The sequence below is a fragment of the Hibiscus syriacus genome, unplaced genomic scaffold (assembly GCF_006381635.1).
Source record: "Hibiscus syriacus cultivar Baekdansim isolate YM2019G1 unplaced genomic scaffold, ASM638163v2 tig00110332_pilon, whole genome shotgun sequence".
NCBI lineage: Eukaryota > Viridiplantae > Streptophyta > Magnoliopsida > Malvales > Malvaceae > Hibiscus > Hibiscus syriacus.
In genome coordinates, this window is record NW_024062688.1 from 5,815,210 (window position 1) to 5,877,215 (window position 62,006).

Below are 62,006 nucleotides of genomic sequence, written 5' to 3' on the forward strand. Positions count from 1 at the left end.
TGTTTTTTTTTTGTTAAGTAGAATTAAGTTTTTTAATAAATATTTTAATAAATATTTTTCTAAAAATTGTATGAAACTGGAATATGAATACTTTAAGTTCAAAGTCTCACGTGGTGGGATGGCAAGCTCGGCCTGATCTTCAATTTTCGGTAAAATCGACTTATAAAATCCGGTGTGGCCCAACTGTGGAAAATAATACCGGATTATGGAAGACGATCAACAGCTTTCCTGGTCTTCAACGAATAAAGATCCTTCTATGGATGGCTGGGAGTAGATTCTTATTGACTAATGAGTATCGTGTTTTTCGGCATTTCACTACTGATGATAAATGTGCGGTGTGTCAGAAGGATGTTGAAGATGATAATCACGAGTTTCGCGGCTGTCCGAGAACTATGACAATTTGGTCTGCTTTTGTTCGTGCCGATCGGTTAAATGATTTCCTTGCGATGGATTTTAATAGTTGGTTAGTAATTAACCTCACAAACGCTTCTTTTGTGTATGATGTTAGAGACTGGAATCTTCTTTTTGGTTCGCTCCTGTGGTATATCTGGCTTGACCGGAATGATCGTGTTTTTAATGATGCTGTGAAAGACTTGGAATCACGTTTTCAGATCAGATTGGTTGAATTGATTTGCAGCCTATTGGTAATTTATGTTGGATGCTGACTTTAATCTTTAGATCTGATTGATTGATAGGTCTGCTATATAGATCAGTTTTTTTACAAATTCGTTTGACTTGAAAAAAAATCTTCAAAACATCGACTCTTTTCTTCAATTCGCGTTTATTGCATGTTTCTCTATGTGTCGGAATTGGATGGAAGATTTAGAGATTGATAAAAACTCAGATAGTAATTAAGGAATGATTTATTATATGTCCTGTTCTAATTATTTGCTGAATTTAGGTAAAATGTTTCAACTTTTTTATTGATTTTAACAACCAATGATATGTGTAGTTGTTATCTCCTTATTAATGATAGTATCTGTTCGTCCATGTGTCTTAAATGCATTATATACTTTTGTAAGTTCCTTAGCTGACAAACAATTGCTGAATTTGTGTTGTTCTTCAGTTCCAAATTGTCGATATGGGAGGTGGGTTCAGAGTACTGCATTTGGTTAGACCATTCCTGTCTTTTCTGCCTGAGGTTCAGAGTGCTGACAGAAAAGTTCCTTTTAGAGAGAAGGTCATCTACACTGTGATCTCCCTCTTCATCTTTCTGGTGTGCAGTCAGCTTCCACTTTATGGAATACATTCTACAACAGGTGCTGATCCATTCTATTGGATGCGTGTCATTCTTGCATCCAACCGTGGAACTGTTACGGAACTTGGGATTACCCCCATTGTGACATCCGGATTGGTGATGCAACTCTTGGCTGGTTCAAAAATCCTCGAGGTTGACAACAGCGTTCGGGAGGATCGTGCACTTTTGTAAGTGTTTTTCACTAGTCTATTTTGGCATTTTAATAGTCTTTTTTGTTAATTGATGGCTGCTTTCTATTCTATAACTTCAAGGCAGTATTTATGCTTGGTGATAGTTTCTTGTGATAGGTCATACGATACCTTTATATACGCTTTTTTATTTCAATGTGCATGTTATAATATTTCATGGTTTTATTCGTGCTTTGCAGAAATGGGGCTCAAAAGTTGTTGGGCATCCTAATTGCTGTCGGTGAGGCAGTGGCATATGTACTGTCTGGTATGTACGGCAGTGTCCGACAGCTTGGGGTTGGAAATGCTATTCTTATTATCATTCAACTTTTCTTTGCCGGAATCATCCATTATCTGCCTTGATGAACTTCTCCAGAAGGGATATGGTTTGGGTTCTGGGATCTCCCTTTTCATAGCTACCAATATCTGGTATGTTATTATATTTGTTTTCCATGTTCAACTCAACTCGAATGTATTCCTGCAAGTGGCTATCCTAATTACTATTTTAATTGTGCAGTGAAAACATTATCTGGAAAGCCTTTAGCCCTACAACAATTAACAGTGGCCGTGGGGCTGAATTCGAAGGTGCTGTCATTGCCATGTTCCATCTATTGATTACTAGGACGGATAAAGTTCGTGCACTTCGCGAGGCTTTCTATAGGCAGGATCTTCCAAATGTTACCAACTTGCTACAGTTTTGATCTTCCTTATTGTCATCTACTTCCAAGGTTTCCGTGTTGTTTTGCCTGTAAGATCGAAGAATGCTCGTGGACAACAAGGATCCTATCCCATTAAGCTATTCTACGCCTCCAACATGCCTATCATCCTTCAATCAGCTCTTGTTTCAAATCTTTATTTCATCTCCCAGGTATCCTTTTACTCTATGAAAGATGCTTCATTTTTCTCTTAATGTTTGAGCTTCTTTAATGCTTTGTTTTTTGTATTTTTTTTTGCAGTTGCTTTACAGGAAGTACAGTGGTAACTTCTTCGTGAATCTTTTGGGCAAGTGGAAAGAATCTGAATACTCTGGTGGTCAGTTTATTCCCGTTGGTGGTCTAGCATACTACGTTACTGCCCCTGCAAGGTTAGGATTGTTCTGTGCTCTTCTTCTGAATGAAATGTTTGATTTTATTTCCTTTTTGGCTATTTTCTTTTAACCTATGTTGATGCCTGGTTTTATCCGGTTTTTACCACAGCTTGGCGGACATGGCAGCAAATCCCTTCCATGCTTTGTTTTATCTGGTGTTCATGCTTTCAGCTTGTGCCTTGTTTTCCAAAACTTGGATCGAAGTTTCCGGTTCTTCAGCCAAGGATGTCGCTAAGCAGCTCAAGGTAAACAATTACATTGTCATCAGTAAAAATTTGCATTTTCAGTCTTCTTGGAGTACTGATTCACCGATTCATTCAATCGTGTTCTGTGAATTCCATGAGTCTCCGAGCTTTAGCCTATATGTGATTGAATGACGTTGATGCATATTCATTGATTTTATTTTCCTCTGTACCATTTTAAATGTCATGTTCTGTGTTTTCCTCTGCAGGAACAACAAATGGTGATGCCTGGACACAGAGACTCAAACTTGCAGAAAGAACTGAACCGATGCATGCCGACTGCAGCTGCGTTCGGCGGAATGTGCATCGGTGCACTGACCGTCTTAGCCGATTTTATGGGAGCAATCGGTTCAGGGACTGGGATCTTGCTTGCCGTAACAATTATGTATCAGTACTTTGAGACCTTTGAGAAGGAGAGAGCCAGCGAACTCGGCTTCTTCGGCATCTAAACTCCGAAGTCCGAGGAATGGTAGGGGTAGGTTGCCACCTTTTGTTAAAACAGTCCCCCTGGATAGAAGAAATTGAGGTCTTAACTGTAATGTGTTGTTTTAGCCCTTTTAATTTGCGTTCTAATTTATTTTATTTTTTTTAGACCAGAAGTTTGTAGATTTTTCCATTTCAGAATACAAATTCTATGCGGAGAAGCCTCGACTTTCTTATTTTCTTCTATTTTTATTATGTTTTTTAATTTTTTGGGAGTAGATCATTTGATTTTGATTGTAAAAAATAAAACCATTAAAAGTTTAAATTTTGATGTTAAAGGAAGTTCAGCGTTTGACGTTGAAGGACATATTCATGTGAACATACTATTGCATTTAACAGAGACCAACAATCCAGCACCGGAGGACAAAATCGAAAGTCTTGAAACTAAATATAATTATGTGGATTTCAACCTTTTGTAATTTAGAAATATCACAGGCAATAAAAAATTAGAGAAATGCAATTGGGTAATTGATTTAAGTCATTTACCACCATTTTTATGGAATTACCACTATATATATATAGAAAGTTATTATATTCGCATGAAAATTTTTATAAAATATAATAAAAAGATTAAAACCCGTCATATGAACTAGATAAGAGTTATATATAAAATTTAATTTCATATTCTCACGATGAATTTTAGTTACTTATATTTTATGAAAACTATCATATCCATATAACTAATTGTCTTAAATATATTACAAGACTTAGATCTTAAATCAATTTTTTAACCAATGCATTTCCTTTAATTTTTTTCACTAATTAAATATAAAAAAAAAACATTAAATCTACAAGGCTAATCACAATCCAATTAAGCTAATTAATGCCGAATATGGGCATGCGTGCAGCGTAAATAATGATATAAAAAAAACCACACATAAATTCAATATTTCTTTTAGATAATCAATACTCTAATCGAACTTTGAATTTAGTTTTCCTTTTTAAAAATTTTCTTCCATAAATTAAAAAAAAAAAATTTATCATTCAGATAGCAACTCATATTCATGTTTTTATAATATAACTCAAAATTCCATTCTTATCAAATATTAATCATCTATCTCCAAGAATCCATCAATGACTGATATCTTATAATTACAACAACTTTAAAGATTTTTATTCATTTCCAATCAAATATCATTTTATTTCAATTTTATGAGCTTCGAACTCAATTTTATGTAAGTGTAATTTCAAGGTTGAAATTTTCTATGTAACGATCGACTGCGTTACTCTTATCAGTACACCGCCAATTAAATATTGTATATAGAAGAAGTCAGAAGTAGGACAGAGTTTTGATGGTTTATTTCGAAATCACAACGACAAATCATTATGTGTTTTCATTACAAAATCTCTTTAGGATAATATTGTTCTGGTTGAACTGTTAGCTCTATAATTACAAAAGGCAATAAAAATTGTAATTATAGTTATAGAACTAATTAAAATTTAAATCCTTCTTTATAATTATGTTCAAACCAATGGCATGAATTATAATTATAAAATTAATTATAATTTAATATATTTATTGAAAGATCAATTCAAATGAATTCAAATAAAATATATAGTCTTAATAAAGATTGCTTTTCATATTAATCATTTTTAGTCGTTTTTAATAACATAATAAAAAGATCGGATGTTTAAGACGTTCAAATTCATATATTGTAATAGTAATGAATTACTTGAATTGTTTTTAATAGAAACCACTAATTTTATTTGAAATTAAAAAATTTAAATTATAATAAAGGCTTTCACCAATCTAATAAATATACTTTTCTAAATACGAGAAAATTAACCACTTAAGATCACAATAATTATACAAGGAAAATATTAAAAAACTAACTAAATAGACTTTGATAAAAGATAGATATGAACATATCTAACCGAATCAACAAACGAACCACAAAAGGGATGAAACTATTAAAAAACTATCATCAAATTAAAAATTAGAATTGAACGACATGAAAATACTATCCAAGAACACAAATCGCATATCAAAATCCGATACGAGGGTCCAGAGCATGAAATATCAATATGATAACAAATGAAGCACCATATTGATCAGTCGTAGCGATGTCAAATCTAACCCTGAAAAAACATAAACGAAAATAACGACCAAATAATCGAAACATACCATAAAGACAGGAAAAAGTTTCATAAATGTAGAAGAAGATGCTCCATAAAGACATAATTATTACAAATAAAAAACAAAAAAAATAAAGATGCACTATAATAAAACAAAGAAAAAGCAATGAATATTGACGGTTTGCGATAAGCACCAAGATTGATGCCACCGTTGATCACAAAAATAAGAAGAAAAGAGACTAAATATGGTTAAAAAGAGAGAGAAAAACGAAACAAACATTGTGTCAATTAAATTAATATTTAATCAATTATTGTGATTATATAATTAATGGATGAGAGAAAATTAAAGGACGAGATTATCAGTAGAAAATGAAAATATATTCATTGGAAAAAATGAGTTAATTTCAGCCTTTGATTTTCTCTCATCCGACGATCCTAAAATGTGTAAAATAAAAAAATTTAGGGTAAACTACGATTTAGTATAAATGATCAATTTTGATTCATTTTAGTACCTAAATTATCAATTTTGGTTCGTTTTAGTACTTAAACTTCTATTTTTTTCAAAATCATACATACCGATTAGTTTTTGTTTCGTTTTAGTACCCCCCACCGTTAAAAACTTAAGGCATTTAGTACGTGAACTATCAAATTTGGTCCATTTTAGTACCTAACTTTTCAATAACAAAAAATCAAAACTTAAAGTTAAATTTTGAATATAATTACTAAAATAAAAAAAAACTGAATTTTGGGTATGATTTTGAAAAAAAAATAAAAGTTTATGTATTAAAATAGACTAAACTAATAGTTTAGATATTAAATGTTTTATTTACTCAAAATTTTACAGTAAGTGTAAATGTATGGCAACCCATAATTAAACAACTTATGTCTGGATAAAAATAATATTTTATTGGATCTAAACTTGAGGATGTAAAGCTTGTAGAACTCTCTTGTCAATTGGGACAAGATTTGATTGGCATTTTCGGTTCAATAATAGATATGAAATTTCAAGGCTACCGTAATATAGGATAATGGTCCAACTGGCCTCGACAGTTGCCTTAAGCCTTAATCACAGCCCAGAAACATGGCCTAAATAGGGATAGGTTTGAAATAAAGATTTTATATAATAAACTTTATTAGTATTTTTCCACAAAGAAAGTAGATTATTATTGATTTAAAAGAAAACAAAGCAAGTAGACAGTGGATACAAAAATTCATATATGCTAGTTTAATAATAATCATAACATTGAAAATGACAATTGTTTGCATATTTGCAGTTTAAATTGGGAAAATGTATCTCTATCTTTCAGGTATAATCTACAGACATAGCAAAATCAGCCGATTTTGGACACAATTAGAAGCTCATGAAATTTGTAGCAGGCTCCTGTTGGTGTTTTATCCAACCTGATGAGGTGTGCCTTTTTTATTTTGATCGTTGATGTCACGAAGTTTCTTTATTCACTGTTGTTTCGATTCATTTGTGTGAGAGAGTTTGGTTCCAAACTTGTTTGAGTCATTAAATGAATTCATTGTCGAGATAGTTATGTTCGATTAAAATCTATAATTATAGACACACATGTATAATGTATAATGTTATAATATTTATTTTTAATAATTTGGTATAATATATCATGGTTAAATTTTATGTTTAATATGTTTTGGTTCTATCAAGTTTGATTCTTGCTCAAGTATTGTGTGGTTGACGATGGAACTAGATCAATGTTATAGTCATCGTGCATGTATTAATATCGTTGAAGTGATTTTGAGATGACGATGGAGTTGTGTCTTTTGTTGGAAAAAGAGTTAATTTTATTGATGGATTTAATATTTAATTTGAAATTTATTTTTTTTTTACTATTATAAATTAAAAAATATTTTTAATTTGAATATTAGCCGATAATTACTCTTTTAATATGTTAAATTAAAAGTATTTATTATTTATTTACCTTTAAATATTAAAGATAATTATATATTTTTTAATATTTAAAATGAAAATAATATTTATTTAAATTTGAATAGTAAAGGTGTCTTTTAAATATTTCAAGTTAAAAGATATTATATCTGTTTAAATTTTAATATTAAAAGATATATGATTGGAATAAATCTCTATTAGAAATCCCTATAAATATTGTATTAACTTTTATTTACATGTTACAAGTTTTAATAAGTTTTTTGACATGTTCAAAAATCAGAAAAGTTTTTCTCTATTAGTTTTCATATGATAGACAAAGGTAAGGATAGTTAGTGATTTATGTAGTTGTGTTATTGTAGCTCATTATCTAGTTGTATTTTGGGAGACATGCAACCAACGAATTCGAGCACCAAATGAGTGGTTAGAAATCTATCTTAAGAAAATTGTTTAGCGTCATATTCAACTGTTTCCGATCAAAAAATCAAAACAAAAGGAGTATTTTTCTCTTTATATATTTTTATCTTGTAGTTTCTTTTATCAGGTATGGCTCGGATTGTTGTTATGCTCTTTTACGGTGATATGATTATTATCATTATTATTATTTTTATATTATTCTCGGATTAATGTAATATTTTTTAACATCTTTTGCTTCGATTCATGGCATTGGAGTAGTTTGAGAGTTGTGGTCGGGTTGATTGCTGATTGTATGTGCTCGTTGCTTGGCTATGGAAGGTCTTGCCTACGAACATGTTGGTTTTCGTTAGACAAAATAGCTGTGGTGGACGTATAAGGTTCTTGAAAAAAAAAATTGATACCTTGCTCTGCGAGGATGAATTGCGGGGCCTAATTTACACGAGTTTAATGATGCAAAAAGTGAGTTGTGAAGTTTACTCGTATCGATTTCATCCGTCTCGGATGATTTAGTTACAGTATGAAATTTTATCACGCCCGCGCTTGAACTAATGGAAATTATAATTACCTGAAATAACAACTTCTTCCGATCAAATTCCATTCATTTACATTCTCTTATTAGGCCTCCACTTCAATCGAGGTCCACGTTCTAATTACCTGGACTCACTTCACTATTAATTCTCACCATGCAAATCATCTACGCTCAATATCCTCAGCAATTTGTCCAACTCATCATTGATTCACAAGCTTCTTCTTGTTGTTTCTGAAATCATCTCCATTAGTTTCTTAAATAAAACACATATCAATTTTATTTCTTCATCTACGATTCATGCTGGAATAAACCCTAGTGAGGGTATTTCATTATTATTAATGAATCTCAAAATCTTTGCATGAAACGCTGAGGGTTGACGCATATGAATGAGAAGTGTTCCCACTGCGGACAAGCCTTCTCCGACGCTTGCTCAATCGTTTCTTTTCCTAGTTAAATTATAAATTCTTGCACCAAATAAATGATAATTTAATCTTATTTTTTATTATAATATAAATATAATTTTTATTTATTTAGTATTTGTTTCCTAGTTCAATTAGAAATCCTTATACGAATTTTATATTCTAGTTGAAATTGGATTACATATGTTCATTTCCTGAACTCCTTTACTTCTGTTATAAATTGAACCACTTTTCATTCAGTTTCTAACTCATTCATCTGAGTATGAACAAAAACCCTCTTTCCATCAAGTATTAACACTTTATCCCTAAGAATCCATCGATGGCTACAATCCTGCATTGTGATCCTAAATTAAATAAAAGGGTATCGAAGAAATCTGTTTCAAGTTCTAATAACTCCGGAATTTTATATGCTTCAAATTCAACTCTGTGCAAGTGTAATTCGAAGGCTGGAAAGTTACTCGTAGCTACTGAGGCTGGTTGTGTTTCTCCTATCACTGTACCTCCAATTAAATGGTGTATATGGAAGAAACCGGAACTAGGGTGGATAAAACTAAATACAGATGGATCAGTGACGTCAGGATATTTAGGGTGTATATGGAAGAAACCGGAAGTTGTTGGCTATGTTTCCAATGTATCGCGTGACACATTCATGGCGCGAAGTTAATAAAGCAGCTGATTATCTTTCAAGTACGCGTGCTAGTCTAAACGATGTAGTGTTATGGCCGATTGACTTCTCTGACGAGCTTCACACTATTATCAATAATTATGCAGAAGACAAGATTTATTTTAGACCTTAGAAAAGAAAAAATACCCACCCTTAGATTGAAACTTCCACCACAAAAAGGAACATCTTGCCGGTAGAAAAGAAGATGAATATACCATAAACCAGTAAGATTTTATTTATCAATTTGTAAATGTGAAGAGTTTTCTTCACTTCTGTACATACTAAAATTATATTGTTATATATGTTTTACATTTATTATAGATGTTATATATGTGTGTGTATATATATATATATAAATCAAATCAAATAAAAATAAAATATAACAATATGCTATTTGTTAATGTAAATGACAGTCTAATATTTACATATTCTCAATAACTTAAAGAAAATACACGATCAAACATGGAAATCAAATATCATATTTTTATAAGAAAACATGATAAAAAATGAATATTAGAAAAATATATCGATGATGTTCGGAACTCGTCTACTAAAAATGAGAGCTTACAACTTTTCATATTTTAATACGATATTTACAATAATATAATATTTCAATAACTTATAAGATTTTAATACGTAATAAAATATGATACCATCACATATTAAAATGATCAAATGTAAGTATGGCATCATATGAGAAAACACAACATTGAAAAATAGCACATTCAGGTACCATATTAGAAAGAAAACAAATTTAAATAGTAAATCCAAACAATAAACACTATAACAAACGCATCACTGAAGCGCTATGTTTTAGGGACAACGGGCTCTCTGTGTACTTGCAAACACAGTTCTTTTGTACTGAAATGAGCGTTAGAAATCTATATTTTCCATACTTCTTATGCTTGTTTTTATGCTATTTTCTCAACTTCTCTCTTCAAACCGATAGGCGATAGGTATCGTGCTATAGCAAGTCCCTATTGGTGCGCTTCGATGTCACCCGACGCTCCACGTTCAATAACATCGAGGATGGTTTAGAGAGTTCAGGGATCACACTGACCCCAACATCGTAGTCAAGCTCATTGGCAACAAATCAGATCTTCGTCACCTAGTGGCTGTCTCGACCGAGGACGGGAAGTCCTTTGCCGGGAAAGAGTCTCTCTACTTCATGGAAACTTCCCCTCGAAGCTACAATTGTTAGAAAATTGATGTTGGCAATGATGTCTCCGCGACGAAGAAAGGAGGCTGCTGTTTAAGCTAAGAACGACATTAATCCGAAAGTCCGATTGTCTAACTAAATGCGTAAAACCTTGGTTTTGTAGAATCTTCTTGAGAGGGAGCCTAAGAGTAGGAGTTTGTGCAAAAGATCGATTTGGTTAACGTTCAGAACACTATAGTATTGCATTTTTACAAGAGAATTAAGATTGGGATGTCAATGATGTTCTGTATTACTAGTTTTAGGAAATGATTACCTTTTGCTGCATGTTTACAAAGGAATGGATAATGATGTTAAAATATTGGAAGAAAATGAACCATATATCTGTGTGTTGAAACCAGTTTAGTTTCTCAACTCAAAACGTTCTCTTTTTTCTGTTTTGGATTCATTTCAACAAGAAGCAAACAAATGTGCCCGTTGTGGCCTTACTTGTCTATGAGATGTTGAATTTTGTATTGAACATAATACTTTATAATAAACCACAATACGACGATCCATTGTCGTCCAGTGGTTAGGATATCTGGCTTTCACCCAGGAGACCCGGGTTCAATTCCCGGCAATGGAATTAAATGGATTCCCTTTTGCTTTTGGCTGTTGTTCAGCTCTTGCAATGGCCTAGCTCCACGGCTAAAAAATGTCTAAAAAGAACATTTATGGACTGTGTTATTCATTTTAATATGGAAAACAAAGTAAATATGAAGTTTCCATTCAGGCGCTGTAAATGCACATGTAAAGAAGAAGCCCCAGGGCTCACTGGGATTCTGCTGATGAGCAAATAGGAAATGATACATTTGGCACAATTAGCCAATGCCGGATTGCATATTTTGACTTGTGAGTGAACTTCAGATATCATGAGGACATGAAAGTAAGCTCACTGCCGGTTTTTAAATTGAGGTTGTCAACGCTTTTTCTTATCGACTTCCATCCATTGCAGTCATAGTCGTTATGGGTACCATGACAAACAATTGCAACAAATATTGATTGATTCGATTCCATCAAGACAGACAATTTTCAAGCCAAACCAAAATTTCAGACGATACACTAATAATGTAATAAACCAACAAAAAAAAGTTGTAAAGATTTGTAAAGTCAATCACAAATCACTTCAAGAAAACAATAACAAACACAAACTATCCAAAACCGAGTTACCAAAACTCGAAACAACTTGACTTGGATCATAAACTACTCCTCCTAAGCTCCAATGTTTTGAGACTTGTTAAGGATGACACCTTCATATTTGACTTGGAACCACTTCATAGCATCTTCCTTAGTAACCCTGTGCTGAATGCCAACACGTGACTTGCACCTACGACGACGACCCACACGGTACCCGGCTCATTCAAGAACAACGTAGAAGTCCATACCATAGATACCAGTTGAAGGATCATACCTAGAGAGAAAACAATAGTTGTAAATTTATGCTTTTATGGTGTTCATAACATCAATATTGAATGTGACTCAGTGTAGAATGAATCTACCAATAAAACTTCTTTGTACCATTGCAATAAGAGAACCAATATCCACAAGATTCCTTTATGCTTATAGTATATCATCCACAATGAAGATTACTTGAAATACCATCCATTATGAACCCACAAACCCAAAAGTTGAAATAGTCAAAATTTCCAACTCAAAACAAAAGGATTGCAGCATAAAAGCAAGTGCATTGCCATTTCAAGTTATAGTATTTTAATTACGAAGTTCAGTGAAAATCAATAGCCTAAAGCTAGCAAAAGTTCCGGACATAGTTCTATCATGATCATTCTTCTTAACTTTAAACTAAAACGGGAAACCAAAATGCATTATTGACATACAAACATCAATTAGAATACATCAAAATTTGATAATAAAGGTTACGATTACCCAAAAATAAACTCACTTGATTCCAAGATCAATGTGCTCTTGGATACCGAATCCAAAACAGCCAGTATCACTGAAGTTCCTCCTCAAAAGCTCATATTCCTTAACCTTCAATCCACTCTCAAGTAGTTGCATAGCCTTCTCTCCCCTCACCGTAACATAGCAAGCAATCTTCTCATTACGCCTAATTCCAAATGATCTCACAGTCAGGGTTTTAAATCGTGGTCGCGGTCGCGTTTTCGGTTATTTCGGATTTACCGTGATTGCGGCCGTCGCGGGTAACTCGGACGGCGGCGAAACCGCTATATCGCGGCCAAAATCACGGTCGCGGACCGTTTTTTGAAACCCTGCTCACAGTATACCTTGTTGTTTGCATCAACCCAATATTTTATGTTCATTAACAAAAAAATCGTAAAGAAAGTGTCAAAATGTACATTAGTCCCCGTCTTTTGGAAAAATTTAAGATTTAGTCCGTGTAGTTAAACAAGTACGAAGATTTAATTGTTAACTTCATTATCATTTTATAAATGTAAACGTATGAAGATTTAATTGTTAGCTTCATTATCATTTTATAAATGTAAACGTATGAAGATTTAATATTTATTTACATTTATTAAGAACAGGGACTAAATCTCAAACTTAACTGAAGTACAAGGATTTACAGTATATTTTTACCCAAAAAAACTAAAACACAGAATTTATATACCCTTGGAGAAAACTGGGGTTTGACCACTGAGTTGTTCCAAGACCTACACGAAAGCAAAAAGAGGGTAAATCAACATTGAAGTAAAATTATTTGGGGGATTCGAAAATGGATGTGTTTTAGGGTACCTTGGCAGCACGGGTGAGACGATCACCGCTCTCACCGACGGAGATGTTGAGGACGAGCTTCTGAACTTTGATTTCCCTCATGGGATTTGATAATTTCTTCTCCGATGCCTTCCGTAATTAGTCAAAGACAAAAACAGCATAATGAAAATGAGATAATGGATTAACATAAAGTGTAAAAATGTTTGAATCAAGCGATTAGATTGTGAGAAACAGTGAGATACCATGGCTACGTGAAGGATATCGAGCAGCGGTGCTGTTGGAAAACTGCAGATTAGGGTTTTTAGGGTTCTTATATGAGTTCCACACCCGACCTCCTTTTTAAGTTGGGTTTTTGAAAGAGAATTGGATAATTTCTCAGACGTTTTTTTTGAAATATCACCGGTGATCAGTATATTTATTGATCTAATATTAATTAGATTATATTTCTCGATCTAACATCCGTAGCAGTAAAATGCTCCCCTGACCCGCGCTATATGCTGATTTGACACCACGTAAGGTATAGCGCACCACCTGCACCGCGCTATACGCTAACTGGGTTACACGTAGCTATAGTGCGTCACCTGTTCTGCGTTATACCTATTTATCTGACACATGGGGTATAACGCGGTACATGGGCACGCTATAGTTTTAATTACATGGCCTTTCACATCCCATCCTTCCCTATATATACCTCATCCTCAGTCACTTTCATCACATCAAATTCTCTCAAATACTCTCTCGTTTAAGGTATATTTTATAATATTTTTAATATTATGTATTTAATTTATTTAAGTATTTTACTTTATTTAATATTTTACTAATATAAATTTTTTGCAGATATATAATGGAAGACGGTCTACTTCGCTTAGATGGAAATCATATATCTCGACATTTTGCTGATACGGTAACATTTTAACGTTTTAATTTAATTTAAATTATTAGTAATAATTTGTTGATTTATTTAATGCATGATTATTAGATTAAGAATTAATTTTTGTAATTATTTATTTTTAGGAGAATGACCGTATATTAGATCCTTTTATTAGGAATCTTAAGTTAGTGATACCTAGCCGTGTCTTGCCGTATTTAGTAGAGGCTGGATTTGGTTACATAGGTAGATATCAGGATCACTGTAAGATAGAACCAAACCTTATTTCTGCCTTAGTAGAGCGGTGGAGGCCGGAGACCCACACATTCCATCTTCCGTGCGGAGAGTGCACGATCACGCTTGAGGATGTTTCTATACACCTTGGGCTTTCGGTGGATGGAGATGTGATATCAGGAATAACTTCCGGTTCTTGGACTACTTTGTGTCGGGGAAATCTAGGACGTATCCCGGAAAGTTTTATCGGAGGTAGGATACCGTTAAATTGGTTAGATGCCAATTTTCGGAAGTTGAGCGCAGACGCCTCTGAGGATGAGGTTAAGATGTATGCACGGACATGCATATTGCAGTTGATAGGAGGGTTGCTGATGCCGGACAAATCGCGCAACCTAGTTCACTGCATGTGGTTGCGACATCTTAGCGACTTTCGTTTCGCCGGATCATTTAGTTGGGGCTCGGCAGTTTTGACTTTGCTGTACAGGGAGATGTGTAGAGCCATTGACTACAGGCGTAATTCTATCGGCGAATGTCTCCTACTCCTGCAGTCTTCGGCATGGTATCGATTGTCCTTTTTATGTATCGTTGTGAAGAACTCATTCGTATTTCCACTACTTCTGAGGTAATTATAAAACTGATTTTGCATATTAATAATTTTATACATCGTATAATAAATTTTTTTCCTTGAATAAGTGGTCTACTGATAGGAAAAATCATCAAGAGCTACCTGATGATTTAGAAAAAATTAGGGTGCTAATCGATCAGAAGGCTGACACACAGGTATGAATTTTAATGTTTAAAAATCGATTTTAGATTATAGTTATATAATTATATTATTATTTTGATAAAAATTATATATTATTTGTTTTAGTTTGAATGAGTGTCATATTCTACTGATGATGTGAGAGCGGTGATCTCACTTGAGTTGAGGGGTCCATCAGATGTTTGGATGGCGATGGTCCTTCTGATCTGTTATGCGGCCATCGAGTGGCACTCCACTGATCGCGTGCTCCTGCAATTTGGTTGTTTTCAACCAATTTCGGATGCACCGTGCAATATGAACGAGTTACATAGCTTAGATAGACGCGACAAAACAGATACAGATTGGCTGGTGAGGCATCATGAGTGGGTCGTGTTGTGGGAGGATCGACATCGGCGCCTTCCCCGTAGAGAGCCCATTTTACTTGACCTTTTAAGTGTTGCTGAAGGTTATTATGAGTGGTTCAACAGTAACGGGAAACCGTTTCTGCTTCCTGAGGATGCACGAGGGAAGACCTTTCCGCGACGTCGACAGAGACGTGATCCGACACAGCACCATCGTCCCCCGACTCGTGAACGGAGAACAGGTGCTTCCGGTTCATCCTCAGTTGCACCAGCAGGACCTTCACAGCAGCCACCGCAGCCATATATGATGCCACCATCGCCTTTCCATTACTAGATGATGCCGCCGTCTTCACTTGGTTTTATGACCCCCCGCCGCCACCGTCACATATGACCCATCCTAGAGGCTATTATGGGTCTATGTTTGCAGATCCGACTTAGGGTTCATATGCTAGATATTTGGCAGGTTCAGCCTCATCACCCATGGCCGCAACACAGACATCTCCTGTACAGTTTTCACACTCAGCGATGTTTGGGTTTTATGAGTTTTCCCAGTTTTCGTAGGCCGGTGGGATAGTCAATCATACACCTCCAGGGTCCTTATTATATGGAGGTGTTTCATCGTCATCAGCTCCTCATCAACCTAATGTACCTGCTCAGGACGACGACGACGATGGTGGTGATGATGATGACAGCGAGGCGTTAGAACCAGTGATACGAAGAAATCCTTCTCGAGACAGACAGCCACCGCCTTGCGGAACACATTCGCGTCGCAGGCATCGATAGATTTTTTTATATTTATATTTACTTTATTTTGTTAAATTATAATTTTTTATTATTTCTCATTTAATACTTGCTTTATTTTGTTAAATTTGTTGGACTTTTTTTAAATGTATTTCAGTTCATTTTGTTTATTACAATTTAATACTAGTTATTGTAATTTGGTTATCATTTACCATTTAATACTTATTGTAAGTTTGTTGTATTTAAAATTATATTCAAATACCAAATTGTTATTAGTTTAATAAAATATAATGATTGTGTTCGTTTTTTAATCTTCATCATCGATTATCGAATGACATTAACTTGAAGTAAATGCAAATTAAAGTACAAGAATTATTATTTGATAAACAAATACATCATTTCCTCATCAATTGTTACTTGATGACAACAGAAGTTGACATGTTTTTCTAATGTGTCCTGGGTTTCTACAATGCCCACATCTTCTGTCTTGTCTAGATCTTTCTCGAATATCCATATCGCAATGAATTCGATTGGATTTTGGATGACTACACTCCCTCAATAAACTCGGATTTGGTGCAATCGGAAGCCAATCTTGAACCTTATCAGGGTCTTTGTCATTACCTATGGGGGGAAACTCAAATTCGTATACCTTAAAAACTTCAGATAATAGGTATACGGGATCTACAAAATGGTTATAGTCTTGACGTGTATGCGAGCAAGCTGCTATCACATGAGAGTATGGTTCTGTCCCTTAGATTTACTCTTAACGACACAGCTTCAATCCCTTGAAGAGGTCGCGGTAACTCTGTGACACGAAACATTTCATGCCTTCTAGAGAAGCTTGTTACAGACATTCCATTTGATGCAACAATTTTTTTTCTGTAGATCTGCAACTAATCTAGGGTGATAGACATGACCGCCTTGCATCCAGGTTTGAGCTTGTCCCCCGAGCTTTGCAAAAAGCACCCCCAAACGAAAATATGTAGTTTTTACCAAAGCCGCTACAGGTAAGTGACGTGCACCCTTTAAGTTTGAATTGATTGCCTCAGCCAAGTTGGTCGTCATATGTCCATATCGATATCCACCATCATATGCGTTCGTCCATATTTCTTTATCGATGAGGCTAATGTAATCGTATCCTTCATCGTTCTTCACCAGCAAATATTGAAGCATTGATTCAAATATTCGAGGAAGAAGTTCGTAACCTGATCAAAAAATGTATAACTTACTAACTTGATCAAAAGGATCGAAAGAAAACAAACTACATCAGTTTCACTTACCCATGCGCACAAGTAATTGACGCTCATCATTCTTCTTGTATCTTCCATGGTAGTTCGCAGCAATGTGTCGGAGACAATACCTATGTTGGACAAATGGTGGTTGCCACATTGGACCCAAAGACTCCATTGCTGCTTTGATCTCAGCTCCGCGATCAGAAATGATAGATTTTTTCCCTCGTGATAACATGTGCACGTAAATTTCGGAGGAAAATAGCCCAAAAATATGTATCTTCTCCTTCGACAAGAGCAAAAGCAACTGAAAGAATGTTGTGATTTCCATCTTGGACAACTGCCAATAATAAAACTTGCCTGTATTTTCCATACAAGAAATTCTCGTCGATCTAGACCACAGGCTTGCAGTATTTGACAACATTAACGCACTGTGGGTAAGTCTAAAAAACCCGATAGAATTGGCATCGATCGCGGAGAACTCGATCATTATGGTATGCATAGGAGATTTCGAAGTCACAATTGTCCCAGGATTCAACCTTCGCACCAGCCTAAACCAACCTGGAAGTTCGTTGTAAGATGCATCCCATTCGCCATGAAGTTTGACAATGGCATTTTGTTTTGCCAACCAAGCTTTTTTATAGGAGACAGTGTACCCATACTGCGATTGTATAGCTAAAATCAACACTGCAACAGTTATATGAGAGCTTGCTTTTACCATGGGCATGATGGCTTGGCATATCACTTCAGAGTCCAAGTTGGGATGATCTTGGTTGACCCCTCCAGCATAATATGTGTGAGGACCGTTGTATACTGTTAGTTCCCATATGTTGTTTTTCCTCTTTATTTTCGATACGCGAACCATCCATTTGCATCCGTTTTCGCGTCGGGCACAGTAGCATACATATTTTTCGGTCGTCGATTGGTTTACTCTGGACTGAACAGAATTACGGATATTGTAATTTTTTATAGTCATCACTGCTTCTTATTTGCTTGAAAACTACATTCCTAAAGATAAATCACCATTATTTATTAATGAGTAATATACAGTCACCGAGATAAGGCATATCCGCAAATTCTGGCCCGTACATTGCACCATAATCAGCTTCATGCATTTGTGCAGGAGGGTCAGTTTGTGCCACATTTCCTGGAACTTCATCATCATCGGAGTTGAATTGCGGTGATTTGGGGTGAATGAATAGTCCAGTCTCAGCATCATCCGCACCAGGCTCACGAAGCAGTTCTTCTGGTGGAGATGATGGTTCCTCCATGCTCTCCACATTTAGGTCGAAGAACATACTATTTGCACGCCTTCCCCTTGAACTGGAAGACATATCGACATTGAGATCGAAAACGCTCGCAGTCGAATGCCTCCCCCTGGAGCTTGAAGCCATCGTGTCAAATGGAAACTGCACATCTCCATATGGTCAAAGAAATTTGCAGATGAATGCCTTCCCCTTGATCTGGATGTGATGTTGCCATACGGATTGTTCGTAGACCCATCTCGGTACATATCGTAAGGAGTTGTGGATGAATGTCTCCCCATTATGGCATTAAAATCATTACACATTATTGTAGTCGGGCTGTCAACTTGATCAACTTGTTCAGCCAGCCCATAGTGGGAGCTTAATGATTGACCCCAAACAGCAAGCACTTTAACAAAATGTGCATACATCTCAATAGCGGCGTCTGAATAATTACTTTGAGCTTCAACCATCATTTCAACATCATCATTGTTCGAAAGTTCGAACGCTGTATAAGTTAATGACAACAATGATGTTGGGAATTTGTACTGCAACGACGACATTTTTCTACTACTTCCAACATGAATCTTCCTCGAAACCTTTGTTATCAGCTCCTTAAGAGTTATGTTTCTCTTGAATGATATTTTAACACGCTCATTTGATACGAAAACAACGCCGGTTTCATCTTCTCGAATTTCACTATCATAATAAACAATAGCTGAAAGTAGCGACATTCTTTGAGTTTAAAAGTGCGGCAATATTATATATGCAAAACAAAAACTGAAACAAACCTGATTAAATAAATTATATATGAACGAAAATATAACACAATAAAGTTTTACACATCAACGTAAATAATTTAAATAATATAATTTTATATTATATTACTTGCACCGTAAAACTATTTCGACGTATACTCTCGCTTTTCAATTTTACAAACATAAAAATTAATTGAAAATAATTAGTATAATATTTTTTTCAAATAATCATAATAAATAATAAGTATAATAAAAAAAATTGTAACAAAATTACCTTATAACGAAAAATCGCACGAACTTCTAAACTAAATATGAGAATATTGTCAAAATTATTGACTCGTTGACGAAATTGTTGAATTAATTTATAAGTTGGGAGGAGATATGTGAGGAATATAACCGAAGGAGAAGGGTATATATAGCCATACAAGGCGTGATACCTGTACCGCGGTATTATGGTATAGGGCAGATCAGGGTCTGCGCTAAATATAATTGTCTAGATACACAGATATAGCGCGGTTCAGGGGGCACGCTATACCCCACGTGGTGCCAAATCAACGTATAGCGTCACGGCGCGCGCTTTACTGCTACGAGTGTTAGATCGGGAAATATAATCTGATCGGTGTTAGATCAATAAATCTACTGGTCACCGGTGATATTTCGGGAAAAACGTCAATTTCTTAAACATTTGGTATCTATTTTAAAAAAAAATAGAAATAGAAATAATAGTTATTAAATAATTAAATTAAATTATCCCGACTTCCAAACCCCCCACCTTCGACCCCCCCTCGACTTTAAAGATTTGGGACCTATATCTCTAGTCATTGTGCTTCCTGACCCCTTTTTGGGACAAAATCTCTCAGAATGAGAGAACGTGTTACATCCAATACACCGAGATGACAACCAAGGAGCATCAACTCCAACCAAGGAATATCAACTCTAACATAAACCCTTAATCTATTTTGAAGAACAACCTCTACAGATTTAGAAAAAGTAACAGAAAGCAAAACCTCGACACATACCTTAACAAAAGAAAGACGCGTCCTCGAAGCCGTTATGATATCCATATAAAGAGGATTGCCCCAAGGCGCTAGCAATATACCTCAAACCCCTCTGAGTAAAGAGCTTAAGAAGCATATTCGACAAAAGAACCCACACAAAAAGGCGATCAAACGAGAAATCAAGCTTCTTCAGGTTAGGTGTTTATCGACGCAGCACCATCGGGAGATTTTGCACATGTCAAGGCCCATTTTCAAGAACTCAATCACACCCCGAAGCATTCGCGAATTGAAAAATAAAGACAACATCCTCTAGCATTTTCACTTCAACTGCCCCGATTTTCAAGAAATTGAGCCACCAAAGAATGATTCCAAACATCAATCCCTTCAGAAATCACATTAGCCGGTGGTTGAACAGTAACATAACCATCTACAACCACCGGAGGGAAGAAATCAAGAGACTGCTCTTGTTTTCGCGCAAAAAGAATCCTTCAATCCATCCAAACAAGAAAGCCAATCAACCTAGAATAGACCAAGAAACAAAAGGAAAACAAAGAAATCAAAAAAAATTAATCAACAAAGATCAAGAAATTGAGGAGAAGTACCAGGAAAACCCCATCGAGAAGTAGACCAACTGGCATGCACCGAGAGGAAAACCGTCTCCATTTCCTAATAATGACTTCAAACTATTTTAACATCCTTCTCCTTTATCTTTGTAATTCACAATGACATTAGATTTAATATGGATTTTTAATCGTTAATATTCATTATTTTTTTATTATATTGTATTTTTAATTTTTTAATAATTTTATTTTTGATATATTTTTTTAATCTTTATAACATGTTTTTTTTTTGTGATTTTTGGCATGTTTTCTATATGACATTTATTTGTTATTATGTTGATATTTTATATTTTGAACTCTTAAATTAGATTTAAATATACGATTTGTATTTGTGAATAATTTTCTCACACTATTTGATTTCGATTTAATATTTTTAAGTAATATTTTAATATCTTGATCTTCTGTTATGGTTTATTTACTTATGCCACTAGATGTATTCATATCTATTTTTCATTCGAGTTTATTTAGTTAAATTTTTTAACCTTTTATTTTTTTATAGAAATTTATCCTCGTTCATGCCATGGTCGTAACTGACCACCAACTGCAGCGGAAGAAAAGAGTGCCCAGAACATTTTATTCAGATAAGCATGCACAAACAACAAGAAGTACATCAGCATACCCACTGCTATACGCATTACACACAGTAGAAATTTATCCCACCGAAATCACCACATGCATAGCAGTACTGTTAATCCATCCCTCTCTTAGTAAGAGAATCGGCCTTTATATTACACTCTCTAGGAATATGCCGAATTACAATACTATAATCCGTGATGAACACCGCAATTTGCCTAACTAAAGCTTCATATAAAGAGCAGCACTTGACTGGGTGTAAGATCCATCAACTACTGAAGCACAATCACTTTCAATCACTAATCTCTTATCAACGTTTAAGAACTTCTCATAAAACCATTTTAATCCGCCAACAGTTCAGCAAGAATTGGGGGCGGGAGGGGGGACTCCCAATTTGTTTCAAGGACGACGCCAGTCGACTGCCATTTTATGGTCTTTATATAATCTTAAGTAGTTAGTTTCTTGTGTTAATAATTATAGAAAAATATTTTTATTATTTATTTAATTTATTATAATTTAATTTTAAAAAATAAAACTAACCGTTTCTATCCTGTCATAAAATAAATACTAAGAGGATTTCTTTGACCAATTTAATTTTGAGAAAATAACCTCAGTGGTCAAAAATGTCTTATAATATACGATTTTAATCAATATTTTTTGGATTTGTCAAAATGACCAACTAAATCGCAATTCGATCGATAATTCGTAACACGATTTCCGGTATCGCAAATCAGTTTCCAGATTCGCAACGCGAACATCGACTATCGCAACGCGAACTTCGACTATCGCAAATCAGTTTCATACAAATACTAAAGTCATTAACTATAATTCACAAATAATATCACTATTTAAGGCTCAATCTCACATAGTATTGGAAACAAGTGTTGGTAATGCTAAATCTCATATAGTATTGAAAACACTATTGGGAATGGTATTTAAGGCTTGACTTTCCCACTTCCTTGTTGAGTGATAGAGAACAAGGGAGATTCTCGCGCGCCGCCGCAGTCCGTCTCGTCTCGTCTCGTCTCGTGGTCGTGGTAATACGTGTCTTCGACACATCCGCGCGAATACTATCTTTTTAGAGAAAATTCTTAAGAAACAAATGCAATACCACCAGTCGTTGCGATTTTGGACTATCGCAACGAATTTAGAATAAATCGCAACGCGAACTTGGACTATCGCAACGAATTTGTAATAAATCGCAACGCGAACTTGGACTATCGCAACAAATTTGGAATAAATCGCAACGCGAACTTCGACTATCGCAACGTGAACTTGGACTATCGCAATGCGAATCGCAACGCGAACTTCGACTATCGCAACGCGAACTTGGACTATCACAATGTGAATATGTAAATCGCAATGCGATAGTCGAAGTTCGCGTTGCGAATTTGGAAACTGATTTGCGATACCGGAGATCGCGTTGCGAATTATCGATCGCATTGCGATTTAGTTGGTCATTTTGACAAATTCAAAAAAAATTGATTAAAATCGTACATTATAAAACATTTTTTATTACTGAGGTTATTTTCTCTTTAATTTTCTTTATCTTGTCGTAATGCTAATTTAATACAATATAATTATTAAAAGCATCTATTTTCGTCTAAATCTGCTCAGGGCCCAAATCTTAACTCACCAAAGTAAAGGCATTCACGCCGCCGCCGCCAAGCTCACTACTCAAGAAGCGGAGAACGTTGGACTGGGCTCAAAGAACAAAACTCATCCATATAGTGTGTGATGCTCCATTTAAAGTCTAAACAAAATGGCCGCTTTTTAATTTTTCCTTTTTCCCATTAGCCTCTGATTGATCGAATTCCAAAAACTCTCGATCACATAAACTTCTTGAACATTTTGTCTGTTACCCTAGTACTATACAATCTTTTTCTAATTTTGCTTCGGGTATATTGAATTTTCTGTAAACATTTGTTCTACATTAAACACCGCCGTATATGAATTATGCAATTGTAAGTTCATCCATTTATATACAATGATTGTATATTAAATTTTATTTCTGTATTCTACTAACTAATCCCTTTTGTAATATATATAATCAAGAAAATATTACTTTGCACGAACCGAATGGTCCCCATAATAAAATAATTGTTATTCTTGAGGACTTGAATTCGAACACCATAAATATAAAAGTATGAGCATACAATATCGAAAAGTTGAGAACTATCTTTGAACATATATTACTTTATTCTTACCCAAAATTAATAAAAACAAGAAAAATATTACTTAATATTTTTATAGCACCAATATCCAACTAATTCATCCTTTAATATATCAAATCCTTTAAAAGTACATAATAAGAACGACCCTTCTATTCTTTCATTCACAATCCTCGAATTCAAATATCCAATCTTTAGTTAAAAGATTTTAACACCTCGTTCCGTTAAAACAACTGATGACCGATCCAAAAATATTACTCTATGCTTATAAGAAACATTGAAGCACCGACCATCCTTTAACGACCGAAAGGCAAACGTAATTATTAACAGCATGGGACCCTTAAAGGCTATTAGCTAAAGGCATCTTCTTTTGACAAAAACAATCAAACATGCGACCCTCGTATCATTACATCTTCCCATGCCACTTTCTATGTTCCCCATCCAACAAAGTCCCGACCAATAATTGCTGATGGTCAGGGGCAAAACTAGAATCAAATATTAGGAGGGCCCATTATCTAAACTCAATAATAGATTCGTTAAGTATTTAATCTCGAAAATTAGAGACAAGACCTAACTTGATTCAAGCTTAAACCGATAAGGACTTAAAATGTCATTAGACCAAAAAAATAGGAAAATTCACTCTTTACATGACTCCATCCCTAGCGACATCATATCCCGATAAACTCGACTCAAAAAGAATCTACTATCGTACCTGACCAATTTTGGTGTTCCACCTTGCCCATGTCTTTTCTTGACAAAAAAAATGTAGGACTGGGGCTGCATCGACGATGTCCTCAAGATCACTGACTATTGAAACAAAATGAGCCTTAAATGTGGTTATCAAGATTACACAAAAGCAGGTAGAAAGAGAGTAATATAACATAACTTGGAACAAACAGTAACAATAATTGTCTGCAACTTGAAGTCAGCAACCGGAATAACTTAAAAACAAAGAACAAATGAAAGTAACCAAACAGAAAATCCCACCATCCCTTATCTTCAGGACATTTTTCACTTCTCAACTTTCCCCCACTCTTAGCTTTCCAGGTCCATCCATCTTGCTCTGATCTTTTTAGTATCTACCATGTTACATGTACATAACTATAATGTAAACTCGTAGAATACAGGAGCGAGAGGCGTGATTAACGTAAAAGGATCAAAAGAAGGCAGCCACCACACTGCCAGAGACTATATGTGTCGTGGAAGAACACAAAGTGATGCTGGATAGGCCTCAAATCAACCAGTGATATCAACCAAAGATAGTAGTTTTTTCGTGTCAAGCATCAACTAGATATGTCGAATCCGAAACCACATTTAAATGTTTTATGTCCCAGCTGGATGCATGAAATGTTGTAGCCCTACTTGTCGTTTCACATGATCCGGAATCAACTTATTAATAAGCTCCGTCGAAGCCCCAGATATCTGTAACCAGAAGAATCAAAATGAATAACAAAGTATAGACTATAACAAGAAACAAACTTCTAGCTAGAAATAATGCCATTCAATGAAGATGTATCTTTGTATATGGAACGGCATGCAGAAATGAAGTTTAATTAAGAAACATACTTCATGTTTAAAGTTGAAAAGTGGCGGTAAAGGTCGCCCATTTGGCAGTCGAGCATTCAGTTCTCGAAGCTCATCAAAGAAGGGATGTGCACATGCTTCCAGCTGTTATAGCACATGAGATTGAGCCGATTATCACTAAAACATAAATATTTTGGGAAGCCAAATCGATAATTGAAGAATATTGCACATTCCAAGATCATCAAACAAAAGATGAAGACACTAGCAACTCACAGCTGTACAGCGAAGACTTGGCGAGTATTGCAGAAGTCGTGAAGCAAGATCAATTGCCTCGGGAGGCATCCTTTTATGGAAAACCTAAAAACATACAAGGTAATCAACCATCACATATTGCAAACCTAAAATCTGTGTAATTGGGATTCAAAATCAATCAATTATTTCAGCCCCTAGAAAAAGAGGGAAACCTTATGCCATGGATGCGCTTTAATCTGTGGGAACCTAAAATCCGTGTAATTGGGATTCATGCAGCGAATTTCTTCCCTAGTGGGTGTACCTAGGACCTGTAGGAAAAGATGTAAGAACTCCTGATAGTACAGAGTAATGGTATAACTCCAAGCATCTTAAGCAAATCATACCTTGATAATCTCTACAAGCTGGTCCACAGCATTCTCCCCAGGAAACAATGGCTACACAAGCAAAATGAAATCAGATATCAACGAGCAGAGAGAAGAAAAATTACTGAAAAATAAAAATCAGGAAAAACAAAAATGCAAAACCAAACCTGGCCCAGCAGAAGTTCAGCAAGAATACAACCAGCTGACCAGATATCAATTGAGGTTGTGTATTCAGTGGCACCAAAGATAAGTTCTGGAGCCCGATAGAACCGTGAACATATGTATGAAATGTTAGCTTCACCTTTGACCTGATCACACACAAAACAATAGTAAATATGAAATTTTTACATAGAAAAAGACAAGATGGTCTTAAAGATGTTAATATGAAAGGAGGGACAAAGGTTAAACAAGCTTCAGCAGTTGATGGTCTTAAAGATGTTAATATGAAAGGAGGGACAAAGGTTAAACAAGCTTCAGCAGTTTGCACAAGCAACAGTAAAGGGCCATTAAATTTTGTAATCACGTTATCACAAAGCTGATTTTGCAAAGGTGTGCAACAGTACGATTTTGCCCCCCTGATAAATAGCAGAAGTTAACAGATTCTATATCAATCCTTTTAGAAGTTACAATCAAAACCAAACATTCAAATAACAAAGAGCTAAAATCTTATTTTAGTTTCAGAAATTTATGGACTCAATAATGATGTTTCACTTGGATAAATAATAATTTATTGACTAAAATGTCGGTAAGAAGTCTGAAAGGAAGTACTTGGAAGATTAATACAAGGGAATCAACTTACAAGCACTTTTGCGCTTCCAAAATCACAAATCTTAGCTTGGTGAGTTAGAGGATCAACCTGCACAAACACAACAATCGTCTAAGAAACATTGTCAATAATTTCTACAAAATGTCATCATCAGTAAGAAATGCATACCAAAAGATTTTGCGGCTTCAAATCCCTATGGCAAACTCCAACAACACTATGTAGGTATGCGAGCCCCCTGAATATCTGTAAAACCTAATCCAATTAGCATACAGAACATTACACATAAAATAAAGTATGTAAAGGGTACCATACAGACCTGATACGTGTAAAGTTTCACATAGATAAGTGGCATTCTTTGATTTGAACTGCTGTAATTTTTCAAAACTCCACACATGCTCTCCGGTACATATTCCATAACCAAGTTAAGGAAAAGCTCATTATTATTTGTTGTGGAGAAGAAACAATGCTTCAAGGAAATGACATTTGGGTGATCCAGCACACGCATCAATTGCAGTTCTCGGTTCTTATATCTTCTGTCTTGCAAAACCTTCTTTATAGCCACAGTCTCTCCCGTTTCCAAACATTTTGCCTGAAAGAGAAGATTGCATCAACGTCCAAACATAAAATAATGTCACCTTGACTACAATCTGGCCATGTCTGAGTACCTGGAAAACAATCCCAAACGAACCTGTCCCCACAACACGCTCGGCCATATAACTGATAGTCTACAATAACAAAACACCAAAAACATGAAATCCCAAGTAAAAAACTGGTTACCACTCTTATTGTCGATCATAACAGCAAATTAATTAATAACTAAAGCAGAATTTAAGCAGCTAGACCCAAGAAGCAGCATACCTGTTTAGGTTCTCCATTTTTGCCACCAATCTTTGTGGAAATTATGTGACCAGTGATCGGATCGTTGCCGTCTACAACAGGGGACGACATTTCCTGATAAATTAAGAAATTCAATGAGTAAGAAACGAGACGAGCACGTTCTAAAAGGAAGAAAAAAAATCTTGAGATCAAACAAAAAATGAGCTCAAAGCTGCAAAATCCAGAGAGAAATAAATAGATCAAATCAAATGCAAAGCAAAATTTCATCACCTAGGGTTCCCCGATCAGCTCAACCAACAAGATCGCCAAAAACATAAAATAAAAAATACATAAAAATAGCTTAAATCCGCAAATTTCATACAATCACAAAACATGATCAAATTATTCAACACGATTAAACAAAAACAATAAATAGAATAATAAACTCAAGGCTCCGATGACAGAAAAAATCAAAAAGAAAAAGAAAAAAAGAAACGAAACGAAATTTACCTTATCGTCAGCCATGCCGTTGAAAAATAAAAGGAAAAAATAAAGATCTAACGACAGAAAGCGTAATGGTAGATCATAGTGCGAAAATAGAAGAAAAAACAATTAATTATTTTGTTTAAAAAGCAAAAATGAAGAACAAGAAGAACTAAAAGAACAAAATAGAGAGTAGTGAGAGACAGCAAACTAAAAGCCCATGTGATTCCCTCTCTTCCCTTTTTCTTCTTCTCGAATTTTGAGAACACTCTTTAAATTCTTATCTAATTACTATTCTACGTTATTTTACTAAAATATCATCTTATAAATAAAATATTACATGTAAGTCATTATTTCTTAAATATTACCTAATATAACATCAGAGAGAAGGAGATAGAAGCGACATCGATGATACCCATAAAAGGCACATCCCATTCTCTTCCCATCCTAAACTCCCTCCAAATTCTCCTACCTATTTCCCTAATCGGTTGCATATATAAAACTCATTCCCCCAACTTAAATAAATCACACCTAAATATTTATCTTTTCTATCTATTTTCAATCTAGTACGATATAATTATTTTTTTATAATTTGTTTTTTATTCATTAATTTTTTTTATTATTTAAGTAATTAATTATTTTATTATTATTATTTTATATTAGTATTTGTTTTTTATTTGTTTTTTTAATTGTAAACTTATTTAGTTAGTTAATATTTATTAATTGCATTTAAAAATGGAAGGTGTGCTGTTGCGATTGGATGCAGATCATATTTCGAGTCATTTTGTCGATAAGGTAAATATACAAAACTCTATTCTTTTTAAATTTATGAATATTATGAAATCGATTATATATTATTTAAATTATTACAATTTTTTTATTTGAATTTATTTAAATAATTTTGAAATAGTAGTTCAAATTTTAATGGTTAGAATTTATTTGTTAGAAAAATGATCGTATATTAAAAGTTTTTATTCGGGATAAGAAGATGGAAACACCGAAGCGTATCTGATCATATTTGTCGATGGCTGGATTCAGTTACCTAGCAAAAATTGAATGAGGTTGCAAACTTGAATCCGCCCTGATTTCTGTACTAATTGAGATATGGAGACCAAATACACACACGTTCCATCTACCATGTAGGGAGAAAACCATTACGCTAGAGGATGTTTCAATGCAACTGGGTCTCCCGGTCGATGGAACTGTCATTTGTGGTGTGGCAGATGATGATTGGGGGTTTATGCAAGGAGTATCTTGGAAGTTACTCGCTCAGTTTCAACGGTAGCCTAATAACATTAGGGTGACTGAAAAGTGAATTTAAAGAGTTGCGCAAAAATTGTTCGGAGGAAGAGACAAAAGAATTTTTCTGGGCATATATACTACAACTCATTGAAGGTATATTGATGCCTGAAAAATCTCGGAACCAGGTCCATTGTATGTGGTTAAGGCACTTGATCGATTTTGAAGTAGCCGACACATTGAGTTGGGGTCCTGCAGTGTTGGCCTTTTTGTTTAGAGAAATATGTCGGGCTACGAATTATAAGAAGATTGCTATTGGCGGTTGTCTCATGCTTCTCCAATCGTGGGCATGATACCACATGCCTTTTTGTGTCCTATCTTGAATGAGTCATGTATTTCCGTTACTTTCAAGGTATCAATTGTAAATTTATTTTTAAATATTATTTTCGATTATTATAGAATGGTATATATATATATATATTAAATAGGTGGTCAAGTAATAGGAAAAATCATCGTGATATCTCACAAAAATTACAAGATATCCAATTATTCATTGACCAAAAATCTGGTGTAGATGTATGTTTTTTAATTGTATTTATATCATTTGAATCTCATTTTAATTTTGATAATAAATATATATTCTTGTTTTAGTTCAAATGGTTGTCATATTTGGACGAGCGAATTGAGGGTTTGTATCCCACCTAACTTGAGTGGGACATTTGATGTATGGGTGGCGGTTGTGCCCTTTATTTGTTATATTATTATTGAGTGACATTCGACTGATCGTGTGCTTCATCAGTTTGGGTTTACACAATTTATTCCAAAAGCACCAAGGAACCTCGACAATATGCATAACATAGATAGACGAGGCAAAAAAGAGGTGAATTGGTTGGTGAAGCATAGAGAGCGGTTGGCGATGTGGGAGAACCGACATCAACGCTTGCCTCATCGACAATATATAATAGAAAATGGTTCGATGGTTTTAGATGGCTATATTGAATTGTTCAACGTAAACGGGAAGCCATTATTACCTTCAGCGAAAGCACGAGGGGTGATAATTCATTGTCGCTGACAAAAAAGACCTACGTTACTACATCATCATCCCCTCACTACTGGACGAAGAGCAGGTATTTCTGGTTCATCCTCAGCTATGCTACCTGTAACATCCTTAATATCGGGTTAGTGACCAAATTGTAATATTTCAGAATTTGGAGATTAAAGTGGAATAGTTGAAAAGTTCAGTGATTTATTTGAAAATATTACCTTGAAGATGCTAGTAATTATAAAAGGTATTAAAGGGCAAAATAGTCATTTGACCAAGAGATGAATAAAATAATGATATATATATATATGGATAAGGATGAGAGATTTTTCCAGAAATATCTTCTCTCTTTTTCTTCTTCATCTTCTTCTTCCTCCCGTGAAGCTCCAAGGCAAAGGTAAGATTCCTTGTAGGTGATTATTTGTTAATTTTAAGAGTGGGTTTTGATCCTTAGGTAATATTTAAGCTTATGGAAAGCTTAGGTTGTCCTAAAATCAAAAGATGAAGAAGTTATGAAAGATTAAAGAAAATGAGTTTTTAAAGGAAATGTTGGAAAAGAGTTAATAAGTGAACTTTGAGAAGGAATTTGACTTGTTATCAATAAAAATAAGAGATTTATGAAGTTAGAAAGGATTTATAACAAAGTTGAAAATTTAGTAAGATTATTAATTTTAAGAATCATGATGAGATATGGAAGATAAATATGGTTTATATGGATATAAGTTGGTTTAAGTAATGGTAGTTGAGTTTAAGGACATGATATGGGCTTAAAATAGAAGAATTGAAGAAGAGTTGAATAATTTTGTGCTTAAAATGGAATTTCTGGGTTGTGTGCATCGATGCATATTCAATGTGCATCGATGCACTCTCAAATAAACAAACATCGAATGCAAGTAGTGCATCGATGCATAAGTAGTGCATCGATGCACCCCCTTAAAATACAAACATCAAATGTATTTTATGCACCGATGCACAAGTAGTACATCGATGCATACCTTCATTAAAAGATAAAATTGGCTTTTCTCTTAGCCTAAGGAGTGATAGTTTCGAATATATCAATTAGTATACTGATAAGTATAAATGTATTATTATGTAGATATAGAATGAAAGCTTGTTCCGGAACAAACTAAGGATTAGGATTGATTCAAAGCAAACGAGGTCCAGGTGAGTGCATACAAGTTAGTTTATGATGTTTAATGGAAATAAGACTTGCGACGAGTCTATTTCCTATATTAGAATGTATGAATTTATGATCATATGTATATGTTTGATTTGAGTATATATGATATAAATTACAGTAGGTGTTAAATGATTTGTGTGAATACATGTAGTGTGATCAGTTATAGGATCTAATATGAATGATCTATATGATTGCATGGGAAGTGAAATAAGTTATATGATGGATGATGTAACACCCCCAACCCGTACCCGGCCCGGATACGAGTCCGAGGTGTCACATTGACTTTTCAAACTTTGACTCTTGACAAAATTCAAAGAAAATTTAAAACTTTCCTTAGAGTAAAAGCAATTTAGTTACATAATTTGACCACAATAACCAAAATCGATCAGAGCATATTTAACTCAATCAATTAGTACATGCCAACTATATTCAAAATAACAAAAATCATTTAACTCATCTATTTTCTGATCTGAAATCTTGTAAGGGAGATACTGATATGTATTGCTCCTCACAGCTTCCATATTCACTTTCTGTAACCTGCCTGTGAAATACTCACACGCTAAGTCGATGACTTAGTGAGGCATAAAGAAAATACATCTAATGGAATTTATACCCACTAATCATGCATGACTGTTTATGCTATCAAATTATACAACTCATTTACATATACATCAACATATATTCATGTATATTACGTAACAGATACCATAACCCCTATTACACATATATCATATCATGCACACATCATATCACACATCATATACATATATCACATACATTGTTCTCATATCACCAACCTGTTTATCCTTACTAATTCCCTTGTCATTACTTCAATTCTGTCATATGAGCATATAATGAATATAAATATATTATATATATTTTAATAAACCACAATACATTACTAATTTCTATAATCATATAATATATAAACACATAGCATCTCATATCACCATGACATATATGCACTTCTACCATGTCACGAGAAATACACATATCATTATATCAAATTATGTTCTCTTTTCAAAGCCCATGTACACATGTGAGAACTATAGATATGTAAGTCTATAGAGGTTGTGTACTATGTTGTCACCACAGCTCGTATAATTGAACCGGAGTGCCGTGTAGAATTGCACCGTAGTGCCATGTAGAATTGCACCGTAGTGCCATATAATAATGTCCATAAGGACCACATATCATTCCTTAAGAATCATATACATGTACTAGGGATCAAGTATGTGTTTCACCAGACTTCACACATGTTCCAAAGAATACATATATGTCCCGAAAGACCACATATCATTCCTTAAGAATCATATACATATGCCAAGGATCAAGTATGTGTCTCACCAGACTTCACACATGTTCCAAAGAATACATATATGTCCCGAAAGACCACGTAGACCCTCGACTCTTGGCATGCCAACTATACCCCTAGCTCTCAAGACACATAACATGGGCATTTTCTTTTATACTTATCATTTCACATAACACATAGTTCAATTACTCATAGAACATTTTCATATGAGTCACATTTACATGTCACATAGCTTATATACTTTCTCACATAGTTACATAGATCCATATCATATAACATATATCCCAAAGTGCACATAATCACATATATCATATCATATAGCTTAGATCATTTCTCAGATATTCATATAAACATACATATCATATCTTGTTCACATATGATCATATATGCTTTATATAACACATAGAAACACCTAGAACACTTTCTCATAGCTTATATAAATTTTCAGAGTCCTTTCATATTACCTGATGACATATATCATATAGATATATAATAACGGATATCATATTATCTACCTTATGCTCCATTTCTTTGTATTCCCTTAGATTATAAATTATGTCGTATTTCTAAACATATATCATTTAATAGTATTTTTATTTAGGTACTAATTTAATCTCTTTACTTAATTCAATTTCCTATATTCATTATAATCTTTTCATATAGCTCCATTATACTAATTCTCATAATAAATCATACCACTATGTACTTGTCCAACTCATGTTTCCATTATGCATATACTGTTACCCATGTTTACCTAGTTCATATCACTTCTCATAAACTCACTTTCATCATATTTTCCTATTATTACATATTTTATCTCATAACCATGTATTCACATAGTCTTATATTTCATTATCATATTACTTATATTTGTTCTCCTATGACTCTTAATAAACATCTATTTCTATTTCCCTACATCTCTCGACTATCTTCTATATTCCTATAATTTCATAACTTATTTTATATTCTCTTAATAACACTTAATCGTGTTTTTACATAAACCACATGGCACATACAAAACATATCAATTCGGATAATCAAACATACATACACTCATATTCAACTCATGCCTTTAATCATGAATTCATATGTAACACTTCAGGAAATAGACTCATCGCAAGTCTTATTCCCATTACACCATATACTATTGAATATGCACTCACCTGGTCTCACTAGTCAATCTCGATCTCTAATCTTTCCCCTGATCGATCTTACTTGCCAAATGTTCCAGAATTGCCTTATGCTCAGAATCTACATAAATGTATATTTTAAGGCAATTATTAGATACATACACCTTGTAATTGGATACTAGCAACTTAAACGAACTTATTAAACCCATATTCACAATTTTCCTTTAGGGGGTATCGATTCCCTACTGGGGGTATCGATACCCTCATGACATTCTGGAATTCTGTCGTTTGAGAGGGTATCGGTACCCCTTTGAATGGGTACCGATTCCCCCTAACCCAGAAATCATTTTTCAGCACGAAAATTACTTCATTTGCTCTCAAACACTTCATATATCATCCTCTTTCTTATTATTAACTTACATATACATGCTTAAACTCATTACTACTCATTCAATACATCTTTAACTTCAAAATCTAATTCTCTACATAGAAGTCAAGAATCACACTAATTTTTCTTCTTGTTCTAAATTCAATTCTATCACTTCATATCTCTTAATTCAACCATTGACATGTCAAATTTATCTTCCAATTTGAGTAAAGAACTCTATTCCAGAATTTCATTCAAAAACTCTTAATCTTTAATCCATCCTAATTCCACCATCCTTTGTTTTTAAGATGATTTGAGCTTTCCTTAAGCTTAATTATCATCCAATAATCATAACCAAACCTTTAGTTGAACAAATAATCAACTAATGAAGAAACTTACCTTTGCTTATGGCTTCACGGTGGAAAAGAAGAGAATGAAGAAGAGAAGTCTGGAACTCTCTCATATTTCCCATATTTATAATACTAAAAAAGGAAGATAAAAATCTTTCCCATGAAAAGACCATTTTGCCCCTTTAGTTCATCCATCTTTGCTTTTTAATCCAATATTAAAATTCTTTACTTAAATCCCAAGACTTTTAAATTTCATTTCTAAATTGAACACAAAACTTTCAAAATTTACAATTTAGTCACTGACCCTGATTTGGGATGTTACAAATCTTCCCTCCTTTAAAGAAAATTCGTCCTCGAATTTTCACTGCATGCCTTTATAATATCACGTCTTCTAATATTTTTATGTTGCTTCCCTTAATATTTCCTGCCACCGCTACAACCTACCATTTTCCCATACTCAATTCTTCATATACGTCCACATCTTTATAAGTCCATATAATATTATTCATTATATAGATAGCAACCCCAAATCCTTAATCCTCACTATTATGGATCAATTGATCTTTTCCATCATTCTCTATGTGCTTTGCACATAAATCAAGCTTTTGCTCATTTCTTAATTCTTGTAAGTATTATTATCCACACAATCTTTTCATATAACCCTTATGTATTTGTTCAAAGAATAATCACCCATTCTCGTTCTTCTAATAATTAAAAATTATATTATTTCAATATCAACTTATAACTTATATCTCAATATACCTCTTGTCTTACTTGATCGTTTAACCTCCATCTTTGTCTTTTCCTATCCCTTTATTCTTTCATTCCTTCCATCATCACAATCTCCTTATAACATAGATCACATCATTTCTTCAGGCTCTCATACTCTTTTCATATCGTTTATACTTATCCCTGATTACTGATCTTCATCGCATCTTCATAAATTTGATAATCTACTTTACTTATACAGAATCTCATTTTTTTACCATCTCTTGTACTTGTATTTTCTTCCTCAAAGCTCCTTTTTAAACATACCAATACTTATTTCCTTGCCTACATCATATTTATATGATCAAAACCATATCCAAATCCACATCATACTTGATTAACTTAACTTTATATTTTCTTCAAATCGTAGAACTTTATTATCCATACTATTACAATTAATCAGTCACAACTTTTCCAATTTAGGGCATAAGCCCTAATCAGACTAATCATATTCATCTTCTCAGTTGAAATCCAATCAGTACAATTTACTCACTTATCTAGCCCACACTCTTATTCATATACAATATTATTCTCTTGTTTCCTCTATTACCTTACATTTCCGTGATCAAAATACATAATCGTGTCTCAATTCACACCCTACTTAATTAATTTACCCTGACATCATCTTCTAATCCTTTACCTTTGATACACTTACCATCACATAATTCTATTAGTCACCACCAATTATTACAACCTAAAGCATAAACCTTCATCGAACCATTCATATACATTCATTCCAGTCGGAATTATCTCAGCAATAGTTTACTTAACTTATCAAATCCACATTTGTTATGATCCAAATATACAACTGTATCCAGATCTACCCCATCTTTGGTTTTTCTGTTCTGATAATATCTCAAAATCTTATAATTCACATACATTTTCCATCACATAATCTGGTTAGTCAACGCTAACTCTTTTCATCTAGAATGCAAACCCTTATTATAGCCACACTCTTGCTTATACACAATATTATCCCTTTGTCTTAAATTCATAAACTCTATCTCCATATCTCTTATACACTTGTCACTGATGCATCTATTCTTGAATTCTTATACAAATACTCACCACCTCCCTTGATCTTTTTAACAATCTTATAGTGACACTTGTTCACCATATTCTATCTTATCCACATAATAACAAAACTACTCAATATCGTGTTTCCGATTCAAAACAATGAAAACTTTCTATCATTATTCAGATATGATTTCAGCTTTCTGAAATCAACTTTTGATCTTACTAGGCATTTCCTGAGGTGTCCGCTCTTCATCCTGCCTGGCTAGGGCAGGTGAATAGCTATCACAGTAAGGAATATCACCTTTCACTTACTTCGAAATTATCACGATCAAATTTCTATTGTATTAAACTATTCTTATTCTATTAGCAAGACAACATACTCCTTACATTATCAGATCAGAAATTTTTCACTATATGTTGGCATGTACACATTTTATGACACTTTGGACTTCGGTTTATACCGAGAATCGGCTAAACCTTAGCTCTGATACCATTAAATGTAACACCCCCAACCCGTACCCGACCCGGATACGAGTCCGAGGTGTCACATTGATTTTTCAAACTTTGACTCTTGACAAAATTCAAAGAAAATTTAAAACTTTCCTTAGACTAAAAGCAGTTTAGTTACATAATTTGACCACAATAACCAAAATCGATTAGAGCATATTTAACTCAATCAATTAGTACATGCCAACTATATTCAAAATAACAAAAATCATTTAACTCATCTATTTTCTGATATGAAATCTTGTAAGGGAGATGCTGACCTATATTGCTCCTCACAGCTTCCATATTCACTTTCTGTAACATGCGTGTGAAACACTCACACGCTAAGTCGATGACTTAGTGAGGCATAAAGAAAATACATCTAATGGAATTCATACCCACTAATCATGCATGACTGTTTATGCTATCAAATTATACAACTCATTTACATATACATCAACATATATTCATGTATATTATGTAACAGATACCATAACCCTTATCACACATATATCATATCATGCACACATCATATCACACATCATATACATTGTTCTCATATCACCAACCTGTTTATCCTTACTAATTCCCTTGTCATTACTTCAATTTCGTCATATGAGCATATAATGAATATAAACATATTATATATATTTTAATAAACCACAATACATTACTAATTTCTATAATCATATAATATATAAACACATAGCATCTCATATCACCATGACATATATGCACTTCTACCATGTCACGAGAAATACACATATCATTATATCAAATTTTGTTCTCTTTTCAAAGCCCATGTACACATGTGAGAACTATAGATATGTGAGTCTATAGAGGTTGTGCACTATGCTGTCACCACAGCTCGTATAATTGCACCGAAGTGCCACGTAGAATTGCACCGGAGTACCACGTAGAATTGCACCGGAGTGCCGCGTAGAATTGCACCGTAGTGCCATATAATAATGTCCATAAGGACCACATATCATTCCTTAAGAATCATATACATATACTAGGAATCAAGTATGTGTCTCACCAGACTTCACACATGTTCCAAAGAATACATATATGTCCCGAAAGACCACATATCATTCTTTAAGAATCATATACATATGCCAAGGATCAAGTATGTGTCTCACCAGACTTCACACATGTTCCAAATAATACATATATGTCCCGAAGGACCGCGTAGACCCTCGACTCTTGGCATGCCAACTATACCCCTAGCTCTCAAGACACATAACATGGGCATTTTCTTTTATACTTATCATTTCACATAACATATAGTTCAATTACTCATAGAACATTTTCATATGAGTCACATTTACATGTCACATAGCTTATATACTTTCTCACGTAGTTACATAGATTCATATCATATAACATATATCCCAAAGTGCACATAATCACATATATCATATCATATAGCTTAGATCATTTCTCAGATATTCATATAAACATACATATCATATCTTGTTCACATATGATCATATATGCTTTATATAACACATAGAAACACCTAGAACACTTTCTCATAGCTTATATAAATTTTCAGAGTCCTTTCATATTACCTGATGACATATATCATATAGATATATAATAACGGATATCATATTATCTACCTTATGCTCCATTTCTTTGTATTCCCTTAGATTATAAATTATGTCATATTTCTAAACATATATCATTTAATAGTATTTTTATTTAGGTACTAATTTAATCTCTTTACTTAATTCAATTTCCTATATTCATTATAATCTTTTCATATAGCTCCATTATACTAATTCTCATAATAAATCATACCATTATGTACTTGTCCAACTCATGTTTCCATTATGCATATATTGTTACCCATGTTTACCTAGTTCATATCACTTCTCATAAACTCACTTTCATCATATTTTCCTATTATTATATATTTTATCTCATAACCATGTATTCACATAGTCTTATATTTCATTATCATATTACTTATATTTGTTCTCCTATGACTCTTAATAAACATCTATTTCTATTTCCCTACATCTCTCGACTTATCTTCTATATTCCTATAATTTCATAACTTATTTTATATTCTCTTAATAACACTTAACCGTGTTTTAACATAAACCACATGGCACATACAAAACATATCAATTCAGATAATCAAACATACATACACTCATATTCAACTCATGCCTTTAATCATGAATTCATATGTAACACTTCAGGAAATAGACTCATCGCAAGTCTTATTCCCATTACACCATATACTATTGAATATGCACTCACCTGGTCTCACTAGTCAATCTCGATCTCTAATCTTTCCCCTGATCGATCTTACTTGCCAAATGTTCCAGAATTGCCTTATGCTCAGAATCTACATAAATGTACATTTTAAGGCAATTATTATATACCTACACCTTGTAATTGGATAATAGCAACTTAAACGAACTTATTAAACACATATTCACAATCTTCCTTTAGGGGGTATCGATTCCCTACTGGGGGTATCGATACCCTCATGACATTTTGGAATTCTGTCGTTTGAGAGGGTATCGGTACCCCTTTGAATGGGTACCGATTCCCCCTAACCCAGAAATCATTTTTCAGCACGAAAATTACTTCATTTCCTCTCAAACACTTCATATATCATCCCCTTTCTTATTATTAACTTACATATACATGCTTAAACTCATTACTACTCATTCAATACATCTTTAACTTCAAAATCTAATTCTCTACATAGAATTCAAGAATCACACTAATTTTTCTTCTTGTTCTAAATTCAATTCTATCACTTCATATCTCTTAATTCAACCATTGACAAGTCAAATTTATCTTCCAATTTGAGTAAAGAACTCTATTCCAGAATTTCATTCAAAAACTCTTAATCTTTAATCCCTCTTAATTCCACCATCCTTTGTTTTTAAGATGATTTAAGATTTCCTTAAGCTTAATTATCATCCAATAATCATAACCAAACCTTTAGTTGAACAAATAATCAACTAATGAAGAAACTTACCTTTACTTATGGCTTCACGGTGGAAAAGAAGAGAATGAAGAAGAGAAGTCTGGAACTCTCTCATATTTCTCACGTTTATAATACTCAAAAAGGAAGATAAAAATCTTTCCCATGAAAAGACCATTTTGCCCCTTTAGTTCATCCATCTTTGCTATTTAATCCAATATTAAAATTCTCTACTTAAATCCCAAGACTTTTAAATTTCATTTCTAAATTGAACACAAAACTTTCAAAATTTACAATTTAGTCACTGACCCTGATTTGGGATGTTACAGATGACCATACATGTTACAGGGTATAGGTGATTAATTATGAGAATCAGTATAATATATTTATGACTACATGAGATGGGTGATGAGTTAAATAAGACCAGACTATAGAGTAATATGAGAATATTTAAGATAATAATATATAAATTAGGGGACATGAGCATAACGATGATACGAACCTATAGGATAAACACTATAGGAAAAAGTGATATGCTTAAAAGAAAACTATGATATAGAAGTTATAAAATGAAGAACTATAAAACCTTATGAGAAGGTTATAGGAGCTATATAGAACTAAATTAAATGGATAAAATAATTCATAATTAAATAACGTTAGATAAGTGATAAGGGTTTTATGTTATTGTACATGTTAGTATAATAAATCATGTAAGCTGATACAAAGGGAAAATGAGATAAAGATAAATAGCTTTTACCTATAGGATTGATATAAAATTATATGCCGGTGTGATAACATGTACAAGGGAACTAAGCTCTATGATATGGATCCATGTGAGTATAAGTAACGTGATTTCATAAACTATATATATATTTATATGATTTGGTATATGCCATTTGATTCCTAGGTATACATGTAGATAATATATGTGGATATAATATATGCAAAAGTGATCTATGTGACTAGATGTTTATGAAATCTAAGTGATATGACTTATAGGTATTTCTATTATAATGTTACATGATATGTATGTATGTTAAATAAATTATGTGATGGTATAAGAAATGATATGAATTATATAGGCGAAAACATGTATATGTTATGAGATAAGACATATGACTATGAGTTATGTGAAAAGCTATGTGATACGTGATATGCGAAAGTGAATTACATGTTTATGTGAATATTTGAAATGAAATAAATGATAATGCCCATGTTATGTGTCATGAGAGCTAGGGGTATAGTTGGTATGCCAAGAGTCGAGGGTCTACGCGGTCCTTCGGGACATATGTATATTCTTTGGAACATTTATGAGGTCTTTGAGACACATACTTGGTCCTTGGTATATGTATATGATTCTTAAGGAATTTCTATGTGGTCCTTATGGACATTATATAGCACTACGGTGCATTTCTACGCGGCACTTCGGTGCAATTCTATATGGCACTACGGTGCATTTCTATGCGGCACTTCGGTGCATTTATACGAGCTGTGGAGACAACATTAGTGCACAACCTCTATAGACTCACATATCTATAGTTCTCACAAGTGTACCATGGGCTAATCAAAGAGATAACATGAATACAATATATATATAATGTATGTGCTTTTGGTTACAGAAATTATGATTTATGGGTGTTTCTTGGTGAAATGATATATGTGTGATATGATATACATAAATGATAAGTACAAGATTAGATGATAAATAATTGGATGATAATGATAAAAATAGTTATAATAATATATATGATAATGCTAAGAAAGTAGATGATGATATATGTACATGAGTGTATTTGTTATATAAAAAGGTGTGTGATTTTGTATTAAATTGTTATATGATTTTGTATGATAAGTTAGTATTAAATGTTCTTGTGGTTTGTTATATGAATATTTTATGATTTCTATTATATGTTTTATTTGCCTCACTAAGCCATCGACTTAGCGTGTGATTGTTTCATACGTAGGTTCGAGAAGAATATAGAGAGCATTGGGGAGCAAGACATGTCAGTATCTCCTTTACAAAGTTCAGATCAGAAAATATATGTATTTGGCATGTAAATAAAAAAATTTGAATTTGATATACTCGAATTGGTTTTGTAAAATCATATGATACTAATTTACGTAAATTAGTCAATTGTATTTAGTAAAAGTTTTAAAATTATTCAATATTTTGTTCAAGTAAATGTTTTGAAAAGTCAATGTGACATCTCGGACTCGTAGCTGGGTCGGGTATGGGTTGGGGGTGTTATATTTAATGGTATCAGAGCTACGGTTTAGCCGATTCTAGGCTTAAATCGAAGTCAACAGTGTTTTAAAAAAATGTACATGCCAACACAAAGTGAAAAAGTTTCTGGTCTGAACGCTAAGGAGTGTGATGTCTTGTTAATAGAGTTCAATAGTTATATTATATTAGATGTTTGATAATGAGAGCTTCAAAAGTGAAGCACAAGGCGATAGACCTGAAGGTAATAGCATTCACCTGCCCTGGCCAGGCAAGGAGAAGAGCGAAAAACCTCAGGGAATGTCTGTACAAGATTAGAAAATATCTTCTTGATGTTGAATAATATTTTGATGTGTTTTCAATTTTCCACTTCTTTAACTCATAGAATGAAAGTATCGAATTAGTTGAAAGAGTTAAGAACACCTGAGTTCAAGGGTGGATTTGAGGAAGATTTTGTTGTTACAAACCTTTGGGTTAAATGATATGAAGATAATGATTAGAAGGTTTTCATTTCTGCAAATAGAGAAGTTAAATTGAGTAGTTTCGTTATTAAGTGGATAAGATATAATATGGTGAACAAGTGTCACCATAAGAACGTTAAAGGATCAAATGATGTGGTTAGAATTATAAAAGAGTTCAAGAATAAGTGCATCAGTGATATGTTTATAAGATGAATGAAATCAGAGTTATGGATTTGAATCAAAGGGGTAGTATTGTGTATAAGTAAGATTGTGGATATGATAAAGGTTTGTATTCCAGATGAAAAGAGTCAGCGTTGGATAACAAGATTGTGTGATGAAATGTATTGGAGTTATAAGATTTTAAGATATTGTCAGGATATGATAACCAAATATGAAGTGAATCTGGATACAGTTGTATATTGTGATCATAGTAAAGTGATATAGTGAAGGAAGTGAGGATTTGTATGTTTGAGTAAAGCTAATGATTGATAAGAAGAGTTTAAGAATGGATACATCATTAATCCGTTTATAAGACAAAGAAGTTAGAATGTTAAGTGTGAATAATGGAAGTTACATGGTGTATGAGAATAAAGGCGGATTTATAAGTTAAGTAAATTATTGTTGAGATAATTTCGAATAGAAATGATGTATATGATTGATTGATTAGGGCTTGTGCCCTAGATTGAACAGTTGCTATTGACGAGTTGTAATAGTAAAAGTGATAAAGTTGTAAGATTTAGAAAAGATGTAAGGTTAAGTCAATCAAGTCTGATGTGGATTTAGATATGGTAGTATATTCTGATAACGTAAATGAGGTATAGTTAAGAAGATACGGATTTGTGTATTCAAAGGAAGCTAAAAGATTATGAGAGTCCGAAGAAAAGATATGACCTATACTATAAGAAGATTTTAAATTAGGGAAAAGTAATCGAATAAGGAAATGAAATGATTGAGTTTAAAGGATCAGATATGATAAAGGTTATGTTGAAGTATAAATTATAAGTTGATTAGAAGTAAGAAATGTTTGTCAAAGGATGTGAAAGATTGCTTGATTTTGCAAAAATGTATGTTTTAATCATCCATGATGAAGATTTAAAGTCATGTTTCTTGGTCAAGTAGAAGTAGTAAGAGAAATAAAGAATGATTTATATGATTAAAAAAGTTAGGAGACAGTAAAGTGATGATAGAATGAAAGTTGGAGTATGATTGCAAGGCAATTAGAGATTGATGAGTAAATTGATTGATTTATGATTTTAAGTGATAAGAACTGATGTTATTGTATACCTGATAAGTGATATGATATGGATGTATAAGGGAAAAGGTAGATGAAGAACTAAAGGAATGAAAAGTAAGTTTTCTGATGGTGACAGGAAAGATTAAGTAAAGGAAGCAACATGAAAACATTAGAACACATGTTCTTATCAAGATGTGCAGTGAAAATTCGAGGACGAATTTTCTTTAAAGGATGGGAGATTTGTAACATCCTTAATACCGGGTTAGTGACCAAATTGTAATATTTCAGAATTTGGTGATTAAAGTGGAATAGTTGAAACGTTCAGTGATTTATTTGAAAATATTACCTTGAAGATGCTAGTAATTATAAAAGGTATTAAAGGGTAAAAGGGTCATTTGACCAAGAGATGAATAAAATAATGATATATATATATATGGATAAGGATGAGAGATTTTTCCAGAAATCTCTTCTCTCTTTTTCTTCTTCATCTTCTTCTTCCTCCCGTGAAGCTCCAAGGCAAAGGTAAGATTCCTTGTAGGTGATTATTTGTTAATTTTAAGAGTGGGTTTTGATCCTTAGGTAATATTTAAGCTTATGGAAAGCTTAGGTTGTCCTAAAATCAAAAGATGAAGAAGTTATGAAAGATTAAAGAAAATGAGTTTTTAAATGAAATGTTGGAAAAGAGTTAATAAGTGAATTTTGAGAAGGAATTTGACTTGTTATCAATAAAAATAAGAGATTTATGAAGTTAGAAAGGATTTATAACAAAATTGAAAATTTAGTAAGATTCTTAATTTTAAGAATCATGATGAGATATGGAAGTTAAATATGGTTTATATGGATATAAGTTGGTTTAAGTAATGGTAGTTGAGTTTAAGGACATGATAGGGGCTTAAAATAGAAGAATTGAAGAAGAGTTGAATAATTTCGTGCTTAAAATGGAATTTATGGGTTGTGTGCATCGATGCATATTCAATGTGCATCGATTCACTCTCAAATAAACAAACATCGAATGCAAGTAGTGCATCGATGCATAAGTAGTGCATCGATGCACCCCCTTACAATACAAACATCGAATGTATTTTATACACCGATGCACAAGTAGTGCATCGATGCATACCTTCATTAAAAGATGAAATTGGCTTTTCTCTTAGCCTAAGGAGTGATAGTTTCGAATATATCAATTAGTATACTGATAAGTATAAATGTATTATTATGTAGATATAGAATGAAAGCTTGTTCCGGAACAAACTAAGGATTAGGATTGATTCGAAGCAAACGAGGTCCAGGTGAGTGCATACAAGTTAGTTTATGATGTTTAATGGAAATAAGACTTGCAACGAGTCTATTTCCTATATTAGAATGTATGAATTTATGATCATATGTATATGTTTGATTTGAGTATTTATGATATAAATTACAGTAGGTGTTAAATGATTTGTGTGAATACATGTAGTGTGATCAGTTATAGGATTTAATATGAATGATCTATATGATTGCATGGGAAGTGAAATAAGTTATATGATGGATGACCATACATGTTACAGGGTATAGGTGATTAATTATGAGAATCAGTATAATATATTTATGACTACATGAGATGGTGATGAGTTAAATAAGACCAGACTATAGAGTAATATGAGAATATTTAAGAGAATAATATATAAATTAGGGGACATGAGCATAACGATGATACGAACCTATAGGATAAACACTATAGGAAAAAGTGATATGCTTAAAAGAAAACTATGATATAGAAGCTATAAAATGAAGAACTATAAAACCTTATGAGAAGGTTATAGGAGCTATATAGAACTAAATTAAATGGATAGAATAATTCATAATTAAATAACGTGAGATAAGTGATAAGGGTTATATGTTATTGTACATGTTAGTATAATAAATCATGTAAGCTGATACAAAGGGAAAATGAGATAAAGATAAATAACTTTTACCTATAGGATTGATATAAGATTATATGCCGGTGTGATAACATGTACAAGGGAACTAAGCTCTATGATATGGATCCATGTGAGTATAAGTAACGTGATTTCATAAACTATATATATATTTATATGATTTGGTATATGACATTTGATTCCTGGGTATACATGTAGATAATATATGTGGATATAAGCTATGCAAAAGTGATCTATGTGACTAGATGTATATGAAATCTAAGTGATATGACTTATAGGTATTTCTATTATAATGTTACATGATATGTATATATGTTAAATGAATTATGTGATGGTATAAGAAATGATATGAATTATATAGGCGAAAACATGTATATGTTATGAGATAAGACATATGACTATGAGTTATATGAAAAGCTATGTGATACGTGATATGCGAAAGTGAATTACATGTTTATGTGAATATTTGAAATGAAATAAATGATAATGCTCATGTTATGTGTCATGAGAGCTATGGGTATAGTTGGCATGCCAAGAGTCGAGGGTCTACGTGGTCCTTCGGGATATATGTATATTCTTTGGAACATTTATGAGGTCTTTGAGACACATACTTGGTCATTGGTATATGTATATGATTCTTAAGGAATTTCTGTGTGGTCCTTATGGACATTATATAGCACTACGGTGCATTTCTACGCGGTACTTCGGTGCAATTCTATGTGGTACTACGGTGCATTTCTACGCAGCACTTCGGTGCATTTATACGAGCTGTGGTGACAGCATTAGTGCACAACCTCTATAGACTCACATATCTATAGTTCTCACAAGTGTACCATGGGCTAATCAAAGAGATAACATGAATACAATATATATATAATGTATGTGCTTTTGGTTACAGGAATTATGATTTATGGGTGTTTCTTGGTGAAATGATATATGTGTGATATGATATACATAAATGATAAGTACAAGATCAGGTGATAAATAATTGGATGATAATGATAGAAATAGTTATAATAATATATATATGATAATGCTAAGAAAGTAGATGATGATATATATGTACATGAGTGTATTTGTTATATAAAAAGGTGTGTGATTTTGTATAAAATTGTTATATGATTTTGTATGATAAGTTAGTATTAAATGTTCATGTGGTTTGTTATATGGAATGTTTTATGATTTTTATTATATGTTTTATTTGCCTCACTAAGTCATCGACTTAGCGTGTGATTGTTTCACGCGTAGGTTCGAGAAGAATATAGAGAGCATTGGGGAGCAAGACAGGTCAGTATCTCCTTTACAAAGTTCAGATCAGAAAATATATGTATTTGGCATGTAAATAAAAAAATTTGAATTCGATATACTCGAATTGGTTTTGTAAAATCATATGATACTAATTTATGTAAATTAGTCAATTGTATTTAGTAAAAGTTTTAAAATTATTCATTATTTTGTTCAAGTAAATGTTTTGAAAAGTCAATGTGACATCTCGGACTCGTAGCCGGGTTGAGTACGGGTTGGGGGTGTTACACTACCGGAACCATCACATCAGCAACCAGCGACACCGATTTACATCCCTAGCCCTCCAATTCACATTGGGACACCACTTAACTTTCAGACGATACCACAGTCGGTTCAGATGCCATCATCGTTTGGCTACACACTGAGCTTGTAGGGTCTTATGACACTTACTGGCTTATATTTTTTGACTATGCTTATGGATCCAACTTTTAGTTCCTACGCGAATTATGTTGTGGGTGGTCCTTCATCATAAACACCTCAACCACAATATGCGTCACACAAAATGGTTTTGAGAGTGAGGATGACGATGAGGAGCATCATATAAGAAGAAACCCTCCTAGAAGTAGACAACCATCACCTTGTGGAATATATTCCAGAAGACATCGATGAATCTGACAACCATGACAATCTTTTTATTTATTGTGTGTTTATTATGTATTTACTTCTTATTTTGTTTTTTTATTATGTATTTATATAAAGTAAGATTTTTCCTCTTAATTGGTTTTTGCCTCTTATTTTATTTCATTATTTTGTTTTTATATAAAGTAAGTTTTTGTATGATGCTTAATGTCTTTTTGCGAACAAGATAAACAAGACACAATAATTTGGAAAAACACTCAATTATACATTCCCTGAACAATGCATCTGAATTTATGGAAACATAAGTATTCATACAAGTAGCCATTTAGAACAATCCAAAGGTTTCAAGGCATATCGATAAAGTCAAACATTTGTAAATGTGAATCTTTAATTTGATGTCAAGCAAAAGTCCCAACAATTTAAATGAAGGTGGAGAAAGTCCTCAATAGAATTAGAAGCAACGCAACGTAAAATCTCAGCTAATATATCATTTGGGAGATAAGATAATGAATATTTAGGTACCATTGAAAACGATGGAAAAGTCTATGAAAATGATAGATAACATAATCATAAAGATACACAGAAGGCAAAGTATTGAGGACTAATTGCTTCATCACTTATATATATAGTGTCTGACGCTGGATAAGATAAAATCTGAAGAAAAAAAGCGTGTTTCAATGGAAGCGCTTCCCCATTTTTAGAGAATCTCTATCATGTCAGTGTTTTTCATTATTATTAAGATAATCTCTATCATGTCACAGTGTTCCATCCCATCCGAAATGAAAGACGCTTTCCAGGGGAAGTGTTTTCCATTATTATTCAGAGAATCTCTGTTATTTCACATAATTGACATGAATTGTTCCCAGACCCTCAATATCTTAAACTCTTCAATTCTAAAACTCTGTATCTTTGAAATCTCAAACTCTCAAATGTTCAAACTTTAAAACTTTGAAACTCTCAAACTAAAAAAATAACTTCTATTTCAGCTGTTGTTTACTATCAAATGGCAACGATGGTGGTCTCTTCTCCAGCCAATTTCATGTCATTTTCACTTTATTGTTATTAGATTTTCTTAATTTTTATGCATATTTTAACGTTTTTAAATTAATATTTTCTCTTGGCCCTTTTTCTAATAAAGGATATCATGGCTACCAATATTTTTGAACTCTCAGTGCATGTTTTTTCTTTTAGTTTTCTTTTTGGTTTATGGTTATTCAGAATTTCATGGTTGCTTGCTTTTTTGATGTCTGATTCTTTTGTATGTTTTCATATGACATCATGTTGATTCTCGGACATTTCTGTTAGACGAGACTATGATTAAAGAATGATTCGTTTTTTATTCATTCACTTTGGATATTCTTCAAGTTTTCTCCCCTATTTCTGATGCTTTGGGAAGTCAGACCGATCAATCTCTATATGCCATTGGCTCAATTGTTAAAGTTCGTGCTCATCAGGGTGTCGGTTAATCACTGATATATTTTGCTTATGATAAACTCGAATGTATTTGTCTTATATGCATGTGGCAAGACTTTGTTGGTGTTGTTTTATTTGAACAATGAATATATTATAGTTTTACTTTAAAAAAACACTAAATTTATAATTGTTTGAATAATTACTTAAACTATTACACAATTTTATCAAAACACCAAATTTAAAAATTACAAAAATTATACATTTTGACACACATGTGGTAACTTTTGAATAATTACTCATATATTACATGTTAAAATCAGAGATTTGATCATTCCATTTTAATTTGATATAATTTCATCTTTATTTTTGTAATATTATTAGTAATATTGTTATCCGTCGACATTAAAGTAATAACACAGTTCTTTTGTGTCAAAGGGCAACAGTGGTGGTTTCCCCGATCACTTCTCTCTCGTTTTTATATTTCATTTTCAGTTGATTATTGTTTGATTTGGTTAGTTTTCAGCTATATTAATGTATTTATAATAATTGTTTAATCATTTCACTAGTAAAGGATATCATGAATATGAGTAATTTTAGACTTCTGATATAGATTTCTTTGAATGATTTTCTTCTTGGTTTGTTGTTCTACGAGATTTCTTGGTTGCTTGATTTTTTGATGTATAATTTCTTCATTTGTTAGTATATGATATTTCGTTAATTGTCGGATATTTGTGTTAAATGAGACTAGAGTTAAGAGAAGATTGGTTTATCATTTGTTCGGTTTGAGTATTCTTATATTTTCTTCCACTATATTTGGTGTTCGGAGACGATGAAATAATCGTGTCTTGTATATCTTTGCCTCAAGTGTTGATTCTCTTGTTTGTGAGGCTAGCATTGATCATTCACCATTATATTCTATTTATAATAGTAATAAATGTATCTATTTAATATGTCTATGACAAGAAGTTGAGAATAATATTTTATTTAACTAATACCTATCATTATCCTACTTAAAAGAACAATAATAACACAAAAACTTTAAAACGACTTTAAACATTCTATGAAAAATATTATTGATTAAATATAGTGCTAAAAGTCAAGAATACTTTCGGTGATGCATTAATGCACCGAAAGGTGCACAGTAGGTTTTGTTGAATTTTTTATAAAAGGAAAAATCTCACATTTAGTCATTGTACTTTAGGGTATTTTCAAGATTAGTCCTTAAGCTTCAACTATAAATACCCTAGCTCATTTAGCTTCAAAACCATCCCAAATCATTCTAGCTTTCTCCCAATACTAGAGAATTAAGAGAGTTTCTTGAGAGTTGTTTTCTCTTTTTTATCAAGAGAGAATTATCATTGTTTTCTCCTTGGTAGATCGAGAAAGGTTGTAATTCCTATTTTCTCATAGTAAAATTCTTCTACCGTTGCTCGTGGTTTTTACCTTATATTATTTAGGGGTTTTCCATGTAAATTTTGTGTCTTCTTTATCTTTATTTTTATTTTCTCAAATTATCAGTTGTGATTTTGCTCTATCCGATAGCCGTCTTCCGCAACAATTGGTATTAGAGCCAGATTTGAGTATGTAATATCTGCTTATTGTCTTTGTGGTTGGCACCAAAATGTGGATCCTTCAATATAAGAAAGTAAAAAGGTATTACCCATTCTTTGAAGGTTCCAGAGAACTATTCACGATAGTGAAATAGTGGGAGCTATCCGTAATAGAAGCTATGGCTACAAAATTTGATATTAAAAAATTCAATGGGAGAAATTTCTCATTGTGAAAATTGAAGATGCATGTCATCCTGAGGAAAGACGATTGTCTAGCAACTATCAGTGAAAAACTGGTAGATTTCACAGATGACAACAAATGGATCAAAATGGACGGGAATATTATGGAAAACTTTCATCTAGCATTAGCAGATGAAGTATTGTCAAGCATTGAGGAGAAAAATAAAGCTAAGGAGATATGAGATCATCTCACCAAATTGTACGAGGTCACATCGTTGCACAATAAAATTTTCCTTAAGAGGAAATTGTACACTCTTTGTATGCCAGAATCTACTTCAGTGACGGAGCACTTAAACACGCTGAACACTTTATTTTCTCAGCTTACATCCCTAAGATGTACAATAGGAGAATAAGAATATGATGAACTTCTACTTCAAAGTCTACCTGATTCTACTTCAAAGTCTACCTGATTCGTATGATCAACTCATCATCAACTTGACAAACATTAATGTCACCAGTCTAGTATTCGATGATGTTGCAGCTGCTGTTCTACAAGAAGAAAATTGGCGCAAGAACAAGGAAGACAGACAAGTAAATCTGCAACAAGAAGAAGCATTGACAACGATGAGAGGGAGATCAACAGAACGTGGCCAAAGCAGCAGTCACAAACATGGTATATCGAAGTCGAGGAGCAAGAAGAATTTAAAGTGCTACAAGTGTGGAAAGAAAGGTCACTTGAAGAAGGATTGTTGGAGTCTAAATAAAAACTCCAATCCACAAGGCAATACCACAAATACTTCAGATGATGAAGATGCTCTATGTTGTGAAGCTTCAACCACTGTGGAAGGCATAAAAAGATTTACAGATATATGGCTCATTGATTCAGGAGCAATATATCATATGACCTCAAGAAGAGAATGGTTTCATCATTATGAATTTGTCTCATGAGGATCTGTGTATAGTTACAATTATCATGCCTTATAGATCGTTGGCATGGGGACCATCAAATTAAAGATATATGATGGAACAATTAAAGTTGTTCGAGATGTGCGGCACGTGAAAGGCCTGAAGAAAAATTTATTATCCTACGGATTGTTGGATAATAATGCAAGCAAGATTGAAACACGGAAATGAATCATGAAGGTGTTTCGTGGAGCGCTTATGGTGCTGAAAGGCCAAAAGATAACTGCAAACTTGTACATGCTGAAGGGGGACTTTGGTAGAAGCAGAAGCCTCTGTTGCCTCATGTAGTTCAGATTCTGCAATGCTATGGCATCAAAAACTTGGACACATGTCAGAACAAGGAATGAAAGTCCTTGTGGAGCAAAAGCTACTTCCAGGCTTAATAAATGTATAACTTAATTTGTGTGAGCATTGCATAATAAGTAAGCAGCACCGGTTAAAATTCAACACATCAAATTCTAGAGCCAAAAGTGTTCTAGAATTGGTTCACTCTGACGTATGACAAGCACCAGTTACATCCCTAGGTGGAGCAAAATACTTTGTCTCATTTATTGATGACTACTCTAGGAGATGTTGGGTATACCCTATTAAGAAGAAGTTAGATGTATTTTCAACTTTCAAAAACTACAAAGCGCGGGTGGAACTTGATTCTGGAAATAAGATCAAATGTTTTAGAACAGATAATGGAGGAGAATACATAAGCGAAGAATTTGATGACTTTTGCAGGAAAGAAGGCATCAAACGATAGTTCATAGTGGCAAACACTCCTCAACAAAATGGAGTGGCAGAGCGGATGAACAGAACCTTGTTAGAAAGAACAAGAGCAATGTTGAGAGATGCAGGCTTAGAAAAATCATTTTGGGCAGAAGCAGTTAGTACCGCCTGTTATTTGGTGAATCGAATTCCATCAACTGTAATAGTGCTGAAGACATCAATGGAGATGTGGACTGGTAAACCAGCTGATTATTTAAACCTCCATGTATTTGGAAGTATTGTGCACGTGATATACAACTCCCAAGAAATTTCAAAGATGGATCTAAAATCCAGGAAATGTAAATTCTTGGGGTATGCTGATAGAGTAAAGGGGTATCGTTTGTGGGATCTCATTACCCGCAAAGTGATCATCAGCAGAGATGTTATCTTTGTAGAAGATAAACTACAAAGAAAATGAGAAGATGATAGCACTAAAAAGTCAGAGACTACACAGATACATGTGGAAAATGAGGTTGAAAAAGGAGATTCTTCTGAAGCAGAACCAGCACATGATGAACGAGAACCAGAGAGTTCTGAAGCTCCAACAACTCGTCAATTAGATCGTGTGAGAAGACGTCCCAATTGGCACTCAGATTATGTTATAGAAGTAAATGTTGCATAATGCCTCTTAACAGAGGACGATGAGCCATCAACATATCAAGAGGCAATAAACAACTCAGATACTTCACTGTGGATAATGGCTATGCAAGAAGAAATTGAAACCCTTCATAAAAATAGTACATGGGACCTTGTGCCACTACCACAAGGAAGGAAGCCAATTGGTAACAAATGGTCCTTCAAAATCAAGCGAAATGGTGACGATCAAGTGGAGAGGTATCGTGCAAGACTGGTGGTCAAAGGATATGCTCAAAAAGAAGGTATTGATTTCAGTGAAATCTTTTCTCCTGTGGTTTGACTAACAATAGTTCGAGTAGTTTTAACAATGTGTGCTACATTGAACTTATATCTAGAGCAGCTAGATGTTAAAACAACTTTTCTTCATGGAAATCTTGAAGAAGAGATTTACATGCTCCAGTCTGAAGGTTTTGAAGAAAAAGAAAAGAAGAACTTGGTTTGCAGGTTGAACAAATCTCTGTACGGTCTAAAGCAGGCGCCGAGGTGTTGGTATAAGAGATTTGATTCCTTCATTATGTTCCTTGGATACAATAGACTTAATGTAGACCCTTGTGCTTATTTCAAGAGGTTTGGTGATAAAGATTTTGTTATATTGCTGTTGTAGGTGTATGACATGTTGGTTACATGACCCAACAGAGATCATATTGAAGAATTGAAGGCACAACTGGCTAGAGAATTTGAAATGAAGGACTTAGGATCAGCAAACAAGATTATAGGGATGCAAATTCACCGAGACAGAAGTAAAAGGAAGATTTGGCTTTCATAAAAGAATTACTTGAAGAAGATATTGTCACGATTCAACATGCAAGATTGTAAGCCAATTTATACCCCTCTTCATATTAACTTCAAATTATCCTCCAGTATGAGTCCTAGCAGTGAAGAAGAGAGGATGAAGATGTCTCGAGTGTCGTATGCATCGGCAGTGGGAAGTTTAATGTTCGCTATGATATGCACAAGACCAGACATTGCACAAGCAATGGGAGTGGTTAGTCGGTACATGGCGAATCCAGGCAAAGAGCATTGGAACACAGTAAAGAGGATCCTGAGATACATCAAAGGGACCTCAAATATTACATTATGTTACGGAGGATCAAACTTGCTAATCAATGGGTATATAGATTCTGACTATGCAGGGGATTTGAATAAAAGCAAATCTACTACAGGATATGTGTTCAAAATTACTGGTGGAGCTGTAAGTTGGGTTTCAAAATTGCAGTCAATTGTGGCTACTTCCACAACTGAGGCAGAATATGTAGCAGCTACACAAGCCAGTAAAGAAGTAATTTGGTTAAAGATGCTATTGGAGGAGCTTGAGCACAATCAAGAGTATGTTTCTCTGTTTTGTGACAGTTAAAGCGCCTTGCATCTAGCAAGGAATCCAACATTTCATTCAAGGACAAAGCACATACGAGTTCAGTACCATTTCATTCATGAAAAGGTGGAAGAATGAACGAAAGATATGCAAAAGATCCATACTAAAAACAACATAGCAGATTTCATGACGAATGCAATCAATACTGATAAATTTACATGGTGTTGATCCTCTTGTGGTATGTCAGAGACATAAGCAACATGAATGAAACAAGGTAGAAAGAATGGTGTGAAGACATGATTGTTTCAATCAAATCTTCAAGTGGGAGATTGCTAAAAGTCAAGAATACTTTCGGTGATGTATTAATGCACCGAAAGGTGCACAGTAGGTTTTGTTGAATTTTTTATAAAGGAAAAATCTCACATTTAGTCATTGTACTTTAGGGTATTTTCAAGATTAGTTCATAAGCTTCAACTATAAATACCCTAGCTCATTTAACTTCAAAACCATCCCAAATCATTCTAGTTTTCTCCTAATACTAGAGAATTTAGAGAGTTTCTTGAGAGTTGTTTTCTCCTTTTTATCAAGAGAGAATTATCATTGTTTTCTCCTTGGTAGATCGAGAGAGGTTGTAATTCCTATTTTCTCATATTAAAATTCTTCTACTGTTGCCCGTGGTTTTTACCCTATACTATTTAGGGGTTTTCCACGTAAATTTTGTGTCTTCTTTATCTTTATTTTTATTTTCTCAAATTATCAGTTGCGATTTTGCTCTATCCGATAGCCGTCTCCCGCAACATATAATTATTTAAATTTTCATGTCCTAATTATACAACAAATGAACATTAAATAAATAATTTCATATCATCACTTTAATGTCAACAATCAATTTAAATCTAAAAGAGATTAAATTAGATCAAAGTAAAATAAAAGAATTGGTACTGATTTTCATCATAATAAAGAGATTAAAACCATAATTAAAATAAAAAAATACAAATTTCATCATAGACTAACAAAACTTCTTTATACAACTCAAGGGGGCAAATGCAACTATAATTACAAATTTGTATTTATATATAGTTTATGAAAGGAGAAAAGATTCAACCCCTTGGAATATCTATGTAGAATCCTAATCAATTCAATATCAAAAAACTTCAAAGGTTCTCTGTGATATATATGCAAGGACTTGAACTCGTATTAATAAAGTCCTCTCTTTTTTTGGACAGAACCATGAACTCACACTTCCGAGTTTATATAGTGTAGCTTTCTTTATATATATATATATATATATATATATATTAATATTTTTGAATTTTAAATAGTTCAATGTATAATTAAAAAAACATTACATTCTAAAGTGTATGGTTGGATCCGAACCCTACATATATGAAACAATAGATTAATTTACTTAGGGTGATGAATGTATAAATTCATATATTTATAATATTGGATGGAAGTTGTAATATTGTCACTGAGTTTGCTGTTGATGTCCATGCCAAGTCCAAACTATATCTTGCAACGATGGCTTCAGTTCCCGGTTACAAAAATTCTTATATTCCAAAGTATCTCCTGACGTTTTGTTCAGCTCCACCACATGAAACGACGGCGTAACCTCGAAGATCTCGGCGTCGATCTCTAATTGTCCTTTCCGTCCTTCTTTGATCCCTTGTAACCTCACCTTCCCTTCGTCGTTCCTGATGTTGAAACTCTCGTTCAGAGCTATTTGTTTGAACTTCGAAACGATGTCGTTTGCCGGTTTTTTGGTGGTGAACCGGGACGAGTTACATTGGTTCAAATCTTCTTCGAATAAACCAGATAGATCGAATCCTTGAGAAAGGGATATAATGTCGAAAGCATTATAAACGTTCGGTCGAATCGGACTCATCGGCCTCGGTGTCACCAAGGTCGATTCGTCTTCGGAGCTGGTTTCATAAGCCGAAGACGATGTTGACGAATAGAACGCTGCATGTACATCGCTGATCATCAGGTCGAACTGTCGCGGATTCGGCGACGGCGGAGGGGTGTCGATTTTTTTGTACCCTTTTTTAAACCAAATGTTCTTCATCAGCTTCACCGTCGTGATCCGTTGGTTCGGGTTCGGGTCGAGGATCCGAGAAAGAAGCTTCCGGACCTCCGGCGGCAACCAATTTGGGCACTTGAAATCACCTCGACAAATCTTTTTATACATTTCCATCAAGTTCTGGTCGTGAAACGGTAAAAAACCGGCCAAGAGAACGTAAAGGATAACCCCACAAGACCAAATGTCCGCCTTAGCTCCGTCGTACCCTTTCTTGTTTATAACCTCCGGCGCCACATACGCCGGCGTCCCGCACGTAGTGTGAAGAAGCCCGTCTTGCCGGCGAGACTCTGTTAAAGCGCTCAACCCGAAATCCGAGACTTTCAAATTCCCGTTCTGATCCAAAAGTAAATTCTCCGGCTTCAAATCACGATGGTAAACGCCTCTGCTATGACAAAAATCAACCGCGGCCACCAACTGCTGAAAGTAACGACGAGCAACATCTTCCTTGAGTTTCCCTTTCGTCGCCTTGTTGAAAAGCTCGCCGCCGCGAACATATTCCATCACGAAATAGATCTTCGACTTGCTGGCCATCACCTCGTAGAATCGAACGACGTTGGGATGTTTGATGATCCTCATGACGGAGATTTCGCGTTTCGTCTGGTCGATCAAACCGCCTTTCATTATCTTCTCTTTGTCGATGACTTTAATGGCGCAGCTTTGGCCGGTGGTGATGTTTCTTCCATAATAAACCTTTGCGAACGTGCCTTGTCCGAGTAATCTCCCAAGCTCGAATCTTTGCATCAAAACAGTCCCTTTCTTGTCCATTGTAAATCCTTTTCTACAGCTAAAACAACATGAACAATTTAATATATAAAAAACAGGAAATTTTTTTCCTTTTTTCAACAATTACTATGAGAGAAGGGGCTGATTCAACACAAATTTTGGGTTTTGGCCAATGATTTTTCTCCCTTGAATACCACAAAACTTGGCTTGTTCTTTGTAGAAAACTTGCAGGGTAAAGCTTTACCTGGGAAATCTGTGATTTCCAAAATTAGTGAAAGAATTTGCTGGACGGTCTATAGATAGTTTGAAGAGATGCTGATAATTTGGATCGGTGATCGGACGGTTGTTATTTATTTTGCGAGGCAAACGTTTGGTTTTTCTTTTCATGCATGCATACGTAGGAAATTCTAACAAAAATGCTGATAATTTAGCTGTAGAATATTTAAATGATTTTTTAATTGATAAAATACACTAGAGGAAAAGTGTGTATTTTTCATATCGACACCCATCCCTAATCGGGAAGGATAGATTCCAGCCCCTCCTCAGAGTCCTCAAACACATACTGATCCCTATCAAAATCTAACCCTTCCACCAATATCTGATACAACTGTGACTTAGTGTAACAATGGCCAGATGTATATTTGGCAGCACACCAAAAGCATAAACTTTTCTGCCTTGTATCTTTAATCTCAAAACAATTTTTAGGAACAGATTGAGGCAGGGGTTTGGAAGACATGTGGGTAGATGAATTGGGGGACTGTAATTTGGAATTGGTCATAGGCCTTATAGAACTGAACTTACGAACATTTAAGTGGCAGAAGATACAAGGGTTGGTCTATTCGAAACAATATAAGTATTTATAGTAAAACTGTTGTGTTCATATGCTTTGTGAAATAAAATAGTGTCTAATTGTTTGGCCAGATGGGATGCCTCTAATAAACCTTAAGGTCAAAACAACTTGGTGTATTGGCTAACTTGTAGTTTCAAGTTACTAATGAGGATACTAAGAGCTGGTTAAACAAACGTACGAATTCCTCATAATAAATTTTCCATTGAGCCTCCCTTTGAGATGAAGCATTAATGTTTGGATTTTAGCATTTTTAGCCTCAAATATATATGGTCAATTCAATCTCTGAATTTGGTAACTTGAAATGAGGGAACTTGGGCACAACTACTCAGTCTTATCATTAAAAAATCTTTACGTCGTCTCGCAAATTCCATCTTCTATCATCAGTGAAGTCGAAAATCTATTCTCACCTCCATTACCCTTGGGGCTTGGACAGATCACTCAAGTTTTTGACTTTAACTCGTTACCAATCCTAATTCGAAATATTATCAGTTTATCTTCAAATTTTTATTCCAACTAAACAGTATTTATTTGTAGCTTCATAATATCATGTAAGGTTTGAGTCGACCGAGCCATTTGGCATCATGTTTGATGATTTGCCCCCACATGTCAACTCTTGAGGCTCTAATACCTATAGATGTGAGTAGGGTTGCACATAATTCGGATTTCAATCCGATCCGGATCGGTTTTTATCCGATCCGGTTTTTCCCATAGAAACAAAATCGGTTTATAAAATAACCGGTTCGGTTTCTAACCGGTTTGGAGGGCCGGATATCCTAACCGGTGTAACCGGTTTCGGTTTTAAAAAAACCGGTTTTTTTAAAAAACCGGTTATAAAAAACCGATTTTAATATTCCAGATTGCTCATAGGGAACCGATTCCCCCCAATGGGGTACCGATTCCTCATTGAATGGTTTGGCTCCGAGATTTCCAGAATGCTCGGAGGGAACCGATTCCCCCATAGGGGTACCGATTCCCCCCTATTCAACGGTCGAAATATTTGAATTTTACACTTAGGGAACCGATTCCCTATGAGAGGGTACCGATTCCCCCACGCTCTAAGCATTTTTTATTAAATGTTTTCACACTTAAACGGCTATATTATCTTCATTAATTATCACTAACGTTCAGAAGTGATTCAAGGTGTATTTAAGCAAGCTTAGAAGTCATTGATCAAAGACAAGAAACATCAAGCAACTAGAATCAAGAGAGAATCAAAGAGAAAGCATCAAACCTCAAGTTCGATAAATTCAAATACTTAATTGAAATACTTAATTAACTCAACATAATTGAAATACTTAAATACTTCCAAGTTTGATAAATTCAAATACTTAAAAACTTCCAAGTTCGATAAATTCAAATACTTAAAAACTTCAAGTTCGATAATTGAAACAAAGTTTACGATAATTGAAATAAAGTTATAAAATAAACTACATTGCCATCTCTTCTTCATCATCTTCGCCTTCTTCGTTTGGAGGGGATATTCCAAGTTCGACTTCTTCAATGTGTAAGTTTGCTTCCAAATCGGCATCAATTGCATCTTCTAGGGTGGTGATATGTTGCTTACGAGCCGCTCCATCCAAATAATCCTTTAAACAAATGCATACTTCCACCGACTCGGGACTTAGTCTTGATCTCCGTTGCGATATAACCCTGCCACTAACAGAAAAAGCGGATTCCGAAGCTACCGTAGAAGCTTGGACGGTTAGTAAATCACGGGCCATGGCGGCTAGAATCGGAAATTGTGCTTCCTTTTCTTTCCACCAAGCCAAAATATCCAAACTTTCAAACTCTTCAAATGTCATTTTTGATAGAAAATCGCATGACATATAATTTCCCAACTCGCTACTTGGGGTGGTAGTACGTGATCGTTTGGATTGGGAATTTACAAGAGTGTTAAAAAGATTCAAATTTATGTTACTTGGACGTCTACTAGATGATTCCGCATTCATTCTCATTTGATCGTGTATTACACTACTTGATCCGTATTTATTTAAATAAATTGCAAACATGTCTCGAAAACATTTGTTAAATAATTTATTTGGTTTTGGACAAAGTTGGGTTCATCATCGGTTAGATTAAAAGCAAACGCAATTTGTTCAATTAGTGTTTCAACCCCACCAACATTTAACGTTGGGTTTAAAGCGGCGGCACAAGTAAAAATGGGGGGAATCTCCTTAAAATATTTTAAAAGTTTTCCTTCATTGCAAAGCCAATTTCTTGAAAAACTTCGGTTTCAAATTCAAAGTCATTTAGTCGGGTAGCCAACAAAAATATTGATTAAGAACCAACGGGCTAGTAGGGTAATAAACACCGGATAAAAAAGTTGTTGCATTTTTAAAAACCTCAAGCAAATCGGTTATTTTGGCTATAGTTTCCCAACTCGAATCCGGATAAATGTTTGGGACATGACCCCTCTCGAAAAGCCGATCGTGAAATGTTTGCAATGTTTCCCTTTGCCTTAAGGCAGTATGCATCATCATCCAAGTTGAGTTCCAACGAGTTGGACAATCCAAATTAGGACCCAAAACTTTTTTATTAACAGACTTACAAAATCGTTTATAATCATTTAGTCTTTTGTTGTTGTTACAAAGAATCGATTTTATCATTGTTTTAAATTCTAATCTAATTGGCTCAATAACCTCCAAACCGGCTTGCACGGATAAATTAATTATGTGTGCAACGCAACGGGTATGAAAAAACGCACCGTCTAAAATCGGTGAAAGTAATATTTTCAATCTTGGAACCGCGTTTGTATTATTCGATGCATTATCAAAAGATATAGAAAAAACTTTATTTTCTAATTTATAAAGACAAATTACCCGTTTTAAAAGTGTAAATAAATTAGCACCGGTATGCGGCTCACCGAATAATTCAAACGCGATTGTTCTTTTCATCATTTGCCAATTATCTTGATCTAACCAATGTGACGTAACGGCTAAAAAAGAATTTCCGGTATTATGAGGGGAACTCCAAACGTCACATGTAAGCGACACACCATAACGGTGTTCTTGGAATCCTAAAATCATTTTTTCCCTCGCCGTACGCCACATTTTTATAGCATCTCTTCTAAGGGTAGTACGACTTACTTGAGTATAACGTGGTTGCATTAGTTGTTGAATTGTTGTCGTGAAATCTTCATCATCAAAGTGGTCGAACGGCAATGCTTTTGTAATCACGAACTTTGTAAACGCTTCTCGTAATTTTTCGTTGTCGTAAACAAAAACACCACCTTGCGGTGTAAGATTCGATTGACTAGGATCCGATCTTGAGCGAAGTGCCTTGCATGATTTTGTCAAATGGTTCTTCAACGTTGTGTTTCCTTCCGATGCAAGAAACTTTAGACAAAGTTTACAACGCGCCCTCCTCGAGCCATTTGACATCTCACATAAATCGTAGTGATCCCAAATATCTTTGTTTCGAGTGTGTTCGATCACTCTCACGACTTCAAGGTTTCCCCCGACGGAAGATTCAGCAGTGTTACTCATGATGAATAAAAAATTACAAAACTAAGATTTGAGAGATGTTTAAGTGTTGTGTAATAAGATTTGAGAAAGTTGTAATCAACCAAATACATCCCCAACCTATTTATACATGTTTAGGGTGGTAAAATGGTAATTTTTTAAAGAAAAAAACGGTCAAAAACGGTCACAAACGGCTATATTAACGGCTAGTTTTTTAAACCCAGACCGGTTTTTTTTCGGATAAAAACCGGTTTTTTAACCGGTTTTTTTCAAACCGGTTTTTTATCCGGTAAAAAAACCGGTCTAGGTTTTTTTCTCCAAACCGGTTAAAATAACCGGTTTAAAAAAATCCGATCCGGTTAAAAAAAAACCGGGTTTTCCCAAAACCGGTTTCGGATATTTTTTTCGGATATTCGGATATTCGGATTTTTTGTGCACCCCTAGATGTGAGCATAAATCTAAAATCACACTATTAAAAGAAAAGTAGAAAAGAACAAAAGAGATGAATAGATGACATGTGGCACAGTTTTATTGGTAATTTTTAACTATTCACACTTTAAAGATTGATTTGGGAAAAAAGTTGAAGAGCGGAGCAAAAAAAAGACACTATATTTTAAGGAACAAACTATGCATTAAGCCTTG

General features: G+C 34.0%; 2 protein-coding genes, 1 non-coding gene and 2 pseudogenes across 3 annotated transcripts; 2 read left to right on the forward strand and 3 right to left on the reverse strand.

The window, feature by feature from the left end:
* Nucleotides 1-1,061: 1,061 nt before the first annotated feature.
* LOC120119559 lies at nt 1,062-3,218 on the forward strand (annotated as a pseudogene).
* A 7,739-nt stretch (nt 3,219-10,957) lies between these two features.
* Nucleotides 10,958-11,029, forward strand: TRNAE-UUC. Its single transcript has one exon. It is a non-coding gene; the product is annotated as a tRNA-Glu (tRNA).
* A 596-nt stretch (nt 11,030-11,625) lies between these two features.
* On the reverse strand, nt 11,626-13,449 carry LOC120119562 (annotated as a pseudogene).
* Nucleotides 13,450-24,534: 11,085 nt separating this feature from the next.
* On the reverse strand, nt 24,535-28,158 carry LOC120119561 (shaggy-related protein kinase eta-like). Its single transcript, XM_039139374.1, has 12 exons — nt 27,905-28,158; nt 27,437-27,529; nt 27,244-27,303; nt 26,895-27,167; nt 26,747-26,821; nt 26,612-26,668; nt 25,980-26,120; nt 25,834-25,884; nt 25,663-25,758; nt 25,472-25,555; nt 25,241-25,342; nt 24,535-25,096 (listed from the first exon to the last, which is right to left on the reverse strand). Exons 1-12 carry the CDS (start codon nt 27,917-27,919, stop codon nt 24,998-25,000), a joined length of 1,146 nt encoding a protein of 381 aa, XP_038995305.1. The 5' UTR covers nt 27,920-28,158; the 3' UTR covers nt 24,535-24,997.
* A 27,530-nt stretch (nt 28,159-55,688) lies between these two features.
* Nucleotides 55,689-57,271, reverse strand: LOC120120011 (CBL-interacting serine/threonine-protein kinase 20-like). Its single transcript, XM_039139774.1, is given in 2 exon segments — nt 55,689-57,114; nt 57,181-57,271. A coding segment is annotated over 1 exon segment (1,407 nt). The 5' UTR covers nt 57,096-57,114; nt 57,181-57,271.
* Between the last annotated feature and the right edge of the window lie 4,735 nt (nt 57,272-62,006).

Bases quoted from the DNA above. Each gene is read 5' to 3' on its own strand.
- LOC120119561 (XM_039139374.1), bottom strand. The intron at 25,885-25,979 runs GTTTGGTTTTGC...TTGCTTGTGTAG, and splicing joins CTGAACTTCTGCTGGGCCAG to CCATTGTTTCCTGGGGAGAA. The intron at 25,759-25,833 runs GTATGATTTGCT...CTTTTCCTACAG, and splicing joins AGCTTGTAGAGATTATCAAG to GTCCTAGGTACACCCACTAG.